The sequence below is a fragment of the Lepus europaeus genome, chromosome 16 (genome assembly GCF_033115175.1).
Source record: "Lepus europaeus isolate LE1 chromosome 16, mLepTim1.pri, whole genome shotgun sequence".
Taxonomy (NCBI): Eukaryota; Metazoa; Chordata; class Mammalia; order Lagomorpha; family Leporidae; genus Lepus; species Lepus europaeus.
The window spans coordinates 1,146,373-1,203,777 of NC_084842.1; the positions used below are offsets into that span (position 1 = coordinate 1,146,373).

General features: G+C 48.1%; 2 protein-coding genes across 2 annotated transcripts; one reads left to right on the top strand and one right to left on the bottom strand.

The window, feature by feature from the left end:
- The first annotated feature begins 8,866 nt into the window (after window positions 1-8,866).
- Window positions 8,867-12,808, top strand: DKK4 (dickkopf WNT signaling pathway inhibitor 4). The gene is made up of 4 exons (XM_062213551.1): window positions 8,867-8,977; window positions 10,441-10,591; window positions 11,031-11,183; window positions 12,273-12,808. Exons 1-4 carry the CDS (start codon window positions 8,867-8,869, stop codon window positions 12,524-12,526), a joined length of 669 nt encoding a protein of 222 aa, XP_062069535.1. The 3' UTR covers window positions 12,527-12,808.
- Window positions 12,809-14,725: 1,917 nt separating this feature from the next.
- On the bottom strand, window positions 14,726-49,818 carry POLB (DNA polymerase beta). The gene is made up of 14 exons (XM_062213030.1): window positions 49,599-49,818; window positions 49,329-49,386; window positions 45,945-46,011; window positions 42,625-42,699; window positions 41,846-41,904; window positions 38,806-38,855; window positions 35,943-35,994; window positions 34,377-34,431; window positions 34,208-34,280; window positions 28,342-28,412; window positions 27,439-27,525; window positions 17,095-17,159; window positions 16,489-16,628; window positions 14,726-14,985 (listed from the first exon to the last, which is right to left on the bottom strand). The coding sequence occupies exons 1-14, from the start codon at window positions 49,657-49,659 to the stop codon at window positions 14,891-14,893; spliced, it is 1,008 nt and encodes a 335-aa protein (XP_062069014.1). The 5' UTR covers window positions 49,660-49,818; the 3' UTR covers window positions 14,726-14,890.
- Between the last annotated feature and the right edge of the window lie 7,587 nt (window positions 49,819-57,405).

Genomic DNA, 57,405 nt, shown 5'->3' on the forward strand with positions numbered 1-57,405 from the left:
GGACTTGAACCGGCACCCATATGGGATGCTGGCACTGCAGGCAGCGGCCTTATCCGCTGTGCCACAGTGCTGGCCCCTACTTTCATGTTAACAATGAAGCACAGCAACCCCATGTATACAAAGGACTCCTGAGGGGGGAGGGTGACATACTGCTACGGTTTCTTGTAATGCCAAAACAGGCATGTCCCCTGTGAGTCTCTTGTTCAATGAGTGTATTAGGGTTTCCAGCAACTTGACAGGTTTGGGGGTGGGCTTCAGTGAGTAAGCAGTATGGTTGGTATAAAGAAAGAACAAACTTTGGTCCCAGAAAACTTACTGGCCTAGTGACTTTGGGCAAATTACTTGACCTCTCTGAGTCTCACTGCCTTCATCTTTAAAATGGAACTTCCCTGGGAGTTGTGGTGTTGTAGGTACAGCCATTGCCTGTGACACCCACATTCCGTATGTGTGCTGGTTTGTGTCACAGCTGCTCCACTTCTTCTTTCTTTCTTTCTTTATTTTATTTTATTTTTTTTTGACAGGCAGAGTGGACAGTGAGAGAGAGACAGAGAGAAAGGTCTTCCTTTTGCCGTTGGTTCACCCTCCAATGGCCGCTGCGGCCGGTGCGCTGTAGCCGGCGCACCGTGCTGATCTGAAGGCAGGAGCCAGGTGCTTATCCTGGTCTCCCATGGGGTGCAGGGCCTGCTAATGCTCCTGGGAAAGCAGCAGAGGGTGGCCCAAGTACTTGGGCTCCTGTCACCCACATGGGAAAACCTAAAAAAGCTTCTGGCTCACTGCTTTTGCCTGGCCCAGCCCTGGCCATTGCAGCCATCTGGGGAATGAACCAGCAGATGGAAGCATGCTCTCTCATTCTCCCTAACTCTGACTTTCAAATAAATAAACAAATCTTTTAAAATGGAATTTCTCAGAGGACAACTCCTGGTTAAATGGGGTCCACAGAGAGAGGCTTAGACTATAGCCCACTTTCTTTGGCCAAAGTCTTGGGTGGCTTGGCCCACACCTGGGACAGGAGCTAAGAACAGAGGCACCGAAGACCCACCCCATGCACCAGATGCACCACAACACCTGCCCAAGGAGGCTCACCCTGGGGCTGTGATAACCAGGTCCCCAGGAAATTCCTCACCCACAGTCCCCTTCCTCCAATAGGGGCCTCCAGAGCTCACAAGGCAGCCAAGGGTTTTTTGTATTTATTTTATTTTTATTGTATTTTATTTTATTATTTTTCATCTACTTGAAAGGCAGAAAGAGAAGGAGAGAGATCATCCTCTCACTGGTTCACTCCCTAAATGCCCACAACAACTAGGACTGAGCCAGTCCAAAGCCAAGAGCCTGGAACTCCATCCTGGTCTCCCACAAGGTTGGCAGGGGTCCAAGCACTTGGGCCATCATCTGCTGCCTTCCCAGGTGCATCAGCAGGAAGCTGGATTGGAAATGGAGCAGCTGGGCCTTGGACTGGTGCTCTGTTACAGGATGCCCACGTCACAAGCAGTGGCTTAAGCTGCTGCATCACAACACCAGCCCCCTGGTTAGTTTTTTAAATTTCATTCTTCTGCCTTGGGAAGCCATGCAGGTTTAAGGTTTTCTAATGTGATGGGACTCACCCTTTATATCTTTGGAAAACAAATCAGACCCAGTGTGGTCTGAGTCTTGGGTCCAGACCACAAAGATGGCAACACCTGTTTTGTTGCTGGGCAACAGGCTGTAGGCCTGGAGGGCTCCTCTCTGCTTACTCCTTCCCTGAGACAGGCTCCCTGGAGGATGTGGGTCACCCAGTAGTGTCGACCCTCTGTCCCCAAAGTCATACACATACCCTGCCCTCCCTCCACAGCCTTCCAGCCTCCCACTCAGCAGAGATCTCAGACCACACAGACGCATGGGGAGGCGACTGCCCTGGAGGTGGCTTCCCAGGGCGGCAGACTGGCCGGACTGCCAGGCTCCTGAAGTGTCGGAACACCGACACCTTTGAGAGAACATTTGGTCGACAGGAAAAAGAGTAAGTGGGGTTAGTTATGGGGGTGCTGAGGGAGGCAAAAATAAATTATGGAAATGAGGAGAAATGAACCAAAGAGGAAGGCAAATGGTGAGAAACAATGAATTTAAGGGAAAAGGATGAACTTGGGCTCCACGCCACTGTACAGGAGTCCGTCGGCCTTCTAATGCCCTCCACCTGCCTGCATGTTGTTACACCAAAATCCCAGTCAGCAGAGAGAGAAGCAAAATGAGGTGGACTCTATGAAAATGCCTGGCTTTCCAAATTACGTCATAGGAAGGCCTCCTGTAGAACCACAAGGTGAAAAGGCCTCTGGACGTTAGTCTTGAACCACTCTAGAAACATAATTCATAATTCAGATTTAAAAAAAAAAAAAAAGCAGAGGCTGGCATTGTGGCGTAATGGGTCAGGCCACTGGCCATGCCATATGGGTGCCGGTTCAAGTCCTGGCTGATCTACTTCTAATCCAGCTCCCTGCTAATGCGCCTGGGAAAATCAGCAGCAGATGGCCCAAGTGTGTAGACCCCTGCACCCACACAAGAGACCTGGAAGAAAACTCTGGGCTTTTGGCTTTGGCCTGGCCCAATCCTGGCCATTGTGGCCATTTCAGGAGTGATCCAATGGATGGAAGATTCTCTCTCTCTCTCTCTCTCTCTCCCTCTCTCCCTCTTTCTGTGTCTCTGTAACTCTGCCTTTCAAATAAGTAAAACAAATCTTTCAAAAACAAAAGACAGTTTGTGTTTGCAGGCATGGTTATGGAACACTGCTGGGACACAGTGACGTGATGAGAGGACACATCCCACTCAGGGGCAGCTTCCCGGGCCTGCACCACGGGCAGTGTTTCCTGAGCCGCTGCCCGCTGCGTTTTCTCTTTTCTTGCCTATCTTAGTATTGGTTGTAACACACACACACGTACACTTACACATACGCGTATACACACACCCTGGCATTTTGTGTAACACGCAGCCATAGCATGTCACAGTGGAAAACGGGGGACAGTGGGAAGGAGGCACAGTCCACTCCTCAGCCCTCCTGAGGGTTTGCTTTACCTTCCCCAGCAGGTAGCCTTTGTCTGCTCCCAGCGAGGGGCCCTTCTCGTCTCTACTGAACAGTTCCTGTGAGATTCTGCCAAGGCCCTGCTCTTTTCAGTGACTTTGATTCTCTTTTAAGAAAAGGAAAATTTATGGAAATCAAAGTGGTGCTGACACAGGCGCCGGAGCGAAATTTCCATTCCCTCGGTGACTATAAATCATCCGTCTGACACCCTGCCTTTGACTGGAGCTGGGCAGCTGTCACTGGGGCACAGGTGTCGGCTCGCAAGCCTCCGGGTCCGGATCACCCAGGAGTGCAGTCGGCGCGACCTCGCAGAGCGCGCTCCCTGTGATCTCAGGCGGGATGGCTCCGGCTCAGAACACCGCTGCCAGGTGTTCACAAAAACCAGGAGACTCTCAGGAACCCATAATCCTTGCCACGGGGGAGGGGCGGGGGGCGGATCACAATGGCAACATCGAGGCCAAAAGCGAGCGGGAGGGCGGCCTTTGTTCCGGGCGGAAGGAGCACCCTGCTGGCGGCCCTTTTTCAAAGAACCACAGTTCAAGGTGCAGCTTAAGGGGCCCTGGCGGGGCAGCTCCTGCAAGCCCCGGCTGTTGCCATCTGCGTCGCCAGCTTCAGAGGCCAGACACATTAAAGCCAAGACTCATTTATTTAAATTATTTATTTTCATCTGATTCCTAAGGCAGAAAGAGACCATCTTTCTTTTTAAAAAATCATCTATTTATTGGAAGTATTGGAAGTCAGAGTTACAGAGAGAGGAGAATCTTCCACCAACTGGTTCAACTCCCTAGATGTCCGCAATGGTCAGGGCTGGGCCAGGCCGAAGCCAGGAGCCAGGAGCTTCTTCTGGGTCTCTCGTGTAGGTGTCAGGGGCTCAAACACTTGGGCCATCTTCTGCCGCTTTTCCCAGGTGCATTAGCAGGGAGCTGGATCAGAACCGGCACCTATAGGCACGTGGCGGCTTTATACACTGCACCATGATGACGTTGGCCCCAAGAGATTATCTTTCACCCGCTGGTTCACTTTCCAAATTCCTGCAACAGCCAGGGCTGGGCCCAGGGTGCAACCAGGAGCCCAGATTAAATCCAGGTCTCCCATGTGAGTGGCAGGGACAACCCAAGTACCTGCGACATTGCCTGCTGCCTCCCAGGGCATGCATCGGCAGGAAGCAGGATTGGAAGTGGAGGTGCTGAGACTTCAGTCACTAAGTGACACTTACTCTCTGGGCCACACACACCCCACCCCGATGCATATATTATTATTACTATTGCTTGCTCTCCTGTGCCAGTTCACTCCTCAACAACTTGGTCTGGGCTGGGCCGAAGTCAGGTCCGGACCTTGCCCCAGGTCCCCCACGTGGCAGGAGATCAGTCACTGGAGGCGCCGTCTGCCGCCTTCCCAGGGTACACGTTAGCGGGGAGCTGGAGTCAGGTGCTGGAGCAGGGGTCACGCCCATGTGGGCAGCGGGCTTCTTTACTGCGAGGGCTAGATGCCTGCTCTCTCTTCCCCTGTCATCACCTTCCAGCTGAACCCCCCAAGTAACCGGGAGCCTGCCGGGGGGCATCGTGGCCGAGGAGCACTGCGGCTCTGACCCAGCAAGCACCTCGGCGGTTCCCGGGGGGCACTTCCGGGGCCTACTTCCCTCCACGCCACTCCGGCCTTTAGGGACCTAGAGGCACCTATGTCTCACTGCAGACAAGGCCTCCGGTGAGAGCGGGCTTCTTCAGCGGATTAGCCAGGACAGACATCTGGGCGAGCCTGCTAGGCAGGGCGGCCCAAGGTGCCACACACTGGGAAGCTCCGGCTGGGAAACCAACAAGAGACTGTTTTTGAAGAGTGTTATGGGTGCTGGGTACTGCAGCAGACCCCCTCCCGGGGTGCACCCAATGTCACCGTGGGTCAGCACCCCACCCTGTTCCTGATGTCACCGTGGGTCAGCCCCCCCGTGTGTTCCCGATGTCACTGTGGGTCAGCAGCCCCCGTGTGTTCCTGATGTCACCGTGGGTCAGCAGCCACCCCCCCGTGTGTTCCTGATGTCACCGTGGGTCAGCACCCCCGTGTGTTCCCGATGTCACCGTGGGTCAGCCCCCCTGTGTGTTCCCGATGTCACCATCGGTCAGCCCCCCCCCCCCCGTGTGTTCCCGATGTCACCGTGGGTCAGCCCCCCCCGTGTGTTCCCGATGTCACCGTGGGTCAGCAGCCCCCCGTGTTCCCGATGTCACCGTGGGTCAGCCCCCCTGTGTGTTCCCGATGTCACCATCGGTCAGCCCCCCCCCCGTGTGTTCCCGATGTCACCGTGGGTCAGCCCCCCCAGTGTGTTCCCGATGTCACTGTGGGTCACCAGCACCAGTGGCACAGCCGAGGAGACTGCAGCCTGGGCAGGTGAACCGACGTTGCCCAGGTCACAGTGATTCTAGAAACCCGTGTGTACCTGTGTGTTCGCCCGTGGGACAGAAGGTTCTGGAGTCTTTCCTGCATGCCAAGCATGCAGTATGCAAGTGCGTCTGCCACAGTCCTGCCCTCACAGAGGGACAAACAAATACAGTCACAGGTGCCATGACAGGCAGATGGATGAGGGCGGGGCAAGGAACGGGAGACCAGCCTGGGGGTCACATCCGCCTGGCCTGACCCCAAAGTCCACTCTCTTCTAATGCTGAGAAGGACAGACAGACGGACGGACTGGGTTGTGCATGCCCTGCCTGTGACCACTGGTGTCCAGCCTCTGCTTCCTGTCTCCTGAGAGCAGAGCGGAGAGTGTGGCACGCGTTGGCCACAGCCGCCAGGCCTGTATCCGCCGTCACAGATACTTGAGTGTCAGGAAAGCCTTGCTCCGCCTCCTCCAACTCACGTCCCAGCGCCATCACCCTGTGCCGGCCGTGCCGGATTAGAAATGTCAGAATCACCCCTGGCTCTGCCCTCCACCCCTCACACCCCCACAGACGCTGCCGGGGCTGCTGTGGGGTCCCCCCTATGCTGGGTTCTCTCTCACTGTGTCACCGCCTGTCCCATCGTCAGGGAGCAATTACAGCTGGGCTCTACGTGACGGCCCGGCCGCGCTTCACACTGCCAGCAGCGCCTTCTTCCTAAAGGCCAATCACACCACGCCCTTGCCAGGCCTCCCGTGACTTTGGGTTGCACCGAGAATAAAATCCAGATGTGTCAGTGGTAGCATGTCAGGTCCTTCACAGTCTAGCCTCACCCTGTCTCCCATTGCCTGTGTCAGCCACACAGAACCTCTCACTAGAGGCTGGATGCACCTCCCGGCCCTTGCACACACTTCAACCTCTGAGCCATCCTTAGGAAACTCCTACTCATCCCACAAAGTCCCACTCAGAAAGTCCCTCCTTTGAAAACACCTTCCTGGCAGGCACCGCGGCTCACTAGGCTAATCCTCCGCCTTGCGGCGCCGGCACACTGGGTTCTAGTCCCGGTCGGGGTGCCGGATTCTGTCCCGGTTGCCCCTCTTCCAGGCCAGCTCTCTACTGTGGCCAGGGAGTGCAGTGGAGGATGGCCCAAGTGCTTGGGCCCTGCACCCCATGGGAGACCAGGATAAGCACCTGGCTCCTGCCATCGGATCAGCGCAGTGCGCCGGCCGCAGCGCGCTACCGCGGCGGCCATTGGAGGGTGAACCAACGGCAAAAGGAAGACCTTTCTCTCTGTCTCTCTCTCTCTCACTGTCCACTCTGCCTGTCAAAAATAAAAAAATAAAAAAATAATAAAAAAAAAAAAAAGAAAACACCTTCCTTTCATTCCTCCAGGAAGTCGAAATCATGCCTTCCTCTGTATTTGTACCTTTGTGACTTTTTCCAGTCTTGCATCCACACTTTTATTTTTGCATATTGAAACCATCTGTGTGTGTGTGTGTGTGTCTTGTCTCTGGACCCCAGATTCTCAGTTTTCTATTTTATTCCTGATATCTACATGCAGGGACTGGGCTGCTACAGGACTTCCCGGGAGTTTGTTTTCCTGTGCATAGCACCCCAGGCTTTTGGTACCGAACTCTTCTCTGTGGTTAGGCAACAGGAAGCAGCAGAAACCAACAGAGCCGGGACCCTGGGGCTGTCTCCTTTATCCTTGGTCCTAATCATCCAACTTCAAAATAAATTCTGTAACACCTCCAGTCACCAGTCTTGTCAGACTATCAAAGCCTGTTTGATGTTGTCAGCTTAAGTGATACAAAAAAAAAAAAAAAAAAAAAAAAAAGCTCTTGAGCGGGGGGAGGGGGGACAGGTGGAGGGAGCCTCAGATCACCTGCTGCAAGCTTCCAGATGGCAGCGGGCCTCCCTCAGATCTGAGGGCGCTCTCGGGGCCATGGCAATGGAGTGGCATCCGGAAGGCCAGGAGCACGGAGGTGCCGCGGATGGCATAAAAAGGGCACGTCTGCAGCTTTAAAATTGTAGCACGTATTTTTATTTTTTTGAAAGGCAGAGAGAGGGAGAGAGGGAGAGAGAGAGAGAAATCTTTCAAGCACTGATTCACTCCTCAAATGCCCACAACAGCCAGGACTGGGCCAGGCTGAAGCCAGGAGCCTGGAACTCCATGCAGATCTCCCTCGTGGGAGTGCCAGGGACCCGAGGTTTGGGCCTCATCTCCGGCCTCCCAGGGCACATGTTAACAGGAAGCTGGGTGGGAAGAGGAGTAGCTGGACTTGGAACCAGGCACTGTGCTGTGGGAGGCAGGCACCCCAGGCAGCGACTTGAGCACTGGGCCACACACCAGCCCATCCACAGTTTTAGATTGTAAACAATGCTTACCCCTGAGGGTACCTGGGCCCACACTGAGAACAAGGGAAACAATGGAGAGAGTTCTAGATTGTACTGCAGCACAAGCGTACATTAATCGCCTTCTCTAAAGAATCTGGCTGGGGGAATAAAAAAATCAGACAGAAAAAGAAAGGGTAAACCAGAAGTTTTTACAAATCCAAACTTGGAACCCTGGAAAGGCGTGGGGTCGCACGTGAAAGCAGCTGGCGAGGCTGCGGCACCCCAGATGACACCTGCTGCTCCGGACCCCGTGTGAAGTCTCCATGCAAATCTGGCACTTCCTCAGCCCTTAAAAGAGAACTTTTGGGGGCCAGCGCTGTGGCGTCGTCGGTAAAGCCGCAGCCTGCAGTGCCAGCATCCCATATGGGCACCGGTTTGAGTCCCGTCTGCCTCTCTGTCTATAGCTCTACCTGTCAAATAATAATAAAAATAAATAAATAAACAGACAAACAAATAAAGGAGAAATTTTGCGAAATCCCATGGAACAGCCCTGACTCCTTTCAAGGAGAGCGACTTCCGGTCGGAGGTGGGTCGGGAACAGGTGCACGTTTGCTGGGGCGGGGGGTCTCCCACCTGCGCGCCAAGCTGCCCCAGCGGGGGCGCTGCGCTCCGGCGCTGGCGCTCGGGGTCAGCCCTGGGCAGTCGCAAGCCGGTCCTCCGCGGCCCCTCGCCCGTTTCGGGCACCTTTCCTGCGGGTGGGCTCGGAGCGGCCTGGGGGTGGGGTGGGGGTGCGCGACGCCTTTGATACCGGGGAGCCCTTTGAACCGCCTTTGATTCGCCGTCGCGAGCGGCGGTTCCACCCCCGAGGACAAAGCCGCGGCCGCGCCGCCACCGAGGCCCGGTTTTGAACTATCGATCAAACAGATTTGGCGGGATCTGTCGAAGCCTGTGGGAGGTGGGCAGGAAGGAAACGGGGGGTGCGGTGGGGAGAAGCGAGGAGGGGGGCGCTCCTGGCTATAAACGGTGCGGGCCGGCGCCTGTCGCCAGAGCCGCGCGCCGCGCCGCCCGCTCTGCGAGCCCGGGGGCAGGTGCTGCGGGCTGCGGGCTGCGGGCTCGGGTCATGGCCGCGGCCGTGCTGCTGGGGCTCGGCTGGCTCTGCGCGCCGCTGGCAGCGCTGGTGCTGGACTTCAACGACATCCGCAGCTCGGCCGACGGGCAGGGGGCGCGCCAGGTAACGCGGCCGCGGGAGGCTGGGGGCGGGGGCTGGCGAGGAGACCCCCGCGTGACTTACCCGAGGCCGCACAGCCCACTCGCGGTGGTGGTGGTGGGGGAATCATGCTGACTGCAAACGGAGAGGGAGCTTCCGAAATCTCCTGGGAAGTGGAGGCCAAAGGGAAGCTGAGGGCGGTGCAAAAAGATGTTGACATCCGTCTCTAGGAGAGGGTCTGGGCAACGTTCATGCAGAATGCGTAGTATTTTTCTCTAAGATTTATGTTATTTTATTTATATGAAAGAGCTAGAAAGAGACAGAGACAGAGAGAGAGATCTTCCATCTGCTGGCTCACTACCCAGATGGCCACAACAGAGCTGAGCTGATCTGAAGCCAGGAGCTTCTTCCGGGTCTCCCACGTGGGTGCAGGGGCCCAAGGACTTGGGCCATCTTCTACTGCTTTCCCAGACCATAGCAGAGAGCTGGATCGGAAGAGGAGCAGCCGGTCCTCGAACTGGCGCCCATATGGGATGCTGGCGCTTCAGGCAGTGGCTTTACCCACTACGCCACAGCGCCGGCCCCTGCATAGTATTTTTTTTTTAAAGCATGGATTTCAGGATCTTTCGGACCACGTTGAACATCTCTCTCTCTCTCTCTCCATATGTGTGTGTGTGTGTATGTATATATATATATTAAATTATTTATCTGAAATGCACACTGCCGGACCGAGAGGGAGAGATCTTACCTCTGCTTGTTCACTTCACAAAGGCTCCCCACCCCCCAACAGCTGCTGCAGCTGAAGCCAGGAGCCAGGAACCCCACGTGGGTCTCCACCTCCTGCCTGGCCAGGCATAGAAGCAGGAAGCTGGCTTGGAAGCAGAGTAGCTGAGAATCAAGCTAGGCTCTCTACTGCAGGTCCAAGTGGCTGTGCCCCAACACCCGCCCCAAGCTCATCTTTTAACTTCATTGCCCCAAGACTTTTCAAGTGCCCTCAATGTGCCATATTACCATAGATATGCTACAAGGGGTCCATAGAATATGTTTATAACATTGCATGTATTATACACAAAGAAAGCACCACCGGGAGACAGTTGATCTTTTCTTCTGCATCACTAAAAATCAGAAGACAAGTGATTTGGGTAAGGCTCGACTGATGGTGTGATGTACAGGACTCAAAATCGAATGGGAAAGCTACAAGCCCCAGTGTCCTATTTAATTAAACGGTAACAGGGCAGCTGGATTTAACAGATGCACACTGAACCTCCTACCACCCTCTGTAAGACACACAGGAGGAGGGTTCCTCCCCCTCCCACACAGCAGGGAGGAAAAGAAAACTCCGGATGCCTCTTCAAACACACCCTTTGCAAGTGCCTAGCTCGTTCCACAGGGGATTTCATTTCCCCTCCGTGGGTGAGACCAGTGGCCCCGTTTGGTCACGTCCCAAGTGGGTGGCCCAGCCTTGCGACAGCACCTTCCCTCCGCAGGGGCCACAGTGCCTGTCCGACAGAGACTGCAGTCCCAGGAGGTTCTGCCTGCAGCCCCACGACGAGAAGCCGTTCTGCGCCACGTGCCGAGGGCTCCGGCGGCGGTGCCAGCGTGCCAGCATGTGCTGCCCGGGGGCTCTGTGCCTGAACGGTGAGACCGCGCGCCCTGCTGGCTGCTCCCTGCAGCCAGCGGTCTTCGGATCCCACCCACCAGAGAGGTCTCTCTGCCGGGCTCCTGGGTTCACACGTGGAGCTCAGGAACGCAAGCTGCCTTTTCTTGGGGAAAGTGAGGCATTGACTTCCGGGCAGTGGTGCTTTGCCAGTGACCTGGAGATAATGGTTCTGCAGGAAAAGATTCGAGTTGGAATCATTTGGGATCACTGAAACACTGCCTTTTGCGTTTGGGTTCCGTTAATTCCCCAGCTACCTTCTTGGCGCGTAAATATTGGGCACGAGTCCCAGGAATCATGCCAGGTATTTATAAAGGAAAGGCAGGGCTGCCGGCAACCCAGGCCGAGCCGTAGGGCAACGAGCATGCGGTGGGCCTGACCCTGAAGTTTTTAACTCTGTCACCCGTGGTTGTCCCTTAGATGTCTGTACGTCAGCGGACGAAGTGACCACACGACTGGAAAGACAAAGCGAGGACCAGGACGGCACAGAAACAAGAGGGTCAACTGAGCACTCGATCGATGAAAACCAACCCCAAAGGAAGCCAAACCCTAAGAGACCACAAGGCGGCAAGGGTGAGTGAGGCATTGTGGGTGTGCTTTATGCCAAAAAACATTTAGAGGCCCGAATGGACTTTATTCCTCTCCAGCCCAGAAACACAGGGGATGTGTCCTACTGGTCATCTCTTTCCTAAGAGCATCATGCAGGGAGCCAGCAGGCCACGAGGACAGAGAAAAAGAGCCACCGCACTGGCCTGGTTAGCCGGTGATTCACCATGCAACAGCGCGCTCACACACACACACACACACACACGAGTCCAGTCAATACTGCAGTTTAACAAATGGCAGTTTATACAGTACTAGGACCTGGACATAACAGAGGTGGAAATAGACGCAGTGACTCCTCAGCTCACTAGGACGCAGCTGTTGACAAAAGTGCAATGTCAAATTCCAGCGTCTGACGTAGCCTTTGACGTAACCTAGCCGGAGTGTCTTAAAGTGGTGAACTGGCCCCTTAATGCAACACTCTCTCTACACACTGGAATAAATCCCACTGAATAAGACGTTCATGTCTCTGATGACGCTTTTTTTTTTTTTTTTTTTTGGACAGCCAGAGTGGACAGTGAGAGAGAGAGACAGAGAGAAAGGTCTTTCTTTTTGCCGTTGGTTCACCCTCCAATGGCCGCCGCGGTAGGCGCGCTGCGGCCAGCGCACCGCGCTGATCTGATGGCAGGAGCCAAGTGCTTCTCCTGGTCTCCCATGGGGTGCAGGGCCCAAGTACTTGGGCCATCCTCCACTGCACTCCCTGGCCACAGCAGAGAGCTGGCCTGGAAGAGGGGCAACCGGGACAGAATCCGGCGCCCCGACCGGGACTAGAACCCGGTGTGCCGGCGCCGCAAGGCGGAGGATTAGCCTGTTAAGCCACGGCGCCGGCCTCTGATGACATTTTAACCGTATAAAACAAGCAGTGGCTCTCAGGTCGGGCTGGAACTTCCACTTCACCATGGCTTTCAGCGCCAGCGCCCAGCTGAGACCTGCGTACTCCTCCTGTTCCTTGTTGGCGGCCTTTGGCCCCGGATCCCGCGCCGCCCCTGCCCCTGCCCCTGGCCCTGCCCCTGCCCCTGCCCACGCCTCACCCACTCAAGCCCACGTCTCTTGTTCCAGGACAAGAGGGGGAGAGCTGTCTGAGGACTCTGGACTGTGGCCCCGGGCTTTGCTGTGCGCGTCATTTTTGGACGAAGATCTGTAAGCCGGTCCTGCTGGAGGGGCAGGTGTGTTCCAGGAGGGGGCACAAAGAGCCCGCTCAGGGTCCGGAGATCTTCCAGCGTTGTGACTGCGGCCCCGGGCTGTCGTGTCGAAGTCAGGCGACCGGCAATCGACAACACGCACGGTTGAGAGTCTGCCAGAAGCACAGATAAAAATCTGCAGACTGCCGAGTGAAGAAGGATGCTCGCGGTGCTCAGCGGAACCCCAGCCGTTCACCGCAAGACCTGCGCACGCTGTCTCCTGCAGCCGAATCTCGTGGCAACAGAGACCCTACTGCCCTTCGAGGAACGCCGGCGGCTTCTGCCTTTTGGCTGTCTCTCCAGAAGACTAACGTGCTTCTGCAGCAACGGTTTTGATTCTGATCTAGCGACTCGGTTGGTTCAAATCAATTTTTTGAAAAATTGGAATTGTATATATTTAAGGTACACACTGTGATGCCGTCATACACACGTAGTGAACTGATGACTAGAGTTAAGCTGATTAACATCTGTCTCCAAATAAACCTTTAGAAAATTTCTGTGAGAGGCCGGTACCTGATAGTGTCTTTGGGGGAAATAAATTGATGGTATCTCAAGTTACAAGGAAACAATTTCTTGTATCTTACCAAGGAAAATGATACAATAAATACTATGTCTATGCTTAAAAACTCTATTATTTCCCCTCATTTCTTGAAAAGATATTTCACTACAAAACAATTTGGTTATTAAAGAAATAAGATTCAAACATAATATCTTAATTTGTATTGTCTGTGACAATTACAAAGCATTTTCACATATCTTGTTTTCAAAAGCTTTATTTACCATCTGATAACTTCTAGAGACTTATTTATTTATTTAAAAGACAGAGAGAAGAAGGAGAGAGAGAGATCTTCTATCTACTGGTTCACTCCCCAGGTGGCTGCAGTGGCCAAGGCTGGGCCAAGCCAAAGCCAGGAGCCAGCAACTCCATACTGGTCTCTTATACCCTGGGTGACTGGGCTCCAAGTACTTGGCCCCCCATCCACTGCCTTCCCAAGTGCATTAGTAGGAAGCTGGATCAGAAGTGGATCAATCAGGACTAAACCAGCACTCCAACATGCGATGCTAGCATTGCAAGTAGTGGTCTAACCCACTGAGCCACAATGCCATCCCCCTTGATAATTGTTTTGGCTTTTTTTTTTTTTTTTTTTTTTTTGAGATTTACTTATTTATTAGGAAGTCAGAGTTCCAGAGAGAGAGAGAGAGAGAGAGCGCGAGTGAGCAATCTTCCATCCGCTGGCTCACTCCCCAAATGACCCCGACAGCAGGGGTAGGCCAGGCAGAAGCCAGGAGCCTGTCTACCACGTGCTGGCAGGGGTCCAAACAGGCCATCATCTGCCGCCTTCCAGGGTACATTGGCAGAGCTGAGTCAGAAGTGGAATAGTCGGGACTCTACCCAGTGCTCACAGGGAATGCTGGCATTGCAGGCAGCAGCTTAACCCACCATACCACAATGCTAGTGTGCATTTTTATATTTGGAAGCTAGGGCTTTTTTCAAGGAGTGTTTCTTTCTATTTTTTTTTTTTTCTTTTTTTACAATTTGTACTGAAACATTACCTTGGAGGGAAACTCAAGCAAAAAAAATTGCAATTTTTTTTAAGAGCCGGTGCTGTGGTGCAGCAGGTAAAGCTGCCATCCCATATGTGCACCAGTTCGAGTCCCGGCTGTTCCACTTCTGATCCAGCTCTCTGCTATGGCCTGGGAAAGCAGTGGAAGATGGCGCAAGTGCTTGGCCCCTGCACCCGTGTGGGAGACGCTCCTTGATTCAGATTAGCACAGCTCCTGCCATTGTGGCCATCTGGGGAGTGGACCAGCGGATAGAAGACATGTCTCTCTCTCTCCCTCTGTCTCTCTGCCTCTTCTTCTCTCTCTGTAACTCTGCCTTTCAAATAAATAAATCTTTTAAAAAACCTGCAATTTTTGTTTAAAATTTAAGAGGCCAAAATTATGCATATTAGAAGTGGTTTTGCTTAGGGAAGCTCTGTGTAATGGGTCACAGCCAAGTGCTACAGATGTCATTTAGGAGATAAACCCTACCCTGTTATCAGTATGGATTACAAGACTGTGGGCCAAAGAAAAAATTACATTCATGAAGGTTCCTAGTTTCTAACACACCTTGAATGATCTTCTAGAAGAGGCCAGACCTTGGTGTGCCTTAACGACTAATTCATGATCAGGAAAGGAGAGGAAGCAGGGTGATGTGATTTATACACAGGGCAGAAAATGAGAAAACAAAAATGCCCGCTAAACATTCGCTATGATCTCATCTCACTTCTGTCTGCTAAACCCACAGTGATGTGAAGACAGTACCTAATGTACACCAAGCGTACTTGCGAAGAAGATAAAACAACATCCAATAACGTCAAGACCTTTTATTGACTCTAATGCAAGCTAGGCATGAAGACGAAACAGTCACTTAAAACACCAAAGACCCTTACATAGCAAAGGTTACGGAATAAATTAAGATGCCTGGCGCTGTGTCTGGGAGAAGGACATGCCTCATTCGCTCCGATCCTTGGGTTCCCGGTACTTCCACTGGATGTAGTCAAAGATGTCTTTCTCGCTATCCACTGGCAGGGGCTCTCCAGCCACTCCTGCAAGTAGAGACAAAAAGAAACGGATCTGAAGAGCCGGTTTTGGAGCTTAGTTATAGAGGGAACAGGATTGAGAGTTCTGTGCAATTTGCTTTCAGAAGAACACGGTAATGAAGCCCCTAGCAAAAAGATACTGGCTGCCTCCCTCTGCTCGTGTGAGCTTTGTCACATATGTGGCCAGCGCTCCCGAAGGCATTGAGGATCCCAATGACAGCCATGGAAGTGGCTCTCGTTCATAATGTTCTTCTGTGCTGCGTCTCCAGCGTAGCCACCGTGCACTACAAGGTCCCCAGGTGACCAGTGTGCCTTTGACATTTGGGATGTGCCGCCCTGGTCTACCCAGAGAAAAGCTCTATTTCAGACTTCAGGGCACAATGGCAACAACATCCTTTCCTAGCGGGGAACAGAAAACCACAATGAGGCCGGCGCCGTGGCTTAACAGGCTAATCCTCCCCCTTGCGGCACCGGCACACCAGGTTCTAGTCCCAGTCAGGGCGTCGGATTCTGTCCTGCTTGCCCCTCTTCCAGGCCAGCTCTCTGCTATGGCCCAGGAGTGCAGTGGAGGATGGCCCAAGTGCTTGGGCCCTGCACCCGCATGGGAGACCAGAAGAAGCACCTGGCTTCTGGCTTTGGATCAGCGAGATGCACCGGCCACAGCGGCCATTGGAGGGTGAACCAACGGCAAAAAGGAAGACCTTTCTCTCTGTCTCTCTCACTATCCACTCTGCCTGTCAAAACAAAACAAAACAAAACATAATGAAATGCTAACAGCCCTAGAGCACAGAGTAAGCCATCCTTATTCTTTTAACTTGAAACAGCCCAGCGCCAAACTACCCAGTTTTGGGAAGCACTGAAAGCAGTGACACCAAGTTCTTCAGAAGTCTTGGAGATATATTCTAGTTCTAATTGACAGCTGCAGGTGGAAACCATGGACTCCACCCCAACAGAGCTGCAAAGCATTCTTGCCTTGATGGCCAGCAGTTGAGAACCCTCGGGATCACAGCCCTGTTGGTTCCTGAGGGACTAGCAACACAAAACTACAATTACCTGGCAAAGTCCTACAAAGTTTTTTAAAGAAACTAAATTTGCTAAGCCAGAATATCTATAACCTCCTCTTTGTTTTTTTTCCTTTTTTTTTTTTAAAAAAAAAGATTTTATTTTTATTTTGTATGAGAGGTAGAGTTACAGACAGAGGTGCAGAGGCAGAGAGAAAGGTCTCCTTTCCCCTGGTTTACTCCCTAGATGGCCACAATGGCTGGAGCTGAGCCAATCTGAAGCCAGGAGCCAGGAGCTTCCTCTGGGTCTCCCACTCAGGTGCAGGAGCCCAAGCACTTAGGCCATCATCTGCTGCTTTCCCAGGTGCATTAGCAGGGAGCTGAATTGGAAAAGGAGCAGCCGGGACTCGAACCGGTGCCCATATGGGATGCTGGTGCTGCAGGCAGAAGCCTAGCCCACTACACCACAGTGCCGCCCCACAACCTCCTGCAGGCCCCCGACGCTCACCAGTGACTCCCAGGGGACGAATGGTGTACTCGTTGATTGTGAAGCCCTTTTCCAGGGCATGGGCTCTCATATTCTTATTGAAAATATCACTCCCAGTGAAATAGAGAACACCGCAGTAGTACTGATCTTTGGGTATCAACCTAAAAAACCAACCATAAATAAACTGGTTAGTTACCCATTCAAATCTGGCAAATGCACAACTCCTCAAGTTAATAAGGAACAGACAGCTCTAAGAAGTCTATAGGTTCACCTGAAAAGGAGACAGACCATCCAGATGAGCCCAATAGGGCTCAGTGAAGTGTCCTGTGTGCGGGAGGCACGCAGGAAGGAGAACATGAGCACTCTTAAGCTGACTTTGGCAGGAAACACTTCTGGGCGGTGGAAGCCACAATGGGGGGTGCAACATCTGGAGACGGGAAACAGAGCCCGAGGACGGGCGTTTGCTTCCTAGCTCTTCAGACTAACCCTGACTGACGTGTGGGAGCGGCAATCAGCCCTTCAGAATAAAAAGGAGTTTGAGACCTTGATGTGAACTCCAAGGTACTCAGAGGAGGAGGGGGGAGAGACAGAGGGGGCAGTCAGCAGGTGAGCATGAAGTTCCGATACCTGATATCGATTCTTCTGTGTGGGTATTCCTTTTCATCATTCTCAATGGGAAGCTGGCAGACACCCTAAAATGGACATTTTAAAGAATATTTAAAGATCTTTTAAGCTTGAGGCTTAAACTAGCATTTAAGGCTATTGTGGCTTTTGGTAGACAGCAGTTTAGAACTCTGAGCACCTCTAACTCTCGGTAGCTTCTCTCAACTATGTATTAACCCTCCTTTCTATTTCACTTCATGACAGACAACTACATAGAACAGAAAACAAGGATTGAAGTTAGCTGGGTCTGGCCTGTTGCGGTGTCTACACAAGAAGCTAACCTGGGAGAGCACCGACATCAAAGACAGGGAGCCAACACAGGAAGCAACTTGAAAAGAAACCAGAATTATGCAGGCCAGGAACAAGGCTACCGGTAATGTACCAGCTAACAGGACACAGTCCATCAGGAGACACGGCAGAACACTCCAGAAAAAGAACCGCCAGGGGAAAGGTTTAACTCAAAATAAAAAGTAGGATAGCAACGTGGAAGGGCTTGACATTGAGGAAATCTCTCAGGAATTAGGGGGGAGGGGGAGAGAGAGAGAGAGAGAGAGAGAGAGAAATTAGGATAATTTAAAAGACCAGAACACGAGAGGATTTTTTCTTTCTTTTCCGCCAGTGAGTCTTCACATACTTCAGTTTTCAAACAAAAATGATCAAAGTTTGTTTTCTTTTCTCTTTCCAGGAAAACGAGCAAAAATTCTGAATGGGGCATCAACTCACACATACGAGTGTGTGCGCACAGTTCAAAGTGAAGGTGTCCAGCCCCGCACCCCAAGGAAAACACACAGCTGACTTCTCAGTAGCCAAGTCAGTTACCCAGGCCACCACGAGCCCTGCTGCTCGTCAGCAACACTGAACACTACCGCTTACACTGGGTACTCCTACGGCTGAAAGAGTAATCAAACGTGCTGCCCTTCAAAATAGGAAACCTAGCTTCGGTGGGCCTGAACAAGAACCGACCCTGCACCGGCTCAGCGGGGGCCGCCCTCGGAATTACCGTGGGCACTACCTCGCCAACACGCGTGTCTGGACCCACAGGAAGGATCTCAGCGACTGCCGCATCAGTCATGGGATTTCGTCTCCTGGTCTGTTCCCTTCCTCAAGGCTAATCTTAGTTCCTGCATCTTTCTGAAGTGCTCGCGTTAAAGAACTTCTGCATTGCTGTGTGAATTCTGTGTTAGTGAGCGCATTCATTTTTGTTTTGGCGTTTCAGCCCAGCGGCTGCACGGTGAGTGTTTGAAATAACGCCTCTTTCATTTCCGTATCTTCTAGCGTCCCTTGAGACCTCACTGTGGGTATTTCACAGAAAATCGCTCAAGGTCACACCTGCCCAAAAAGACTAAAATTCGGCGCTCATCAGACGCTTTCCTTCCGGGAAGAACAGCGCACTGCTCTAGCAGGGGTGGGGAACGTGTCTGCTCCAGAGGGCCATCTGTAGAGGTGTAGCATCACGTGCAGGCTGCACACAGCGTTCAGTTTAAGTTAGCCTGCCGACCTGCTGCGTTTTGAGTTCTGCCTTGAGGTTGCTTGGGAGGGCCAGGCCCAGGGGTTTTCACAGGCCTTACAGGGCATGCGGGCCAGCTGCTCCCCACCGCTGAGATGGCCTGGAATCACCCTGGCTTTCCTTAGATTTAGTTACTCTCAGCTTAAGAGTTCCTGTCCGGAGACAACAAACATGCACAGACAAACCTTTACAACTAGCCAGGGGCAGCCAGAGGTTTTCAATCAAATGCGTACGGAATGAGAATGGTTTCTTCTACTTCGGAAGTTGCCTTCATTCTGTAGCCAATCTCCTTCCAGAGGCCTGGAGACTGTATTTTCTTTGGATGCCACTGCTAATGCTGACTCACACAGGGTCGCTGCTCTGAATCCTGCTCTCTCTTCCCCCAGGCACCTGCATGGCTACCATGGCTACCGCCCAGTTCAATCCTGCGCCTGCAGTCCCTGCTTTCCCCAAACCCCGACCCCTCCCTTTTAAAGCACTTACCATCTGAACCTACCACGCTAGCTAATTAGCTACACGTTGACCACCAGTCCTTTCCCATAGCACCCACATACAGCTTCCACTTAAGTTCACCGATCTGTCCCAAGCTTCTAGAACAGGGCCTGGGATACGGAAGGCACTTGATACCCATTGTTGAACCGCCTGGACACACTGCATTCCAGTAGGGCTCTTCTCCCCAGTTGGTCCTCCTTCCGGGGCGCCATGCCCTCACTGTCTAAGCCTGCTTTTGCTCCGCCTGCCTCTGCTGATCTAGTTCCACACAGGTGCTATCTCACACTTGTGCAGCAGTCCAACCCTGGCAAGATTCAGAATCTTCAGGGCTGTTCAAGTAAGAATCTGTACAATCCAACCAAATATTTGAACAAACCCTTCAAACTCTCCACATGTATTTCTTAACCTGAGCTGTATAACTGTTCTCTGACACAGGACAAATATTATCATTTTATAGGTGAGAAAAATTTGGCACAAGAACTCAAATCGCCCAGTGGCACACAATGCACCAGCAATGGAGCCAGGATGAGATCCTCTATGGCTTCCCCACAACAGGCAGCGTGGCTGTGGAACCAGCGGGGAGACTTCTGAAAGCCACCACCAGCACCAAGGGTGCCCTGAGTGGACTCTCTCTCTAACTTCCAGAGCAGCAGTGGAGGGAGAAGAGAACCATGTTCTTCCTTTGTAAAAATGAGCCCGGGCACATCGCAAGTCTTGCACTAAGAACTCACCTGCTTCCCCTGCCGGAGCTCCCTGACCGCCCAGTCATCGCAGGCTGTGGGTACAGCTGCTGTAGGCCCCGCCTCTACTGCTCCTGGCAAGAAGCCCAAACCCCTGCCCCGTGTGCAGGGGACCAACACATCAAAGACTTCAGGACCTACAGTTCTGTGAAGATGGCCTCCCTCACAGAAAAGCCAGTCCCCAGCAGTTCCTGAGCTCAGAGGGGCACAAGCATGTGGCCCACAAGAAGGCAAAGAAGATATTTTGCAGAGAGCACAAGACCTGATCTGTGTTCTTGGCTGGCTCTCAGGAGTACAAGGCTCACAGACCTGCCCTGGTGAAGTGGCTGCTGAGGACCAGAGGGAGATGCTCTTAAGGCAAATGAGGGCTTTATGGGAAGATATAAGACAACCAGAGGAATCTAAATCATGCGAGGACAACCATCAGTGTGTAGGTGAGCTACATCCAAAAACAGAAAGAGAAACTCTGCACTGAGTATATGGGGCTGCATCCAATTCGCCGTCAGGAACAAAAACAACTTTAGAGAAACTGGAAAAGGAGTCAGGAGACTTCACAGAAATTGAAGGAGAGTACAGTCAAAATATTGCAAAAATGTAAAGAATTAACATATATGAGGAATGGTGGAAATGTGCCCTAAACCAGACATGGAGACCTAGTAACAAGAAGTGAACCTGCGCAGCTGCAAATGCCCCAGCCTGTAAATCTTCAGCTCAAATGAGAGAGAGGTTCAACTTCTCCTAAGAGTATGGATTCTCTTCAATAACGAAGTCTCCAAGCACAACAGCAGGCCATTCTGTGGTATGAGACGTTCAGGGTGGTTTACAGGACCCTCAAGATACATTTCTGAATTCTGACAGAACTGCCTTTGCTGCCTGGGAAGCTCAGGCCGACGTCTACGGAAAACATTTCTGGGAGCTGGATGTGCTTGGCTGCTGGTGCCAAAGGAGTCTCAGGTTGGGAAGAAAGGTGCACTGAGCCTGAGCACATATTTCTTGCGTGTAAGAAGCGTGTTGGCTCAGGTTTTTACTTTTTTAAAATTAATTAATTAATTTATTTGACAGAGTTAGTGAGAGAGAGAGAGACAGAGAGAAAGGTCTTCCTTCCGTTGGTTCACTCCCCAAATGGCCGCTACGGCCGGAGCTACACCAATCCGAAGCCAGGAGCCAGGTGCTTCCTCCTGGTCTCCCATGTGGGTGCAGGGCCCAAGCACTTGGGCCATCCTCCACTGCCCTCCCGGGCCACAGCAGAGAGCTGGCCTGGAAGAGGAGCAACCGGGACTAGAACCTGATGCACATATGGGATGCCGGCGCCGCAGGCAGAGGATTAACCAAGTGACCCACGGCCCCTCAGGTTTTTACTTGAAATGAACATGTGTGGTCATTACCTACAGTGTATGTTACGGCTGTTCATCTACTTGGTGATGTGCCAACGTGACCAGAATGTGAGGCTGTGTGACTTCATCTGAAGAGACAATGCAGGACGATGCAGGCCAGACAGACCTGGCACCCTACCACGCACGTGTCAGTCTGCAATACCCCTTTTCCTCCTCTTGATCACCTATTATTATTCTTTTTTTTTTTTTTTACAGGCAGAGTGGACAGTGAGAGAGAGAGACAGAGAGAAAGGTCTTCCTTTGCCGTTGGTTCACCCTCCAATGGCCGCTGCGGCTGGCGCGCTGCGGCCAGCGCACCACGCTGATCTGATGGCAGGAGCCAGGCGCTTCTCCTGGTCTCCCATGGGGTGCAGGGCCCAAGGACTTGGACCATCCTCCACTGCCTTCCTGGGCCACAGCAGAGAGCTGGCCTGGAAGAGGGGCAACCGGGACAGAATCCGGAGCCCTGACCGGGACTAGAACCCGGTGTGCTGGCGCCGCTAGGCGGAGGATTAGCCTATTGAGCCGTGGTGCCAGCCTTGATCACCTATTCACTCTGCTGGGAAGAAATTCTCATAAGGGATCCTCAGGGATAGGTTAAGCTTTTGCTTATTTGAGCATAAAGTAGCTGGCTTTTTGTTTTTGTTTGAAAATAAAAAGTTATGAGAACTTAAAAAAAAAAAAACCTTCCATCTTGTGTATCCAAATCTATTCCTGACCAACGTGACATAGCCATGATGATGCTCTTTTCCTTGCAACAAGGCACAAATCCCCTCCTATTGTCTCCAAAATAAAATGAAGAACGCTTCTCTTGCTAACAAATAAATAATGTCTCAGAATGCCAGAGCAGCAGGGAACATGGCATTCTTCAAGCTGCAGACTGTAAAGCACATATATTGTACCCAGATAGAAACCCACTGCAATGGACTCCTTGGTTTGACGGAAGGCCTTAGTTGCTTGCTGTTATCATCTGAGTCTTCTATACTTTTAAAACCAACTCCTTTCTTATTTTTTAGTTTCCAGAGATTCTCTTCCTGGCAATACCTGCTGACTTGCCGCCAGGTATACCACTCAAACGTGATGGCAGGAGAGCATTTCCTGGCACCCAGCTTTCTCTAGTCTTTCACGGACCACATGAGCAGCAGAGGTCTGCACTGGCCTAACCTCCAGCAGCCGCTGCCACTGGGAGGTGGCTGCTCTCACACCTGCCAGGCAGTCTCTCCTTCCTCCATGGAGCAGCTACTGGGATGACCCAAGCCCACCCTCGTCAACAACTCTGTGTGTCACACATGCTTGGCTACCCAACCTTCCACTCAGGTTACTCCCAGGCCTTGGTGTGGCCTTTCTTGTACTCTTGCTAGCTTCATCTTACCGCCTCTGCCGCTCTGTCCCCAGGTCTCCCCCTTTAGCACAGCAGAATGCTATTAAGATTAGGAAAAACACTTCTGCTATTGTGATGTGTAGGCACCTGCCTGTCACTAACCCTGAAAACCGCTGGTGCTTTTCACAGAGAGGACTACTAGAGGAAGAGCTTCAGCTCAAGGCTCTGTACCTGTCTACTTTGCAAAAATCTAATCATTTCTAGGATTTTATCTGAGTGTTCCTCCAAGGTAAGATTATGCACATTCACTCACAGTGATTTAAATCAATCTAAATTTAAAAAGGACATCCGCGGGACCACATATAAACCCTATTTTCAAGATCATCTCGTGTGTGTATACTTTGGGGCACAGAGTAAACCGCAAAACCTGTCAGATTCAAGAGAATAAATCTTGATTTAATTCCCAAAGACTTTTTTTTAACGTTGGGGAAAAAATAGTTCTTTGGAAAACACTGTTGGAGTGCAACCAACTTAGATAGTACACTTGCACAGTCCATTATGTAACCATGCTGAATGTTTAATATGATTGGGTATGTGCGTGTGTACAGTTAGATGTACATCACATAAAACATCGGAACCATTTTCAAGTATACAGTTGTGTGGTGTTGTGCAACCATCACCATCACCTACACCATTCATCTCTAGGACACTGTCACCTTCCCCACCTTAAACTCCTCACCCATTAGACAGGAACTTCCCAATATCCCTTCTCCCAGGCCCTGGCGGCCACCATTCTACTTTCTGAATTATCTTTAATTATCTTTCTCAACCATCTTCTCCTTCTGGCTAACACTCCTGTCAAATCTATGCACTGACTGTCACTAGTTCTGGCTCGCTCGCTCTCAAAAGCACAGTCTTCTCCTTTTGGCCATACAAGTTGAGAAAATGGGACACTGAGGAATAAAGACCCAAATGATGTGTTCTAGTGACCAAGAAAATAGAGGTAAGCCTAAGAAAGAAAAGTTTTCTTGTTTTGTTTTGTTTTGTGACAGGCAGAGTTAGACAGTGAGAGAGTGAGAGTGAGAGTGAGAGAGAGAGAGACAGAGAGAGAGAGAAAGGTCTTCCTTTCCATTGGTTCACTCCCCAAATGGCCGCTACGGCTGGCACACCGCGCTGATCCGAAGCCAGGAGCCAGGTGCTTCTCCTGGTCTCCCATGTAGGTGCAGGGCCCAAGGACTTGGGCCATGCTCCACTGCACTCCTGGGCCACACAGAGAGCTGGACTGGAAGAGGAGCAACTGGGACAGAATCCGGCACCCCAACTGGGACTAGAATCTGGGGTACCGGTGCCGCAGGCAGAGGATTAGCCAAGTGAGCTACGGTGCCGGCCAGTTTTTTTTTTTTTAAAGATTTATTTACTTATTTATTTGAATGACAATGTGTGTGTGTGTGTGACAAAGAGAGAGAGATTAATCTTTCCTCAGCTAGCTCACACCCCAAATGGCCACAAGCACCAGGGCTGGGTCAGGCTCAAGCCAGGGGCCTGGCTCTCCATCCAGGTCTCCCTCATGATGGCAGGGACCCAAGTACTTGGGCGATCTTCCATTGCCTTCCCAGACACATTAGCAGGGAGCTGGATTGGAAGCGAAGCAGCTGAGACTCCAATGTCCCTCTGATATGGGATGCTAACATTGCAGGCAGTGGCTTAGACCCACGATGCCAGCCCAGAAAGAAGAATCTTGATCCTAGATTTCTATTTGCTTCCCTGTTCGTTTTTTTTTTTTTTTTTTTTTTTTTTGACAGGCAGAGTGGACAGTGAGAGAGAGACAGAGAGAAAGGTCTTCCTTTTGCCGTTGGTTCACCCTCCAATGGCCGGCGCACCGCGCGTATCTGATGGCAGGAGCCAGGTGCTTCTCCTGGTCTCCCATGGGGTGCAGGGCCCAAGCACTTGGGCCATCCTCCACTGCACTCCCTGGCCACAGCAGAGAGCTGGCCTGGAAGAGGGGCAACCGGGACAGGATCGGTGCCCCCACCAGGACTAGAACCTGGTGTGCCGGCGCCGCAAGGCGGAGGATTAGCCTAGTGAGCCGCGGTGCCCGCCTCCCTGTGGTTTTTACACAGGCTGTTAATTACTTTGTTTTTACTGCATGTGCCTTTGTCTTGAATCTTTACGTGTGAATTCCCTAGGAAGCCTGCAGGATTGGCAGGGCTCACAGTGATGAGTCTCACTAAGGAAAAATCGCTCCCCTCACACACTTCCCTCCACCCGCCTGAACCCTCCCCTCACACACTTCCCTCCACCCGCCTGAACCCTCCCCTCACACACCTCCCTCCACCAGCCTGAACCCTCCCCTCACACACTTCCCTCCACCCGCCTGAACCCTCCCCTCACACACCTCCCTCCACCCGCCTGAACCCTCCCCTCACACACCTCACTCTACCCGCCTGAACCCTCCCCTCACACACCTCACTCCACCCGCCTGAACCCTCCCCTCACACACTTCCCTCCACCCGCCTGAACCCTCCCCTCACACACTTCCCTCCACCCGCCTGAACCCTCCCCTCACACACTTCCCTCCACCCACCTGAACCCTCCCCTCACACACTTCCCTCCACCCGCCTGAACCCTCCCCTCACACACCTCACTCCACCCGCCTGAACCCTCCCCTCACACACTTCACTCCACCCGCCTGAACCCTCCCCTCACACACCTCCCTCCACCCGCCTGAACCCTCCCCTCACACACCTCCCTCCACCCGCCTGAACCCTCCCCTCACACACTTCCCTCCACCCGCCTGAACCCTCCCCTCACACACTTCCCTCCACCCGCCTGAACCCTCCCCTCACACACCTCCCTCCACCAGCCTGAACCCTCCCCTCACACACTTCCCTCCACCCGCCTGAACCCTCCCCTCACACACTTCCCTCCACCCGCCTGAACCCTCCCCTCACACACCTCCCTCCACCCGCCTGAACCCTCCCCTCACACACCTCACTCCACCCGCCTGAACCCTCCCCTCACACACTTCCCTCCACCCGCCTGAACCCTCCCCTCACACACCTCCCTCCACCCGCCTGAACCCTCCCCTCACACACCTCCCTCCACCAGCCTGAACCCTCCCCTCACACACTTCCCTCCACCCGCCTGAACCCTCCCCTCACACACTTCCCTCCACCCGCCTGAACCCTCCCCTCACACACCTCCCTCCACCCGCCTGAACCCTCCCCTCACACACCTCACTCCACCCGCCTGAACCCTCCCCTCACACACCTCACTCCACCCGCCTGAACCCTCCCCTCACACACTTCCCTCCACCCGCCTGAACCCTCCCCTCACACACCTCCCTCCACCAGCCTGAACCCTCCCCTCACACACTTCCCTCCACCCGCCTGAACCCTCCCCTCACACACCTCACTCCACCCGCCTGAACCCTCCCCTCACACACTTCCCTCCACCCGCCTGAACCCTCCCCTCACACACCTCCCTCCACCAGCCTGAACCCTCCCCTCACACACCTCACTCTACCCGCCTGAACCCTCCCCTCACACACCTCACTCCACCCGCCTGAACCCTCCCCTCACACACTTCCCTCCACCCGCCTGAACCCTCCCCTCACACACTTCCCTCCACCCGCCTGAACCCTCCCCTCACACACCTCCCTCCACCCGCCTGAACCCTCCCCTCACACACCTCCCTCCACCAGCCTGAACCCTCCCCTCACACACTTCCCTCCACCCGCCTGAACCCTCCCCTCACACACTTCCCTCCACCCGCCTGAACCCTCCCCTCACACACCTCCCTCCACCAGCCTGAACCCTCCCCTCACACACTTCACTCCACCCGCCTGAACCCTCCCCTCACACACTTCCCTCCACCCGCCTGAACCCTCCCCTCACACACTTCCCTCCACCCGCCTGAACCCTCCCCTCACACACCTCACTCCACCCGCCTGAACCCTCCCCTCACACACTTCCCTCCACCCGCCTGAACCCTCCCCTCACACACTTCCCTCCACCCGCCTGAACCCTCCCCTCACACACCTCCCTCCACCCGCCTGAACCCTCCCCTCACACACTTCCCTCCACCCACCTGAACCCTCCCCTCACACACTTCCCTCCACCCGCCTGAACCCTCCCCTCACACACCTCCCTCCACCCGCCTGAACCCTCCCCTCACACACCTCACTCCACCCGCCTGAACCCTCCCCTCACACACTTCCCTCCACCCGCCTGAACCCTCCCCTCACACACTTCCCTCCACCCGCCTGAACCCTCCCCTCACACACCTCCCTCCACCAGCCTGAACCCTCCCCTCACACACTTCCCTCCACCCGCCTGAACCCTCCCCTCACACACCTCACTCCACCCGCCTGAACCCTCCCCTCACACACTTCCCTCCACCCGCCTGAACCCTCTCCTCACACACTTCCCTCCACCCGCCTGAACCCTCCCCTCACACACTTCACTCCTGCTGTCTGTCACACACGCTACTTTCCTGTCTTGGCAGTGTCATCCATGCTTCGACAGTTCTAACCTCAACTACCACAGAATTCTGAGTCAGCAAACGGAAGAACCATTTGCTATTTTAGGGAAAAACTTAAATTGTGTCAAGTCATTTTTAAAAAGTGAACTACGTCTAATTACCCATTCCAATGGCATGATTATTTATAAACAGGGAATTTAAAATAAAAGGACTTAACATATTTTGAGAGTAGTTAGGAGAATGAGACACCCTGCTAGCTATTTTTATCTAAGGTCTCATAGATGTCCTATTTGTTGACTGTAATACAAAACTACAATGAAGTCACACACTCAGAATGCTTACTGAACAACTGCCAAGGGTTTTTCAGATGTGTGAACTCAAACAAGTACTTACCATGAACTTTGTTTCACCCTTTGACAGAGTGTCTGTGATAAAATGGACCTTTTGTAACTGCTCCACAACACGGTGTAACAGCTTTGGCTGCAGAATCATAACCAGGGAATAAGAAAAAGAGTAAATACTCTGCTACAGTAAGAGACATTTCTTCAACGTTTATTCATTTTTATTTATTTGAAGGGCAGCGCCACAGAGGGAGAGAAGTGGGGGTGAGGGCAAAGAGGGACAAGGAGGGGGAGACAGAGAAAGAGAGCAAGGAGAGGGAGGGAGGGAGAGAGGGAGGGAGGGGGAGAGAGCAAGAGAGAGGGAGGGAGGGAGGGAGGGAGGGAGGGAGGGAGAGAGAGGGAGAGAGAGAGAAGGAGAGAGATCAATCTCTCATTTGTTGGTTCTTTCCCCAAAAGCCTACAACAGGTGGGGCTGGCCCAAGCTGAAGCCAGAAGCCAGGAACTCCATCTGGGTCTCCCACATGGGTGGTAGGTCCCAAGCTCCTGAGCCATCACCTGCTACTTCCCAGAGTGCATTCCAGGAAGCTGGAATGGAAACCAGTCGGGACTCTCACCCAGGCATGTCAATAGGAAAAGCAGGTAGCCCAAGTGTCATCTTAACCAGTGTGCCAAAGCCCACTGCACATTCAGCACTTCTGAAATACCTATGACAGACGGTAAAGAATTCTGGAAATATTTTATTAAATTTTCCTCTTTCAAATGTTAGATTTGCTTCCCAAATCCTTAAGGGGAAAACGAGTGAATCTTTCCACAACTTAATTTGCTTTCATTGAATTCAATCAATAGAAAACACTTTAGCTGAATTTTCAGAAAGCGTAAAACAAAACTTACACTGAAAATATCTAACTGTCATTTAGAAAATGCCATTTGCTGCTGTGTAAGAATTCTGAGGTACCTGCTTGGCTGATTCCGAGGTAAAGCTTGGATGGGTCAGCAGGACATCCATGTCCCCACTGGATTCTGCCCCTGTGAAAACCAAGAAGACGTATGGAATGCTCCATGTGAATGCATCAACTAGGCAAATAAAGGCCAAGGTGACAACAGAAGAGTCTTGTCTTACAGCCCATCTATTTCACTGTTAAAGATTTCAATTTTCTGGGGCTGGCACTGTGGCATAGCAGGTAAGGCCGCCGCTTGCAGTGTCAGCATCCCATATGGGCACCGGTTCAAATCCCGGCTGCTCTACTTCTGATTCAGCTCTCTGCTATGGCCTGGGAAAGCAGTGGAAGATGGCCCAAGTCCTTGGGCCCCTGCACCTGTGTGGGAGATCCAGAAGAAGCTCCTGGCTCCTGGCTTTGGATCTGCACAGCTCCGGCCTTGCAGCTAATTGGAGAGTGAACCAGTGGATGGAAGACCCCTCCCTCCCTCCCTCCTGCCCTCCCTCTCTCTCTCTCTCTGCCTCTCCTTCTCTCTTTGTGCAACTCTTGACTTTCAAAATAAATAAATAAATCTTAAAAAAAAAAAAAAAAAAAGATTTCCATTTTCGGTGGCCAGCACTGTGGTGCTATGAGTTAAACCGTGGCCTGCAGCACCAGCATCCCATATTGGCACTGGTTTGAGTCCCAGCTGCTCCACCTCTGATCCAGCTCCCTGCTAACGTGCCTGGGAAAGCAGCACGAGATGGTCCAGTGCTTGGGCCCCTGTCACCCATGTGGGAGACTCAGATGAAGCTCCTGGCTCCTGGCTTTGGCCTCGCCCAGCCCTAGCTATTGTAACCATCTGGGGAATAAACCAGCAGATAGAAGACCTCTCTCTCTCTCTCTAACTCTTACTTTCAAATAAATAACTAAATCCTTTTTTAAGAAAAAAAAGTAGCTTTAAGGTACATCTATGAACAAACAATATATCATAATCTTCATTTAAACATGCTCTAATTCTGTCAAGGTTAATCAGAAAACTCACTTCAATCCTTATGATTTTACTCATTTAATGAATATTGGTAAAAATGACTATTACATTATCGTAGATAAGAACATAAGAGCTTATAATGAGGGGCTGCTGCTGTGGCTCAGCGGGTTAACACCCTGGCCTGAAGTGCCAGCGTCCCATATGGGTGCCAGTTCGAGGACCGGCTGCTCCTCTTCTGATCTAGCTCTCTGCTATGGCCTGGGAAAGCAGTGGAAGATGGCCCAAGTTCTAGGGCCCCTGCACCTGCGTGGGAGACCCAGAAGAAGCTCCTGGCTCCTGGCTTTGGATCGGCACAGTTTCGGCCATTGCAGACAATTGGGGAGTGAACCATCTGATGGAAGACCTCTCTCTCGCTCTCTCTACCTCTCCTCTCTGTGTAACTTTGACTTTCAAATAAATCTTTAAAAAAAAAAAAGTTTATAATGACTTAGATAATCTACAACCACACAACTTTAAGCAAGTAGTATGCAGCTGTTTTAATCTTCCTTTTACTGTATACTGTGGAATTATATCCCCATTTGGATTTTTTTTCACTATGTCTTTATTTTTCAGCATCATAAATGAGGACTCTCCATTCCTCTAGATCTGTTTCCTGATTTGTAAACTACAAAAGCTATTTCTTTTTTTTTTTTTAATTAAACTTTTATTTAATGAATATAAATTTCCAAAGTACAGCTTATGGGTTACAATGGCTTCCCCCTCCCAAAACTTCCCTCCCACCCACAACCCTCCCCTTTCCCGCTCCCTCTCCCCTTCCAATCACATCATGATTCATTTTCAATTCTCTTTATATACAAAAGATCAGTTTAGTATATATTAGGTAACGATTTCAACAGTTTGCCCCCATATAGCAACACAAAGTGAAAAAGAAAAAAAAATACTGTTGGAGTACTAGTTATAGCATTAAATAAGAGTGTACAGCACATTAAAGACAGAGATCCTACATAATATTTTTTTAAAAATTAATTAATTTTCTATGCCATTTCCAATTTAACACCAGGTTTTTTTTTTTTCATTTCCAATTATCTTTATATACAGAAGATCGATTCAATATATAATTAGTAAAGATCTCATCAGTTTGTACCCACGCAGAAACACAAAGTGTAAAAATACTGTTTCAGTACTAGTTATAGCATCACTGCACATTAGACAACACATTAAGGACAGATCCCACATGGGATGTAAGTACACAGTGACTTCTGTTGCTGACTTAACAATTTGACACTCCTGTTCATGGCGTCAGTAATCTCCCTAGGCTCTAGTCATGAGTTGCCAGGGCTATGGAAGCCTTTAGAGTTCGCTGACTTTGATCTTATTCCGATAGGGTCACACTCACTAGTCCAAGTGATCAATTTCAGTTCACATTCGATGGCTCGGATAGGTCTAAGAATCAAAGGGATCACACAAACAAGACAAGTGTCTGCTAATACTAACTGATAGAATCAAAAAGGGAGAGAAAGATCCAACATGGGAAGTGGGATACACAGCAGACTCATAGAATGGCAGATGTCCTAAACAACACTCTGGCCTCAGAATCAGCCCTTAAGGCATTTGGATCTGGCTGAAGAGCCCATGAGAGTATTGTAGGCATGGAAAGCCAAGATACCATGGGAAAGAAAAAAAGAAGAAGACCTAAATGAAAGATCTCTGTGAGTGAGATCCCAGTGGAAAGAACGGGGCCATCAAAGAAGGAGGTACCTTTCTCTGAAGGGAGGAGAGAACTTCCACTTTGACTGTGACCCTATCGGAATACAAAAGCTATTTCACAGGTTACTGTGCAGCTGAATGAGAACATATGTGAAAGTATTCAGAAAAGTGGTACACAGTTTGTCTAAATAAATAATTTCCCTTTTTTTTCCTCTTGTTAGGAATTACAGGTTCAAAACATACTTTTGGTGATTGAAGATCTTATAGTATTTTTGGATCACCATCCTATATATCAATAATCTTTTTTAACATATTTATTGATTGATTTAAAAAGCAGAATTAGAAGGACAGAGGGTGAAACAAGAGACATCTTTCACCTGCTGCTTCACTCCCCAGATAGCTGCAATGGCCAAGGCCAGGCCAGGCTGAAGCCAGGAGCTTCATCTAGGTCTCCCACTGGGGTCAGGGCCCAAGCACCTGGACCATCTACCACTGCTTTCTCAGGTTCATTAACAGGGAGCTGGATCAGAAGTGGAGTATCCGGCTGCTGTATTGATAATCTTTAAGCAGATACAACAATCTCTTATTCGCACAGGATATGTTCCAAGACCCCCAGCTGATGCCCGAAACCATGGGCAGTACTGAACTCTATAATTTAATACCTTTTGCATCTTAACTAGGCCCTTACCATACACTATGGCCATAACTTTTGCAATCAGAGGTGTGGCAGTAAAACTAACACAAATTTCTCTTTCTTTGTTCACAATTCCATGGATAGATTTTTCTTATTACAGATCTTAGCAAACCCAGCATATGATCTTTTCTCTCTCTCCTTAAATTGAGAACTTTCACCTTTTTACTTAAAAGAAGCACTTGTTGGCTTCTCTTTGGCGTATACAAATTGCCAGCATCACTATTGGACTTCAGGGCCATTATTAAGTAAAATAAGGTGACCGGAACACAAGCACTATGATATTGCCACCAAGACAGTGGATCTGAGACCTGACACCAACATAGCTACTAAGAGACTGACAGGCAGGGATCGTATACAGTGTGGCTATGCTGGGGGTTCTGAGATTTCATGATACTAACAATGGTGCATAATTTAAAACTCATGAACTGGTTCTGGAATTTTCCATTTAATATTTTCAGACTACGGTTGACTGATGGTAACTGAAACAGTGGAAAGCAAAACCAAGGATGGCTGGGGGGTGGGGTGGGAGGGAGCTACTGTATTTAAATATAAAGAAAATGAGACTGCATGTGTGTTGATCTGAGAACATCCATGAAAGCTGCTTAAAAAAAAAAAAAAAAGTTAGAAAAAAAAAAGAAAGAAAATTCAATTGTCTTCTCTTTTTTTTCCCCTAAAGGCTACCTACCTATGACTGAAAGACTACCAGCACCTACCTATCACCGAAAATGTTTTACTCTATTTATAAAACAAAACAACTCCAACGTCTGTTGTTGACAAGGGACTGGGGAAACATAGTTCGGCACCCATACAGGCAAGTGCTATGCAATACAGAATCAAGATGCTCTCTGTATGCTGATACGGACTGGCCTCCACGGTGTATTTTAAGTGAATAAAGCAGGCTATAGTATTATGTATATACTTTACTACCTTGTGAAGGAAAGGTGCACTGGGGGGGAGAAAATCAAGAACACATACTCATATTTGGTTGTATTTTCACGCAGACATGTTGAGAGAGTACACAAGAAAGTGGTTACCAACAGGACTGTGGAGAGAGGAAATGAACAGGGTGAACAGAGCAGAAGTGAGCCTCCTTAGTGTGTATCTTTTTTCTGTTAAAGCATGTAACCACACCACATTCTCAAAATAAGAAAACTAAAAATAAGATGGAAAGACATAAACCCAGGAAAGGAGTCACACTCAGTGGAACGTGTGCCTGGCCTGCCCTGCATCACAACCTACATTTTCGAAATACAGAATCCACGTTCCAGCCTAAGGAGATTCGTACTTAGTGGCCACGTGGCAGAGTTCGACAGCTTCCTGCGTGTTCTGACGCAGGCGTTCTGGAACTGCTGCCTGCAGCCCTCTCCTTTTGCAAATGTGGAAACCAGAGTCAGGAGAGACAGACATACCTAAACCGTGTCTCACGGGCAGATCCGGCTGCAGGAGCTGGCTCTGCAACCCCAATCCACTCTTCCTTCTACTTGTCAGTAATTATGGACATATCCCCCCCCCCCCCCCCCCCCCCCCGCTCCACATTCTAATCACAGCTGCCTGGAGTACTTCTGACAACCCACCACCTACTTTCTAGGCAAAATCCCATAAGAGGCCGGAGATTCTGTGTAGGTACATACTTAAAACGTTTCAAAGTTTTCCATCCTAATTTTTAGAAGTTAATATTTTAAAACTTAAGTAATCCTTTCCCCACGTTAAGCCAGCAAGAGACCCGGACTGTGTGATTCTCACATGGCTCGCATTCACACGCAGTGGGAGACCTTCTCAAGAACCTGGTTATTGGGAGAACTGGTTTTTGAACTGGTGCCCCTGAGACATTATTCTTAGACCTACCAAAGCTTGGAAAATAAAAAAGTAAACAAACTATCCATCGCTTCATTGGCATTTAGCCAAAGACAACCATTCTTAGCATTTTATTATACCTAAAGCCATCTTACAAATTTTGTTAAAACTGTCATTAAAATACTATCCTAGGGGTGTATGTTTGTACAAAAGTTAAGCTGCTACTTGGGATGCCTGCATTCCATATTTAGGATGCCTGGGTTCAAGTCCCAGCTCTGCTCCCAGTTCTGGCTTCTTGCTAATGGGTACCCCCTAGAAGGCAGCAGATAATGGCTCAAGTACTTGGGTCCCTGTCACCCATGTGAGAGACCCAGACTGAGTTTGGGGCTTCTGGCTTCAGCCTGGCCCATTCCCTACTGTTATGGCATTTGGGAGTGAACCAGTAGATGGAAGGTCTATCTACTCTCTGCTTCTCAAATAAATAATATAAATAAAATAAAAACTTTAAAAAAATCATCCTATAAGAAAGCCAGGATGAATTTCTCTCAGTTATTAATACATATTCCCATCTATAAACAAAAAAAATTTAGCTAATACTACAGGATCCTAAAAAATCTACGATGTAACAAAAATTACATCTTTCTAATCCAAGCTTTTCACATACACGAGGCAATTCTGACATCAAGGCATGAAGACCCAAGATTAGGAAGTGTATTACCTCTCCTGAAACTGCCACAGACAGTAGCAATGTACTCAGAATCCACTTTTTTAACTTCATTTAGTACAATATCCTAATAGAAGAAAAATTTAGTCAGTATTCCAAAAATTGTTTTCACCAAGTGACATTCTCAGTACTAGTCAAACAATACAACTCAGCACGCTCTTACTTGCATTTGTAGCATCTCTTCCCGAGGAATTCTTTTCTCAAAGTCCTCAAAATATCTATAAAGACAGAGTAAACAGCATTATAAAAATTAAATCTCCTTAAAAATTAAGTCGCCTACCATAACAAATGCCCTTATACAAGCATATCATTGTAATCCTCACAAAGCAAAACTGAAATTCATTGAGAAGATTGCAGCAAAATCGGGGGGAGAGAGTGGGAAGCCTTTTTTCCCTTAACTGGATAAAAGTCCTTAAGTGCCATGCTTTGAAATATTCTATCCCATCTACAAATATCTGCGAATAAGCTTGGCAGTCACATGACAGAAGGACATATACACATTTAATTCAGTATATGCTTTCAAAGCAGACTGCTCTCTACTGGTAAGTCAAGGGGTTACAGCTCACCGCTCTTAAATCCTGCCCAATTATCTTATTTTAGAACAATATGTTAAGTGAAAGGAGCCACTCACAAGACTACGTATTCTATGTGCTCACTCATGTAAGAAATGTCCAGAATAGGAAAATCTGTAAAGATAGAAAAATTAATAGACCTGGGGCAGGGCACCGACAAGACATGGGGAATGACTCCCAAAGAGTATAGATAGGGTTCTTTCTGGGAAATCAAAAATTGAAGTGATTGTAGTAATGGTTGCACCACTCCACATAAATAATAAAAGTGGGTGAGTTATAAGACATATGTGTTATACCTCCAAGAGGCTGTTAGGAAGACATGGTCTCAGTGTGAAGCCATGTCTAAGCCCAAGACCCACAAAGATGATGCTCCTGCTCAAAACCAATTCTCACCACAGCCAGGTTCTTCAAATCTCCATTTACCACACAAATGCAAGAAGGTGGGACTCAAATGACCCTGGCCTCTTACTGGCTCCAAGTTTTAAAATGATAGTATAAGTTTAAAAATACTATAGTAAGGTGTCAACAGGCAAGTTCAGAAGGTTGTTAGAACTCAATCACCACCAGACTATACAATGCAAGAGGAGACACACATGGTGCTTATGTGCTGTAATTGTAAACATCAATACCTGCTCCAAAAATAATTATTAATGGTGACATAGAAACACGTCTCGTGGTTGCTCCTACACTGTTATTTACATGTTTGGGGCTTTCATCTTTTTTTTTGCTAATTTGGCTTTTCATGTTCATGTAAATTCACATTGACACACTTCACGCTCTTCTCAGGTAGACTATAAACTCCTTAAGAGCTACCTTAAACTTCATTATATTCTTCTTACCCCAGACCTAGTATGGTGCTTAGTTCAATGCAGGCATGAGAGAAACATGCACTGTGATGCACTCAATTCTAGGTATTTTAAGAGCAAGTCCCCTGCTACCGTCAAGAGAATGAGGGAAATCCTCAAAACAAGTAAACAAACTGGAAAGGAGTAACAAAATGTGAGAACATACTCTACGGCAGTCTGCAACAAATCCCAGCAGTGAGCTAAAAAGTGGTTTTCTTCAGCTAAGTTCAAGGAGTTGTCACGGTATATAAAAGAATGTCTATAAAAATTTTACTTTCATAATCCAAGTATCAAAAAAATTCTCTATCTTACTTTAATCCAATTCGCTGGTGATGGTTCAATTTATCTTCATTTTTCCTGAGATCTGCAAAGATAAATAAAGTGGAGGCGTTAATTTAAACACTTTTTGGAAAAAAAGATACTAAACTCAATGACCTTTTTTAATAAAGAATTCCTGGGGGAGAAAATACATTGAAATGACTTTGAAAACACAGTGAGAAAAAAAAAAAATTTCTGATATTAGGAACTAAAACTCTTTAATCAATGTAATAAATCCTAACAGTTGATTTAATGATCCCTTTTCCTTATTGTTGAAATTTCCATTATTTACAAGAGAGAATAGACAGATGCACCAGGACCTTGCCTGTACTTCACTGGCTCTCTTATAAGAACCAGCATGGCTTAATTTACTGTTCATAGCAGCAACAGCACACAGCTTCTGAATGTCTTATGGTTAACTAGGGTCACTGATGCTGTTCATTTGTTCATTCACCTTTACGCAACTACCATTGAGTATCCGCTTGTGCAGACAACATAGTAAGAATTCTACTGAGAAGAAAAGTATTATCTACATTTTTTCATTTCAAAAAGCTGTCACAATATTGCATCTTGGGTCTAAGTGACTTAGTTTCACTGGGTGTTCTTTTTACTGGGCCTGAGTACCGTAACAAGCCTTGCCAAAGAAACAGCAATATAAGTATACTTCAAAAGTGATTCCCATAATTGCTTTACATTCTAATATATGTTTCCTTTGGAGGTATAAAATGGAGAAAAGTAAGTATGACAAATGGAGTATATTTCCATATTTCCTATGGTTGCACACACACAGAAAACACTGAAATATCTGAAAGTTGAGTAGAGACCAAGTTATATTACATGTCTACATATTGTGTGAAACAATACAAAAACCAGAACGGTGGCTCCTTGACAATACCAAGAGATGCAGTTGATTATCTTTGAGAAACATATACATTCTTGCCTCCCTTAGCCCATCCTTTCCCTCAGATATCAGAGACACTGAGCATGCTACAAGCAGAAAAGTACAACCCTCTAGGAGGCACGTGGACAGTTCATTTTCCAGCCATGGAACTCACAGGAATCCTTAACACACTAATATCTCTAATTAATCATGCCTCCTAGAAAGTCAAGTACTGTTTTAAGTATTTACTATGTGCACCAAGTATCCTGCTAAGTGCTTTGCAAATATTATGTTAAATCACTTGAGACAGAAATACCCATTTTGTAGCAGGAAGTTGAAGCACCATGCTTACTCATTCTGATAAGTGGGGGGAGGAGAGCTCAAGCCCAGGTTAAAAAAACCTGACCACTTAACCATTTGGGTTGCTTATAACAGTTGCACTAAATCCCAAATTCTACAGATTCACTGCAATGAATCCATACATATGACATATATCTTTGAAAAAGATAAAGGACTCAATTATACTTAAAAGATTGCTATACTAGGCTTAAGGAAAATATTTCTTCAGTAAGCATTGGAAATCTTTTTTTTTTCTTTTTTTTTAAATTTTTATTCATTTCTTTGACAGGCAGAGTGGACAGTGAGAGAGAGACAGAGAGAAAGGTCTTCCTTTTGCCGTTGGTTCACCCTCCAATGGCCGCCGCGGCTGGCGCGCTGCGGCCGGCGCAGCGCGCTGATCCGAAGCCAGGAACCAGGTGCTTCTCCTGGTCTCCCATGGGGTGCAGGACCCAAGCACTTGGGCCATCCTCCACTGCACTCCCTGGCCACAGCAGAGAGCTGGCCTGGAAGAGGGGCAGCCGGGACAGAACCGGCGCCCTGACCGGGACTAGAACCCGGTGTGCCGGCGCCGCAAGGCAGAGGATTAGCCTAGTGAGCCGCAGCGCCGGCCAGCACTGGAAATCTTGTATAGAATCTTTCTTAAGTATACATGACTTAGCCTTTAGTCTGATGTGGAAGATTTAGTTTTCTAAAATTTTACTGAACACAAGAAAATCTAAATTTTTTTTTTTTTTTTGACAGGCAGAGTGGATAGTGAGAGAGAGAGACAGAGAGAAAGGTCTTCCTTTTGCCGTTGGTTCACCCTCCAATGGCCACTCCGGCTGGTGCATAGTACTGATCCGAAGCCAGGAGCCAGGTGCTTCTCCTGGTCTCCCATGCGGGAGCAGGGCCCAAGGACTTGGGCCATCCTCCACTGCCTTCCCGGGCCATAGCAGAGAGCTGGCCTGGAAGAGGGGCAACCGAGATAGAATCCGGGGCCCCAACCGGGACTAGAACCCGGTGTGCCAGTGCCACAAGGCGGAGGATTAGCCTGTTAAGCCACGGCGCCAGCCAAGAAATCTAAATCTTTTAAAAATCTGCCAATGATTACTATTTCATTATCTTTAAACCAGGAAGCCTCTTCTTGAATTTTTCCCGAGTTACAAACCTAAATTATTTTTTAATTAATTTACCTATTTGAAAGGCAGAGTGACAGAAAGAGGGGAGAGACAGAGATAGCGATTTCATTCACAGGTTCATTCCCCAGATGGCCACAACAGCCTGGGCTGGGCCAGGCCGAAGCCAAGGAGCCCTGAACTCTGTCCAAGTCTGCCATGTGGCTGGAGAAACCCAAGAGCCTGGGCTATCACCCACTGCTTTGGTGCACTGGCAGGAAGTTGGGTCAGAAGTGGAGAAGCCAGGACCTAAACCGCTGCTGTCCAAAGCAGTGGCTTATCTACTGCGTCACAAACAGCCACCCCTCTGAAAATGTTTAAAGTGGTAATATAAATTATACCCTAAACCTACTCTTTACTGCAGTGTTACAAAGAACATATTATCATTTGTGTCTAGGGATTTTAAAGTTTGAGTGTGGCAGATCATTAACAGTTTTTGAGGCCCTCATTTACCCTGGAATTAGTGACCTAATGTTTTACTCACCTTCTAATGTTTTAATTCCTTCATCTACAAACTTCCTTGCAGCAGATGGACTACAACAAAAGAAAAGCACTGTTTTAGTATCAGGTAAAACTCAGAATCCTTGAATCAAATAACCAACTGTATATTCCATTATCAAGCATAAACAGTGGGTACTAAGCTAAACACACAGGCTGAAAAATGTTGCATGATTCCTTGGTATTTTTCAATTTTATCCAAGGTAGGAATTTTTGAAACTCCAATTATTAAGAAAATAACCGCAAAGTAGGACATGAAACATCTAGCTGGCATAATGCTGACCTACAGACACACAGACCCCTTGGAAACCACTCATTCATTCAACTAAGATTTACCGAAGGCCTGTTATGTACCAGATACACTTGTAGGTGCTGAAAACATAGCAGGAATAAGACAAGTAAGAGCAGCAGGCTTTACACACTTACACTGTAGTGAGCAACAATAAACACATATACGCAAGAAAACTCAGGTAGATGAGTTCAAACTGACATGAGAGTCTGGGTCTGCTTTAGGCTGGGTGGTAAGGGAAAGCCTCTGAGACGATGGTTAAGCTGAGATTTTAATGACAAACAGCCAGCTATTTCGGGGATCAGAGGAAAGTGTCTTAGGCAAAGGATACAATTAGTCAAAGGCCCTAAGGCTGCCATGAGCATACCTTGTTCAAGAAAAGAGAAAAACTAGTTTGACTAGAATGATGTAAGAGATAGTAACAAACAGAACTGAGTACAGGCAGAGTTCACACTCATACTTTTGAAGTCATGGTGGCTAAGTCTGGGTTTTATTCTGAGTATAATGGGAGGCTATTAGCAGGTACTGGGCAAGGTAGTGACAACTTTGGTTTAGGCTTATAAAGCTCACTGTGATTGCTGTGTTCATGTAAATCAGTCAGGACATCAGAATTGACTGAAGATGCTCTTATAAAATAGGAGAGGCTGCAGGAACTTAGGAGATTGGCCTAGTCTTCTCCTCATTTTATAGAGAACATTGAAAGCTAGAAAGATGAAGTCACTTGCAAAGGTTATAAATCTAGTTGGTGGCAGAACTGGGACCAGTACTCAGACTGCCTGACTCTCTGCTGCACAAATGTATCGTATAATAAAGTGGGAACAGAAAGAAACACATGCACACACACACACGTGCATACACACATAGGCGTGCACACACATACACTATGCATGCACACACACACACAAACACAACCATCTGGGGCCACACAGAGTGTTTTGGGATGAATAAAGCCATATAATCAACAGCAGGTACAAACATCATACTACAGTGTGGTACAGAAGCTGATACTGATGTTAGGAAGGCACCACGGTAAAGAAACAGCTGAATCTGCAGTCAGGCGACAGGAGTTCTAATCCTGACTGTCACTATTAACCCCCTTTCTCTCTGCAACTTTTAGTTTTCTTGTCTGGAAAAAGAAGATAATGTGACAAATGTTTTCTAAAACACTTTTTCATGAAAACTTCATAATGGCCTTAAGGAATCAAGCTTATTTCCAGCATGCTAGGATTAAAAATTTAATATATTTTAGTCTAACTTTTCTTGAAAATGCTGACATTTGAAGGGGCAGTAGGGATGAGTATCATGGCCCAGCAGTTAAGTTGCTGCTTGGGTTGCCTACGTCCCATACTGGAGTGCTAAGGTTTGAGTCCTGCCTCCATTTCTGATCCAATTTCCTGTCAATGTGCATTCTGGGAGGCAGTACTTAATGGCTCGAGTGCTTGGGACCCTGCTACCCTCACTGAACACCCAAATGGAGTTTGGGGCTCCTGGCTTCAACCTGGGCCCAACCCTGGCTGATGCAGGCCTTTGGGGTATGAATCAGTGAATGGAAGATCTTTCTCCTTCTCTCTGTAGTTCTGCCTTTCCAATAAATGAAACAAACAAATAAGTAAAATAGACCATAATCATGTATGTAAAGGAATGTCTTATACTGTAAAGATGAGAGATAAGTAAAGCATTAGAATCTTAATTTTCTAATGTCCATGCATACTTTGTCTGGAGTCAAAAAAGACCCCTTGGCCGGCGCCGCGGCTCAATAGGCTAATCCTCTGCCTTGCGGCGCCGGCACACCGGGTTCTAGTCCCGGTCGGGGCACCGATCCTGTCCCGGTTGCCCCTCTTCCAGGCCAGCTCTCTGCTGTGGCCAGGGAGTGCAGTGGAGGATGGCCCAAGCCCTTGGGCCCTGCACCCCATGGGAGACCAGGATAAACACCTGGCTCCTGCCATCGGATCAGCGCGATGCGCCGGCCGCAGCGCGCTACCGCGGCGGCCATTGGAGGGTGAACCAACGGCAAAAGGAAGACCTTTCTCTCTGTCTCTCTCTCTCACTGTCCACTCTGCCTGTCAAAAATAAAAAAAAAAAAAAAAAAAAAAAAAAAAAAAAAGGACTCTGTTCCAAAAAAAAAAAAAAAAAGACCCCTTTTGCACTAGCTCAAATTCTCTTCAAATTTTTTTGACTATTTATTTTTTATTTATTTGAGACAGACAGAGACTATGTGAGTGAGTGATCTCATCCACTGGTTTACTACTCCCCAAATGCCTGCCAGCCAGGCCTAGGGTCAGGTAGAAGCCAGGTGCTCAGAATCCAATCCACATCTGCCATGTGGGTAGAAGGGACCCATGTACCTGAGCCATAACCTGTTGCCTCATAGGGTGTACGTCAGCAGGAAGCTAAAGGAAGTGCAGCCAGGATCTGAACCCAGGAACTCCACATGGGACATGGGTACCACATTCACTAAACCAAACATCCACCCCTCAAATGTTAAGATGAAGATTCCTTCATTTAAAAAATGCTTGAGTGTTCCAAATTCATAAGGTACTATGGGAAAACTTAAATGCTTAAGATAAAATGCTCAGAGAAGCAAAAAGGCACAATCTGGAGCAGGCAATAAGATATACACAGGGCAAGTGCTGGGGTACAGAGGAAGGACAGATTATTTCTGGCCAGAAAATCAAACTGGGTTCATGAAGGTCAAGGTGACATCTGCCTTGGATGGGGCTTAAACAATAGTTCTTACCCAATGCCACTAACTCGAGTCAGGAAATTAATAGATGAACTCGTATCATCCTGACGAATCTTTAAGAAAAGAAAAGCCCAACAATGATTGACAAATGCTTTGAGGACTCAAATGATCTTACTGGAAATACACCAGTATGCTAAGAAACGTGACAAGACATTTACATTTGCCTGCATAGCAAAATTATTTACATCTAACCAAGGCTGTTACAAGTGAATAATAGAGTAGCTGAAAATATCTTATCTCTAATTTATTCAATATTTTTAAAAATTTAGCTGACAGATATAATTATATTTATTTATCATGTACAATATAATGTTTAAGTATACACACATTGTGGAATAGTTAAGTCTAGCTAATTAGCAAATACATTATCTCACAGTCATTTATGTGGCAAAAACTGGACATCCACTGTCTGCATTTTTCAATTTTCCAATACTTTTGAAAGGGTGAAATAAAACCACAAAAATGCTTGGGAGAATTCACACACAGAAATTTTAAAATGTAACAATCTTTTAGTCAAAGTTTATAATCTCTTCTGAATGGTAGTAAACATGAGAAGCAAACTATCAGAGTTGCTGACAATCTCTCAAATGCCACATAAAATACAGGAACATTTTATAGAAACAACATTTACATTTTTAAAAACAGAATACTCATCTCTTCCTTCTGAGTCTCCCAAGTGTGTCTTCAATCATCCTGCAAGGTTGCTACATGAGAGTTGCCATAAAGACAGACACTATAGCTAGAAACATACACAAGTAGGTTACAATGTTTACCTTTTCCAGTTTACGCAACTTTCCAGTCGCTAAAAACTCATCAATCTTTTCAGCAATTTTTGTTCCTACTCCAGGCTACAAGGAAATTAAAAATAGAGAAGTTATATAAATATAATGCTTGCTGAGTCATCGAAAGTGAGAAGTGAGAAGTTTTGAAATAAAGTGCACAGAGAAGTGACCCCCGAGGTGTTTGGCCTCGTGGCTAACCCATGAGTTAGGACTCCTGCATCCCATATCAGAGTACCTGGGTTTGCTCCAGGTCCCTATTCCATCTTCCTGCTAATGTGCACTCCAGGAGGCAGCAGGTGATGGTTGGAGTAGCTGGGCTCCTGCCACCCATATAGGACACCTGGACTGAGTTTCTGGCCCCAGCTTTGGCCTGGCCCAACCCTGGCTGCTGTGGGCATTTAGGGAGTGAAAAAACCGGTGAGGGTGTGCTGTGTGTGTGTGTGTCTCAAACAAATTTTTAAAAAGACTATTAAAATCACTTGTCAGGGCAGCGGAGGACGGCCCAAGTCCTTGGGCCCTGCACCCATGTGAAGACCCAGAAAAAGCTCCTGGCTCCTGGCTTTGGAATGGCTCATCTTTGGCTGTTGCGGCCATTCGGAGAGTGAACCAGCAGATGGAAGACCTCTCTCTTTCAAATAATAAAAACAATCTTTTTTAAAAAACCTCTTGTCAATTTCCCTGCCCTGAAACTTAAAATCAACTGTAACCTCATGCCCTAACATTAGCTGTTCCTGCTTATAAGTAGAATTAGAATTATGTTTACACACAATTTTTCTTAATACATAATAAGCACATTTCCATATCATCAAAGAAATATAATTGTAGTATCTTTAATGGCTGCATAATATATCATTGTATGAATGCATAATAATTTACTTAGCAAGTACCCTTCAGGTAACACTTATTTGACGTCGTAACAAGGCTGTCAGGAACTTCCTTCAGAGTCAAGGTTCTCACGCTTTTGCGTTCCTCACTCCCAGTCCCAACTTGTTAAAACACAGAATGCCAAGGCCCACCTTCGAGTTTCTGATTTGCTGTATTGGGTGGAGCCAACAAGTTGCGTTTCTAAAGTTCCAAGGTAATAACAGCTATTGCTGACTGAGGCACCACATTTTGAGAACTAAGGCTCTAAAACTGCACAGTCCAACATGTACATTAGCCCCGTGGGACAACTTAAGTTTAAATGAATTACAACTTAAAACTTAATTCTTCATTTACACTGGCCACATTTCAAGATGTCAGCAGCCAAACAGTGTTTATGGCTGCTGTCCTGGAAGCACTGCTCTAGGACACAAGCCCCCAGACACAGCTTCTCCCTGACGCCTGGATACCGGTGCTCAAAAATGACCAAGTAATGACTCCCTCACATACATATCTTTGGTTGCCTTAGGACAAATTCCCCAAAGTGAAACTGTTGGGCCAAAGAGATGTTGCCAGCATTCTGCCACATCATCCTTGCTTCTGAAGTGAAGACGGTAAATGAGTGTCCTTCTGTCCCACATCTATGTCCACACTGCATAGTATATTTGATAAATGGAAAGGCACTAGAGTGTCTTGCTTTAATTTGCAACTTTAATTATTGAACTTTTTTTCACATTCGTTGGTGCTTTTTGAACATTCAACAGATGTGCTAATTACTTCCTACTGCCTATCAGCCCTAAGTTATCCTCCTATATTCTTGATTTATTTAATGTTTAATAAATGTCCCCATATTACTAATGCATACTAAAATTCTGAAAATAAATGGATCTCTCTGTCTCTCTTTCTCTCTGTAACTTTGCCTTTCAAATAAATTAAAAGAATAATATTTAGGGAGCAAAATATATTAGAAAAGGGAAATGATTTCTTATTCCTGGTTTCTTATTACCTATAACAGGAGATAAAAAGTAACTATTTTTCCCTCTACAGACAGTGTTAAGTTTTATATAGAACTGAAATTTCTATATAAATTTCCCTGATACAGATATCTGTATCAGGGCTTTTCGGAAATCTTTCTCTTATAAATGGGCAGACTATTGGTAATAAGCAAAAAAGGAAATTTATGGTGATAAAGGATGGAAGGAGTGGTGCCTGAGGTTAACGCTGGGTCCATTCACCCAGAGAGAAACTGAGAGAATTCAAGTCTGCTGCATTTACAACTTTCTTGGCCAGTTTATTTGGAGATGATGGACTAAGAATCATCTATAGCACAGAGGACTTAAAACCTGTATCTCAAAACATTACTTGTATCTTTAATCACAAATTCAAGATTTAGAAGTGACATATGATTACTGTGCGTAATTCATCACTCAATAATAAGATGTACAAGATTTATGGTAATGTAACTTTGAGGGATGAAAATATAACAACAGTGTGGTCCACACTTTTAAAGCTTTCATGAGAATTAAAAACAATCAAAGATTAATAGGAGAGTGTTTCAAAAAGCTCATGGAAAATGGAATTAAATTATAAGTTTATTTTGGTGAAAAAATTTTTTGAAACCCATACAAAGCTTTTTAAAGACTCCTTGCTACATATGGATTTCAAAATCTTTTGCACCAAAATAAATTTATCTTTTAATTCCATAATTTTTCCATTCCTGAGGACTTTGGTGAAACAAAAAACAGATCAAGAACAACAGAAGGAGGTGATAACCATTAGGACTTGGTCTAATCAACAGCTTTGTCAGTCTGGCATCTTGAACAAGGCACCAACATCTTTAGGTTCGAGGAGCTATGAATCATTTAGTGAGATGCAGGTGAACAACATCCTGTGGTATTACTACCAGTGAGCATGAGATGTGACGTAGGAACTGAGACTACCAGCGTGCAGGGCTTCACGGAAATTCCTTACAGAGAACAGGCTGCACACCACAATGCAGGAGGGGCTCCTCATGTGTCTATTAGTAGGGAGGGAACACCAACTCATGTAAGTCCCTACACCTGGAGAACAGGGAAAGACAGCTAGGGGCCCAATTTAGCACCACTCCATCACCATACTCTTCCTGAGAACCAATACTCAGGCTTCAATCCAGAGTGTGAGGAAGTACATGTAGAAAACTGTTAATTATGTGTGTGTGTGTATATATATATATATATATATATATATATATATATATATATATATATCTAAAAATTTGAATCTATCCTCCCCCAAATCCAGTCTGAGCTTAAAGAGGTTGCTTGAGACAACACATTATTCCAAGAAATCAGGAGCAGTGATATCTGCTTGTGTGGCTCACAGCAGCCTCAGAGGGGTGAGTTTCGTTTTGTGAAAAGCCATCAAAATTGTACATGAGTGAATTCTTCAATCAATTTGTCCACAAAACTTACCAGTTTCTTAGCTTCTGCCCCACTCTTTATTTTGTGTGGATACTTGGCTATAACAGATGCTGCTTTTCTATAAGGAAGAAAATAGTAAACCAATTAGAAATTCAGCAAAGCCTTCATTTTTCTCAACCTGCAATATACAAAAAAGCAAATATCCAGCTCATATTTCTCACCAAAATAGCTAATTTTTCAGTTCTATATAAAACTTAACACTTAGATGAGCTAATAGACCACCTACCACATTGCTAACTTTTTAAAGTATCTTGAAAATTCTCACATTTGAGGATAACTTTATTCAGGAGACCAGCACTCTTTCCTTTTTTGGGCGGAACAAGCAGAAAATACCATTGGGACCCTTTTTCCCCTAAATACCTGGTTTTTAGGAATTGTTTGGGGCTGGTTCTGTGGCATAGCAGGTAAAGCCTGCAGTACCAGCAATCCCATATGGGTGCCAGTTCAAGCCCCGGCTGTTCCACTTCCAATCCAGCTCTCTGCTATGGCCTGGGAAAGCAGTAGAAGGTGGTCCAAGTCCTTGGGCTCCTGCACCCGCATGGGAGACCTGGAAGAAGCTCCTAGCTCCTGGCTTCGGAATGGCACAGCTCCAATTGGGGAATGAACCAGTGGATGGAAGATCTCTCTTTCTCTCTCTCTCTCTCTCTCTCTCTCTGCCTCTGCCTCTCTGTAACTCTGCCTTTTGAATAAATAAATCTTAAAAAAAAAATAAAGGAATTGCTCAACACTGTTTCATAAAAACATGTGTTTGAATTATTAGATTCCAAATCTCCTCATGGATGACTACTTGAGAATTCATGGTTTTTTATTTATTTTTTATTTATTTTTTTATTTTTTTATTTTTTGACAGGCAGAGTGGACAGTGAGAGAGAGACAGAGAGAAAGGTCTTCCTTTTTGCCGTTGGGTTTTAAACTGTATTCACTGATGTCCTTATACCAGTTCTTAAAAAAAAAAAAAATTGCTCCCATTTCAGTTCAGCATAAAGCAGTGACCTATTATTTTGCCCACCTCCACACATACCCAACTATCCAACTCAGCAATCTGGCGATACAGTACACCTCGGGAGCTCACTGATGGCATCCTGTCCATAATTTCAATGTGAAATATGGTTTGGTGTCAATGTTGACAAAAAGCTAAGTCAAGAGCATAAATATTGGGACAGTCTTTGGAACGTTGCATTTTCATTCTGTTCTAGCACACACAGACCTTTAGGTTTGGAATTCAACTTCTTTATGAGCATATAACGATGACAATGGAAAGGACATATTTAAAGGTTAAGGAGTCGGCCAAGGGTAGTGTATGGAGGGGATTACTTAAGAAGAGGCAAGTAGTGCCAGGTACCTGGCATTGTGAGGAAAAGCCTGAAAGGGAGTAAGGACGAGAACATGAAAGGCCTTTTGTGTGCTATGACGTATTTGGGTTGTATCAAGGACAAGAGAACATGTGTATATATTTGCATAATGGGGCAGTGGGGCATCACCTGTTTTGCAGAGTTACCTCCCACTCAGACCACACCCCATAAGCAAACTGAATTACTGGTGTGATCAGCATATGCCTTGGCACACTTTGCTTCCTTTGCCTAAATTGTTCTTCCTCTCCTTTGTCCCCTGATGAGCTCCTTCAAGGCTAAACACCTCCACTCTGAAGACTGCTGTGACCCACACAGGATACAGGGCTGAATACCTCTGATTTCTGTATCATCAAGTGTGTGGATGACAGCAAAGTCACATCACATCGGACGTCACAGGAAGTATCAAGGAAAGCAATGAGCATGATCAGTTTTGAATTATGACAGGAATAGGAAGGGGAAAGTTGAGATAAAAGGACTATGGGGCTAAAATTCTGGAGAAAAGCCCACTGAGACACATATGTGGAGTCACTGATGTAAGCTGTATTCAAAGCCAACAACGGAAGGATTGCCAGGGAAAGCGTGAGAGTGAAGAAAGAGGGCTAAGGGGCAGATTTCTGGGAACTACCAGCAATAAAGGCTAGAGAGAAGAGATGAAGACTGCCCTCCTGGAAATCAAGGAAAAGACTTTCATGAACGAGCTAGCGGAGAGTGCCGCTGAGAGCCCAACAAGGTGTTGGTGAGAGCATGTCCAGAGGAATAGCAGGATGGAAACCACACTCTAACGGGATACGAAATGACTAAGGGCTGTGAAGTCCAGAGACGCAATACTGATTATCCAAGAAGACTGACGTTAACGCAAGGAAAGAGATAAGGCACTAGCTAGAAGGAAGTTAAGATTGCTTCAGTATTGCTTTTAAGAGCTGAGGGAAGGGCCGGCGCTGTGGCACAGCGGGTTAAAGCCCTGGCCTGCAGTGCCAGCATCCCATATGGGTGCCAGTTCTAGTTCCGGCTGCTCCTCTTCCGATCCAGCTCTCTGCTATGGCCTGGGAAAGCAGTGGAAGATGGCCCAAGTGCTTGGGCCCTGCACCCATGTGGGAGACATGGAAGAAGCTCCTGGCTTCTGGCATTGGATCAGCGCAGCTCTGGCTGTTGTGGCCATCTGGGAGGTGAACCAGTGGATGGAAGATCTCTCTCTCTGTCTCTGCCTCTCTCTGTAACTCTTTCAAATAAATAAATCTTAAAAGAAAAAAAAAAAAAAAGGAGCTGAGAGATGGGATGGGTATTGTGTCACAGCAGGATAAACATATGCTTGGGATGCCCACATCCTGTACTGGATCATTGGTTAGGGTCCTGGCTGCTCCATTTCTAATCCAGCTTCCTGTTAATACACCCAAGAAGCAGCAGATGATAGCCAAAGTATTTGAGTCCCCACGACCCACACTGGAGACCAAGATGGAGTTTCTGGCTCCTGGCTTCAGCCTGGCCCTGACCTGTCATTTGTGCACATTTGGGGAGTGTATCAGTAGATGCAAGATCTCTTTCTCTCTATGTTAGTCTGCCTTCCAAATAAACAGAATTTAAAAAGGCAGAGAGCTGAGGGGCTTGGATATGTTTACAGGCCAAGGAGTGGAAGCAGGTGGATAAGGTGACAATGGCGAGGTCCATGTTGAGAGGGACGGGGAGAGAAGCCATGAAGGTAACAGGATCAGTCACAGACCACCCAGATGGAAAGATGTGACTCTTTGAGCACATCCATTTCACAGCGGAGACCTGTCTCTCGTTACGGCTTACAAACACATCGCATTTCCAGTAATTCCCGTCTGATGACAGGACCAACAACAGGCTCCACTGGTTTTCACTCAGAACTGGGAACTTATCCGAAGGGAGCCCACGGAGATCTGCCCAAATTCTTCCAGAAATATTGTGTAAGGAACCACCCTCGCCCTGTTCCCCCCCGCCAGCCCCTCGGCCCTGCGTACCGCCGCACAAAACAGGGGGCGTCCCCGAGCGCATGCCGTCCCACCTGTAAGCATTGTACTTGTGGATAGCCTGGTTCACGTTCTTCTCAAAGTTAGCGAGTTCTGCAAAGCAACAAGCAGCCCCGGTGAACGAGAGCGCCGAGCAATCGAGACCCGCGGGGGCTGCGCAGCCTCGACGGACGGCGAGCACCCGCAGCAGCCCCGGCGGGCAGCCCCCCACCGCCCCCACCAGGCTGTCGGGCGGGAGCCGAGGGAGGGAAGGCACCGGGGCGGCAGGGGAGGAGGAAGCCGGCGGGGCCCGGCCCGGTACGAACCCATGAGCATGTCGGTGATTCCGCCGTTCAGGGTCTCCTGCGGCGCCTTCCGTTTGCTCATGGTGACCTGCACCCAAGGGCTCCAGGGTGTGCACAACCAGGGACCGGGCCCCTCTCCCCGCTGGAAGGACAGCCCGGGTCTCGGAAGGTGGACAGGAGGGACCCGGCCCCAGCGAGGCCGGCGCCAGCCGCCGAACAATGGCTGCCTCTGACAGGAGGCGCGGCGCGCGGCGCGCGTGTGACGTCACGGCGGGCGGGGCCTCTCCGCCCGGGCTGAGGAGACGCTGAGGAGAGCGGGGGCGCCCGGGGAGGCCGAGGGAAGACGGCCGCCTCAGAGCCCCATCCCGGCGGCGTGCTTCCAGGACGGCCGGCGGAGTTGTAGTTTTGCTTTTAAAGACGTATTTGTTTCTCCGAAAGGCAGAGTTACAGAGAGAGTGGAGAGAGCGCTCCCATCCGCGGGTTCATCTCCCCAAATGGCCGTAAGGACCAGGCCGAAGCCAGGAGCTTCCTGTGGGGCTCCCACGTGGGTGCAGGGCCCAGGGAGTTGGGTTATCACAGCTGTTTCTCCCAGGCGCAGTAGCAGGGAGCTGGATCGGAAGTGGAACAGGTGGACTCGGACCCTCGGCCACATGGGATGCTGGCAGCGCAAACAGCAGCTTTACCCGCTATGCAACAGTTCTGGCCTCTGTTCCGAACATTTCTTTGGAATTCTCTCCATCGAAGGGGAAAAGCAGGACTTCGGGTGTGACGTCTATAAAACAGTGGCGGAAGATGGAGGACCAAGGACTTCTCTATGCACGTACAGGAGGGGGCTGGGGGCGTCAAAACCTTCATGGAGAAATGGAATGAAAAGATAATGCCAGTTTTTGACGAACTTTTTGAAGCACCTGCCCATGTGCGCAATAGCAATAACCAAACAGGGCACGTGGCTTGTATGTGAGGCAACTTAATGTCCGCGCTGTCTGTGGCAACAGTGTGCTCAGCACTGCAAGGGAGCCCTGTGCCACAGGGGCCTGGAAAGAAAGTGTGCCACTCCAGGAAGCTTCCCTTGCAAACATCAGGATATTTGTTTCTAATTCCCCTCTCTCTGTGGGAACAAAGTGATGGAAAGACCCTAAGAAAGGGAGGCAAGTTTGACCTTGATAGCACCATGAGGATCCCTATCTGGGAAATACACAGTCCACTTAAGAAATGGGAGTATGACATCAATATTTTATTTCACACACATGCCAGGCGATCGCTTTGCACAAAAATAAGATTAAAATCTTCACCCGAAATCATTCCTAGTTGCTGTCAAAAAATCTGAAAAAATGTGGAAAAGGAGAAAAAATATTAAAATCAGTGATACCTCGTTGACGTGGGGTGGCTGGGTCCAGAATTCGAGGACAAGAGGTAGGTAATGGTCAGCAGAGAAACAAGATTTATTTGAAAACAAAGTGAAAGTTCACACCCAGCAGGTGTGGGTGTACTCCAGCCAGAGCTGAACTGGAGGAGGTTCAGTCCAGCGCTTTATGAGATCTGGAGGCACAGGAAGTGTGCCTAGGGTGGTGTTTAATCATGTGGTTGTAAGGGGCAGAGTTGGGTATGGAGCTCTGTACTGCCCATTTCCTTGCACTTTTTTGAAAATCTTGGGAGTGCCATGGTGTCAGATGCATGACGGCAGTAGGAGTGTCAGCCATGATAATTTTATTAAATCACAGTATAAGGAACTAAAGATCATTGCAGGGACACACCTGGCAGCCATCTTGGATGTTTTTGGTTGGTGCCAGTTCTGAGTGGTAGTTTTGCAGAAGCTGTGGTTTTCTACTGCACAGGAAGGGGGATGTATGGGGGTGCCAGGAAGGGCTCCTCCTTCCTAGCTAACTCCTTCCCTACATCATCACCATCCAGCGGAAACCACAGTTAATATTTTGGGTCATACCTATCTACACTTCAAATCTAGTCCTTTAAAAATCCCATTAATTTTCAATAATGGGATAATGTTTTAGATACAGTTTCTCTATTAGCAAGGTTGTGGATGATTGTGGTTTTTTTGTTTGTTTGTTTGTTTTTTCATTTGAAAGTCAGAGTTACACAGAGAGAGGAGAGGCAGAGAGAGAGAGAGAGAGAGAGAGAGAGAGAGGTCTTCCATCCGATGGTTCACTCCCAGTTGGCCACAACGGCCGGAACTGTGCAGATCTGAAGCCAGGAGCCAGGAGCTCCTGCTGGGTCTCCCTTGCAGGTGCAGGGACCCAAGGACTTGGGCCATCTTCTACTGCTTTCCCAGGCCACAGCAGAGAGCTGGATCTGAAGAGGAGCAGCCAGGACTCGAACCGGTGCCCATGTGGGATGCCAGCGCTTCAGGCCAGGGCTAAACCCACTGTGCCACAGTGCCGGCCCCCGACTGTGTTTTTTGTTTGTTTGTTTGTTTGTTTGTTTTTGACAGGCAGAGTGGACAATGAGATAGATAGAGAGAAAGGTCTTCCTTTACTGTTGGTTCACCCTCCAATGGCCCCTGTGGCCGGCACACCGCGCTGATCCGAAGGCAGGAGCCAGGTGCTTCTCCTGGTCTCCCATGGGGTGCAGGGCCCAAGCATTTGGGCCATCCTCCACTGCACTTTTGGACCACAGCAGAGAGCTGGCCTGGAAGAGGGGCAACCAGGCAGAATCCGGCGCCCCGACCGGGACTAGAACCCGGTGTGCCGGCGCCGCAGGCAGAGGATTAGCCCCGATTGTGTTTTCTTTTGCAATATCATTGCACATCTTAAGTGGTGCTTAATGAACATTTGTATTTCTCTTTAAATTTCCCATTTGTATCCTTTGTTAATTTTTCTAATGGGAGTAGTTTTCTTCTATTTGTTAGATTTTTATATATGAATGCGTGCTCTTTTTGTATTTTTTTCTTCCTTGCCTTTTAACTTTATTCCTGTAGCTTAATTTCCACCTTTTTAAAATAAATGGTTTGGGGGGCCAGCGCCGCAGCTCACTTGGCTAATCCTCCGCCTGCGGTGCCGACATCCCATATGGGCGCCGGGTTCTAGTCCCGGTTGCTCCTCTTCCAGTCCAGCTCTCTGCTGTGGCCCGGGAGGGTAGTGGAGGATGGCCCAGGTGTTTTGGCCCCTTTACCTGCACAGCAGACCAGGAAGAAGCACCTGGCTCCTGGCTTCAGATCTGTGCAGCGGCCATTTGTGGAGTGAACCAATGGAAGGAAGACCCTTCTCTGTCTCTCTCTCTCTCACTATCTATAACTCTGTCAAATAAATAAAAAATAAATAAAATAAATGATTTGCCCTAGTCTTTTTTTTCTCCGTTCATATTTTTCCTATCCAATTTCTAGATAGGCTATATTCATATTATTTTGTTCTGAAGAGTGGTTATCTAACTTAAAAATTGTAGGCACTTCTGAATTTTCAAAAGTACTGATGTAGGGAACCGTGGATGTATTTATTTGTTTGAAAGGCAGAGTGGCAGAGAGAGAGGGATACCCACTGCTTCCAAGATGCATTAGCAGGAAGCTGAATCAGATGCACAGAGGAGCTGTTACTCAAACCAGGACTCCAGCGTGGGATCCCAAGCAATGAGTTAACCTACTGCAACACAATGCCCACCCTGGGGTTTTGTTTTTTATCAGTATTATGACAAATTTTTTCAAAATCAGTGCCAGGAGCCCAAAGAAAACCATCAATTCTCTCTCTCTCTCTTTTTTTTTTTCTTGAAACAACCTTCCTTTCATCCACTTAATCACTCTCAAAATAATTTCTTTTCAGTCGGCTTGTATAGTATCAGCCTCTGCGTTTTCCTTCTTTACTATACATTCTGCAGGGCTGTGTGTGTGTGTGTGTGTGTGTATGCTGGTCCCAGCTCCGCCTCCACACTCCAACCCTTCTGGGAAATTGCCTCAGGCTTTGATCTCTAACCAGCTTTTCTGCCTTTTCCAGTTTTCCCTTTCAAAACCCAACGCCATGTCTAGCTTGAAGTTGTCTACATTTGTATTTGTAGCCCTGATCTCTCAAACTCCTATCTCATACATCAGACCACTATAGGGTAGCCCTAGTTGTCTGTAGTGGGCATCTTGAAGATAAATGTACAAAAGAATTCTTGATTCTTTTTTTTAGAAATTTTGAGATAACATATTTTCAATTTACATTACAAAGACTTACTGCTCCACTAAATAAAAATTTCTATGAATAAAAAGTTAAAAGACCATAGTTCATCAGGAATATAGGCAAGGGCTATCAACAATAATCAAATGAAAACATGTCAATTTTACTCAAATACAGTAAATTTTAAGTTGATTCTTGCGTCTTTTCCCCATCTGTTAGTGGAATTCATACTACTAATTCCACTTTTCTATATACTTAATTTTTTCCATTTATTTATTTGAGAGGCACAGAGACAGAGAGGGTTCCCACTTGTGGGCTTATTTCCCTATGGCCCATAGGAGCAGGGGTAGGGGCTGAGGCTGGGGCTGGGCTGAGTTGAGGCCAGGAGCCAAAACTCAGTCCGAGTCTCCTGTGTGGGCGTCAAGGACCTAATTATTTGAGCCGTTACTGCTGCATCTGGGGTCTGCATTAGCCAGAAGTTGCGCTCAGGAGCTGGAGCTGGGTATCAAACCCAGGCTCTCCTAATGGGACTCTTTCCTGCTAGGCAGTTGCCTGCACCTGCTGCTCACAGCCCCACACCAATTCCATTATTATGTTTGACTTTCTCTGTAGCACTTAAAACCACTTGACGCTTTCACATGTGTTACTTGTCTGTTATCCACTGCCTACTTGCCCCTCCTCCCACCAGTACGGAATGGTAAGCTCCATGAGAGCAGGAGTTCATTTTTGTTTACTATGTAAGTAAGTAGTATTGAATGAATATCTTCAACTACAGTTTAGTGTCAACTTTTCAAATTACAGAGACTATTAACACATGAGATGTAAGCTGACTGATCATCCTGGTGTGGCAAGGACTGAGAGCTTTCTTAGGATACAGACCTTTTAGTGCTAAAACTGAGAAAGTCAGGATGTATTAGTCACCCTAAGATATGCTGTCACTTTAACAGATCATGGGGTGCTAACAAAACCCAATTTAAGAACTAAAGCACTGGGTAGGTGTTGTGGCACAGCTGGTTAAGCTGCTGCTCAGGATGCCCCAGGACCTGGCTACTCTGCTTCTGATCCAGCTCCCTGCTAATGTACCTGGGAAGGGGGCAGATGACAGCTCAAGCACTTGAGCTCCCACCATACATACTGGTGGAATTTCTGGTTCTTGGCTTCGGCTTGGCCCAACCTCAGCTGTTGCAGACATTTGGGGAGTGAATCAGCAGATGGAAGGTCTCTGCCCCCTGCTGCTGCCACCTTTCAAATAAATAAACCTTTAAAAGAAAAAAAAAATGAAATAGGGCCATTTTGTGGTATAGCCAGTTAAGCCACCGCTTACAACCCTGGCATCCCATATCAGAGTGCTGGTTGGAATCTTGGCTACTCTGCTTTCCATCGAGCTCCCTGCAAATACACCTGGGAAAGCAACAGAAGATAGTCCAAGTACTTGGGTCCCTAACACACACATGGGAGATGGATGGAGTTCCTGGCTTCTGGCTTCAGCTAGCCTGACCCAGCCCTGGCTGTTGCAGCCATTTGGGGAGTGAAGCAGTGATAAAAGATCTCTCTCGGCTGATGCCGTGGCTCAACAGGCTAATCCTCCGTCTTGTGGCGCCAGCACACCGGGTTCTAGTCCCGATCGGGGCACCGGATTCTGTCCTGGTTGCCCCTCTTCCAGGCCAGCTCTCTGCTATGGCCCGGGAGTGCAGTGGAGGATGGCCCAAGTGCTTGGGCCCTGCACCCCATGGGAGACCAGGAGAAGCACCTGGCTCCTGCCTTGGGATCAGCGCGGTGCGCTGGCCGCAGTGCACCGGCCGTGGTGGCCATTGGAGGGTGAACCAATGGCAAAGGAAGACCTTTCTCTCTATCTCTCTCTCTCACTGTCCACTCTGCCTGTCAAAATAAATAAATAAATAAATAAATAAATAAATAAAAGATCTCTCTTTCTCTCTCTGGCTCTTCCTCTCTCTGTCACTTAGCCTGTCAAATAAATAAAGTCTTTTTTAAAAAAATAAAGAGCTAGAACAATTAAAAAACTTACTGAATGTCTTTCACTTTGAGCACAGCAGTGTTAAAGGAGGGAGATGAATGAAAACTCCACTGCTTGTTGGAAGAGCTAGAAAGAGCAAAACACAGTGCAAAGGGGGAAGCTAATGCTAGTTGGAATGAATCATAGCTTCAAAGTACCACACAGAAATAGCACACTGGCTCTTGCAAAAATAAGCGGTCCAGATTTCGGAAAAAATTTATTTTGAAAGTTAGAGTTACATAGCCCAAAGGAGAGACAGAGAGGGATCTACGATCTGCTGGTTCACTCCCCACATGGTCACAATAGCCAGAGCTGGGCCAGACCTAATCCAGGAGCCAAGAGCTTCATCTGGGTCTCCCAAGTGGGTGACAGGGGACCAAATACTTAGGATATCATCTGCTGCTTTCCCAGGCCTTTAGCAGGGATATGAATCAAAAGTGGAGCAGCTGGGACACACTGCATTGAAGGCAGCGGCTTTACCCACTATGCAACACCAGCCCTCTCCAAAATTTGATTGGTTCTTCTTAATAATTTCCGTCTCCTCAGGGAACTTCTCATTCATGTCCTCTACTGCTTTTCCTCATTTCTTTAAACTGCGTATTTGTAGTCTCTTGCATCTCACTGGGTTTCCTTAGGATCATTAGTGTGAACTCCTTTCAGGCATTCCATAGATGCCCCTCAAATCAGGATCTATTTCTGGAGAACTATTTTGTTCTTCTGGAGACGCCATGCTTCCTTGCTTCATGTTTCCTGTGTCCCTACATTGACATCTATGTGTCTGGTGTAAAAGTTTCTTCTCTTTGTTGTAGGCTTTGTTTCAAAAGACTTTTAGATGAAACAAAGTGGTGTCAGTTGGATAGTTGCCTTGGCTTTGGTTCTAGGTAACCTGGAAGTGTGACCTCTGGTTTCTTCAGCTCAATCAGTGTCAGCAGTGTCTGATTATCACAGCTGTCCAGTCTTCAGCCGCTCTTGGAGGTAGTAGTATGATTTTGGAGTGGACATGGGACTTCAAAGGGGTGTGTCTTCAGTACCCAGAGAGTTGGGTGTCAACCACACTAGCATTTATGATGGCTGTAGCCACCTTCTTTGTGCCGTGGGACACAGAGGGGGCTGTCCTCTGTCCTCCTGCCCCATTAGGTGGCCTGAGTGGCCCTGGGACATGCAGCACCAACAGCAGTGGCCCTGGAACTGTGCAGTGTGGATGGGCTCCTTCCCAGGTCCTGCTGGGTGAGAATCGCTTGTAGCAAATAAAGCCCTAGTCCCAGGAATGTGAATGGGGATCTTGCCCCATCCCTACAAGGTGAATTCAGATTTTGCTGGCTATTGTGCCCTGGCAGGCATGGGCTATGCAGGTAGGATTTTCCCTAGGCTCCAGAGCATAGGTTTTAGTGACTCTTAGGAATATGGTACTCAGTCACAGTCCCAGAGCTGCAGGGCAAGAAGGCTGCCTTGTCCAGGTCCCACAGGAAAAGTGTAGGTTATGCTGGAGATTGTGCAATGGCAACCACGGGCCTGCAACAGTGCAATGGAGATGGAGCCTTCCCCATGTCCCACAGGGCAAGTGCAGGTGTTCCTGAGACTTAGAGAAAACAGTCAGTCCCAGAGCTGGGGGATCCAGTGGAGACCTTACCCAATTGTATGTTTCACAGATAGGATATGCTGGGGATTGTGCCCTGGCAGGTGTGGGTCTGGAGCATTGGAATGCAGATAG

Bases quoted from the DNA above. Each gene is read 5' to 3' on its own strand.
- DKK4 (XM_062213551.1), top strand. From the start codon at position 8,867: ATGGCCGCGGCCGTGCTGCTGGGGCTCGGCTGGCTCTGCGCGCCGCTG. The intron at 10,592-11,030 runs GTGAGACCGCGC...GTTGTCCCTTAG, and splicing joins GGGGGCTCTGTGCCTGAACG to ATGTCTGTACGTCAGCGGAC. The intron at 11,184-12,272 runs GTGAGTGAGGCA...CTCTTGTTCCAG, and splicing joins GAGACCACAAGGCGGCAAGG to GACAAGAGGGGGAGAGCTGT.
- POLB (XM_062213030.1), bottom strand. From the start codon at position 49,659: ATGAGCAAACGGAAGGCGCCGCAGGAGACCCTGAACGGCGGAATCACC. The intron at 41,905-42,624 runs GTAAACATTGTA...CTTTTCTTAAAG, and splicing joins AGTTGCGTAAACTGGAAAAG to ATTCGTCAGGATGATACGAG. The intron at 14,986-16,488 runs GTGAGCGTCGGG...CTCTACTTGCAG, and splicing joins TCGTCCCCTGGGAGTCACTG to GAGTGGCTGGAGAGCCCCTG.